General features: G+C 41.0%; 1 protein-coding gene and 1 pseudogene across 1 annotated transcript; both read left to right on the top strand.

Moving 5' to 3' along the window:
* Nucleotides 1-12,197: 12,197 nt before the first annotated feature.
* Nucleotides 12,198-49,820, top strand: FAM47E (family with sequence similarity 47 member E). The gene is made up of 10 exons (XM_066233081.1): nt 12,198-12,265; nt 14,189-14,558; nt 16,988-17,127; nt 19,701-19,857; nt 20,667-20,837; nt 28,003-28,152; nt 31,523-31,633; nt 47,003-47,080; nt 47,607-47,716; nt 49,426-49,820. The coding sequence occupies exons 1-10, from the start codon at nt 12,198-12,200 to the stop codon at nt 49,454-49,456; spliced, it is 1,386 nt and encodes a 461-aa protein (XP_066089178.1). The 3' UTR covers nt 49,457-49,820.
* On the top strand, nt 12,827-13,832 carry LOC136338040 (1-acylglycerol-3-phosphate O-acyltransferase ABHD5 pseudogene; annotated as a pseudogene).
* Nucleotides 49,821-66,678: the final 16,858 nt, after the last annotated feature.

Raw genomic sequence — 66,678 nt, 5'->3', positions numbered from 1 at the left:
AGGCACATATGGGAGTTGATGCTTCCTGTTCCTCCCCCCTTCTCTCTCTCTCTTTCTCTCTCTGTCTGTCTCCTCTAAAATGAATAAATAAATAAAAATTTTAAAAAAATGGAAACAGCCTGACCTGTGGTGGCGCAGTGGATAAAGTGCCGACCTGGAAATGCTGAGGTCGCTGGTTCGAAACCCTGGGCTTGCCTGGTCAAGGCACATATGGGAGTTGATGCTTCCAGCTCCTCCCCCTTCTCTCTCTCGGCCTCTCCTCTCTCTCCCTCTCTGTCTCTCTCTCTCCTCTCTAAAAATGAATAAATTAAAAAAAATTTTAAAAATGGAAACAATCCATATGTCTACCAGCCCATGAATAAATGAACAAAATATGGTATATATATAATATATATACAATGTGTATATATATGTGTATATATATACAATTAAACAGTATTCAGCCATAGAAAGGAGTTAATTACTGATACATGCTACAACATGAATGGAACTTGTAAATATCAATAGTATGCTAAGTGAAAGAAGTCAGTTACAAAAGGTCACATATTGTATTATTCCATTGTGTAAGATATCCAGAATAAGTAAATCCTTGGAGACATAAAACATATTGGTGGTTGTCAAAGACAGGCATAGGTGGGAATAAGGAATGATTGATGGCTTAATGGGTATGGGGTTTTCTTTTGGGGTGATAAAAATTTTTGGAACTATTGTGGTTAAAGACAGTGGTTATACAATAGCATGGTTACATTAATGCCACTAAAGTGTGCATTTTAAAATGGTTAGTTTTATGTTATGTGAATTTCATTTTAATAAAAAGTATACATTATAGGGGAATTTCATAAGAAGACAGGAGACTATGAAAATGTATAGAGAGCAAATGCTCTTCTTTTGCCTCTGTAACTTGTTTTCTTTCTCATATACTGTTTCTGATTTGAGTGATAATCACTTTTAGAATATGATCTTTTGGAAAATTCAGAATGGTACGACCATTCTAGAAAGTTTTAACATGTATTTTCAAAGAGAGAAAATGAAATGGATAACTAGTCATGGATATATTCTCTGTTATATTGGAAGCAGGATAATCTAAGAATGATTGGGTGTTCACCTGGGGTCATTTGGGACCCCAGGAGCTCCCTCATCCTCTCAGCAGAGACAGCTCCCTCACCCAGCTTCCTAAGGGACTGATGACTTCCTCTCAGCCTTCCTTACCTCCTCATGGAGCACTGCATGTCCCACAAGCCCTAAGATCCCTAGGTATAGGGCAGCAGGTATTCCTGATCAACTGCTCTAAAGAGTCAGCACCCTAAACCCAAATTTCCTGACATTAAGATATATGTTTATTCCCCCTATAAATAAGGCAAAGTCCACTTTTCTCACACTTTCCCTGCAGGAAAGGAGATCCATGGTAGGAGTGACAAGGTGGATAGAAAGCTTTTTCCTTTAGAAAAAATGTTAATGGCAAAATGACACCAGGTGTTACATCTTGGTTCAGTAACTTTGGTACTTGAGTTTGGCAAAGAACAAATTCAGAAGGAGAAACTTTATTTAGAAAATCATAGAGGTACCAAGAAGTGAGTCAGCTGGGCTGTGTGGGCTCAGGAAAGAAGTTACGGAGGCAAAAGAAGAGCCCTTGAAGTTTAGGAGAAAAACACAAAGGTATTGTGCCTGGGGGAAGAAGAAGAGGAGAACAGTTTGGAGGGAGGATGGGGGGGGAGTGAGGGAGGTAAAGAGAGCAAGAGAGAGGAAGGGAGAAAGAGAGGGAGGAAGAGAGAGAGGGAAGAAGGGAGGGAGAGAGGGAGGGTGGAAGAGAGAAAGAGGGAGAGAAAGGGGGAAGGAAGGCGAGAGGAAGGGTACCATGTAACATCCCCCCACCCCGCCACCATCCTAATGGTTTTTATACCTTCTCTAAAAGCAAGGATCTTAGGGGACATCCCAGGGGAGGATTTTCATGGAATATTCATCAGCTTTTCCAAGGGTCATAGTCTCTACTGCAATTAAAAAGGAAATCTCCTGCCAACACAGGAAACCTTTCTACAAAAGAGAAGAGAAAGAAAACAGTTTTATTATTGAATATGCATTAAACCAGAATGTGATGTGGATCATAGGCAATCTGCTAAAGAGATGAAAAAGGCACAAAAATCTCACCCTCCCCGTTATGTATACAGGCAGATATAACCTATTCCATACATGTTCTTGAGATGAAGAATAACTAGTTCTCAAGTAAGAGAACTTGACAGCACAAGTTGTCACACGTAGTTCATCTATATTCTCATGGTAACTTGGTACCCATCTGTGTTAGCAATTGTCCAAAGGGGGGAAAAATCCTCTTTGTATCTTTAGGACAGGAGGTATTTTTACAACTTGGAGCCAGGCACCAGCTCCCACCCTCCCACAGGAAGTGGGATATAGACATGCCGAGTTTATTGATGATTACATATCAAAGAGAGGTTCCCAAGTCCTCGAGAAAGACATTCCTGAATCATAAAAATGGCAAGAAACTTATTTAGCTTTGAAAAAGATTTACATACATCTCAAGGGGATAGAGAGAGAATTTACAATTCCAAGTTTTCTAAAGTAAATGCTCTAAGAAAAGCAGGGGAAGGGGAGTCTCTGTTATTGAACCAGGGAAAATTCATTTTTTTCCTCCATTTATATTTGTCCTTAGGATGAAAACCCCTCTGCCCCCAGTCCCACACTTCCCAGAGGCTAGTTTGACTATTAGAGGCAGGTGAACTTGGAGAAAGCGGATGGGGCAAACCAGTTGGTCCGGGCAGCGGAGGCCCGGGATGCCTGAGCCGTGCTTGCCACGGGCGTCTGCACTTTCTGTCCATCTCAGCTGTCTGCTTTCGGTAATTGCCTCTTAACAAGTGGACACAGCTTCTGATAAAAATAACTCATTGTTAATATAAATTAGACTTCAAAGCATAACGACAATTATCATGATTGTAAAAATGCTGACTGAAGCTAAAGGCCTTGCTAAGGAATGACGTGTCTGTAAATGGGCCATGGTTTTGGTAATACAGGAGAGACAACAACAGACACCTAAATACATAATTATTGTTGGTGACATCAGTACTCCAAATAATGACCTTGCCAATATCTATTCCCCTCTTCTAGATATTTCTCAACTTTGTTTTAAGTAAGAACTTTGTTAAAATTGCCTCAAATGACACTAAAAATAATTTGTTTTGTTTACCATCATGATGATATTAGAAGAAAAGGTTTTACTCTGGATCTTGAAAAATGAATGAATAAATAAATGAATATAAATTTGGATACTAATAGTATCAGCTATGATGCTTTTATAAAAATGAGATGAAGATCTTTGAGCTGTGTCCTCGATGTCCTTTCTGGAAATCGAAAGCAAGTGTCACGCAGAATCTTTCTGTGTTGTGTGTGCATCTTACTGTTGACACTGTATAAAAACAGAGAAACCAAAGAAAGAAAGATTCAATCATGAGATTATTTGTGCAGGGTCTGGAAGAGTTCCTGGGGCACAGGAGGCTCTTAATATTTGTTGAAAGTTGAATATCAAACCTTTGACTAAGGTGGGAGGAATTTAGGGGTTCTGGTTCAGGGAGGATGAGACTTTTTTTTGCCGTCTCTGCACTCGGTATTACTTGTTCTAGAGTACTCCACATGCAGCTGTCCTCCTGCAATGTCCTTTCAATGAGCAGATCTACTCAGAGCACGTCAGGGTGGAACACAACTAGATCTGAGCTCCATTTCTGTGTGAACTCTGCAAGAGCAAGACACGGGTTTTATTTCTGTGCCCTCGGAGTGGTGCACAGAAGGTACAAATACTGATTGAGAATTTTGCTAAAGCTGTCTATTGAGATCCTTTGTAGTTGCTAAAATTTTGACACATGTGAGGTTGACGCTCCACCACTGAGCCAACTGGCCAGGGCCTCTTACAAGGTTTTACACAAAGAATCTTCCAGAACTTGAATGATTTGAATCAGGAAACCCACACCAACTCTGATTATGAAGGCAAAGGAAAATAAAACCTAGAGCCATGGTTAAGTGTTTCTTTCTTTTTTATACTTATTTTATTGATTTTAGAGAGAGACAGGAACTTCAATCTGTTCCTGTATGTGCCCTGACGGGGGATCAAACCGGCAGCCTCTGTGCTTCAGGATGCTGCTCCAACCAACAGAGCCATCTGGCCAGGGTGAGTATTTCTTTTCTATTATTGTCTCATTTCAATTTAATTATACTGGTGAGATTTCAAGTCCTTTGTAAGACACTTCAAATGATCCTTGTTTCTTAATTTTTTAGAGCATATATTGATCATAGCCTAAGCCCAACCTGAGAAAACAGCTCACCCTTTGATGCTGTCAGTTGACTCTTGAAGTCTAAAAGCAGGATTCTTTTGCTATCACTTATATTCAGTTGTGAGACTACAAATCATAAACTCAGCTCATATCTGAGAGCAACTAACAAGACAGAGGACCTAGAATCCTCTTCAACTAGGCTCACGTAAAACTGCCCAAGAACTTGGGAACACTCCTGCGTTATCCAGTGCCTGTCACTGGCTCTGGCTCCTGGCTTCATCATCTGTCCCATATTTCTGTTCTTATTTCTGAAAACTAATTTGGCTGGCTTTGGAGCAGGTATTGTTTCATAATCCACATGTTCTTTACAATTATGTCTCACTGTTAAGTAGTAACAATTTTTCTGGCAACTTCTTTTTCAACTTCACACACAGCACCTTGGTTAATCTTGTTCTTTAATTCATGGCACTCCATTATCAACTGGGTGTGTAAGGCCCTCACTTATTTATTCATTCATGCAATCCTTTCGTCCTCCTTCTTTACTTCTATTCCTCTGCCCTCTCTCCACAGGCAGCCATTCTCAAGTGTTCTCTGTATGAATTCTTGTAAAAGGTGTATTTTTGTTTTTGTGCTTGCATTTTATAAATTAATGTAAATAATCTCATGGCAAACATCTCATTCTGTTTCTTTCTTCACTCAGCACTACATTTTAAAAAGTCTAACCATGTTGCTGAATATCTATCCAGACTGTTGTTTCTAACTGATGCCTAGTTACCCATCTATTTTTGCCCATTCACACCACAGAAATGGACGTGCACATTGCTTTAACTCACCAATACTACCACAAACATCTATATACATCTTTCCTTACAGGTGAGAATTCCTCTGGATTCCTATACAGGCACCGGAAATGCTTGGTTGCAAGTAACATAGGTATCAATCAGGATCCTACCTGGAAAACAAATGCTGCTCTGTATAAGATTGAGGGATGTTAATGCAGGGAATAGATCACAGAGGTGATGGAAGAACTGAAAGCCAGACAGGGAATTTGAGGTAATAAAGATTAGCAAGAGCAGAAAAGCCTTACCACATCAAAACTGCAGGAAGTAGTCGTAACAGGACCCCGAGTCTGATGGAAGCTGGAATCATATGGCGGCTGCCTGGTGGCAGGTGAAAGAAAAGAAAGAAATATAGATATCCCCTTGGAGAGAAAGGGAGAAAGAGAAGTCTCCTGACTTTCCCCCAGCCACCTTCAGTTTCCTATCAGTGCCTTCTACGAGCTGAACCCACCCCCAGATGCAGCCTGCAGGCGCCTGGGCTTTCCTTTGGGTTTGACTATTTTTCTAACTTGTTCAGTTGAATTCCTAGCTCATTAATTTTCACCCCGCCTTTTTTATGCCTGTTTAACAATGTTTAAAAATTATGGTAAAACAAAATACAAACAATATAAATTTGTGATTTTAACATTTTAAGTGAACAGTTCAGTACCATTAATACATTTATAATGTTGTGTAACCGTTACTACTAGTATCTATTTCCAAAATTTTTCATCATCCCGAAAATAAACTCTGTATCCATGAAGCAATATCTCCTTCTTCCTTCTCTCACCAGTCCGTAGTCACCTCTAACTTACTGTCTGTCTCAATGAATGTGCCTTATCTAGATATTTCATACAAGTGGAATCATACACTATTTGTCCTTTTGCTTTTGGCTTATTTCACTTAATATAATGTTTTTAAAGTTCGTTCGTGTTGTAGTATGTATCAGAATTTCAATCCATCCTTTATAGCTGAATAATATTCTACTATATACGTGTGTGTGTGTGTGTGTGTGTGTGTGTGTGTGTGTATATATATATATATATATATATATATATATATATATATATATAGTTTATCCAGTTGTCTGTTCACAGACGCTTGGTTTGTTGCCACCTTTTGGTTATTATGAATATGAATGTTACCATTGATGAACAAATAACTGAGTCTCTGTTTTCTTTTTTTTTTATTATTTATTTATTCATTTTTAGAGAGGGATAGAGAGGAGAGAGAGACAGAGAGAGAGAGAAAGGGGGAGGAGCTGGAAGCATCAACTCCCATATGTGCCTTGACCAGGCAAGCACAGGGTTTCGAATGAGTCTCTGTTTTCAATTATTTTGGTATATATCTTGGAGTGGAGTTGCTGGGTCATACGTTAAGTCTGTGTTGAACTTTCTGAGGATGACAAAGTGTTTTCACAGCAGCTCTACCATTTTACATTTCTATCAGCAATGCACTAGGGTTCCAATTTCTCCAAATAGTCACCAACCCTGTTGTTTTCTTTGTGTGTTTATTTATTTACTTATCACAGCCATCCTAGTTGGTGTGAAGTTGTATCTCACTGTGGTTTTGATTTGTATGTCCCTAATGACTAATGATGTTGAGCATCTTTTAATTTGCTTGGTGGTCATCTGTATATCTTTTTTGCAGAAATGTTTATTCAAGTTCTATGCCTATTTGTTCACTGAATTCTTCTAGTATATTTGATATACTGACTGGTTGAATCACTATATCCCTTTGGATATTATTGTCATCTTAATATTAAGCCTTCTAATCCATGAACAGGGGATGTCTTTCCATTTATTTAGGTCTTAGCCTTTCCTCTTTCATAGTTTAATTTTTTTTTTTTTTTTACAGAGACAGAGATAGGGATAGATAGGGATAGACAGACAGGAATGGAGAGAAATAAGAAGCATCAATCATCAGTTTTTCGTTGCGAAACCTTAGTTCATTGATTGCTTTCTCATATGTGCCTTGACCGTGGGCCTTCAGCAGACCGAGTAACCCCTTGTTAAACCAGATGAGCCCGCGCTCAAGCTGGCGACCTCGGGGTCTCAAACCTAGGTCCTCTGCATCCCAGTCCGACGCTCTATCCACTGTGCCACCGCCTGGTCAGGACATAGTTTAATAATTTAAGGTCATTTTATTCTATGTATCATTTTAGCTGTGTCCCACAATTTTTTGTATCTTTTACATTTATTTTTACATTTCCATTTTAATATCTTAGTAACCCATAATTTATTTGTATTTTGTTTTATTTTCTTTCTTTCTTTCTTTCTTTCTTTCTTTCTTTCTTTCTTTCTTTCTTTCATTCTTTCTTTCTTTCTTTCTTCTTTTTCTCAGGTGAGAGGAGGGGAGACACAGAGACTCTTGAATGCACCCCAACTGGGATCCACCCAGCGAACACCAAATAGGGCCAATGATCAGATCAACTGAGCTGTCCTTAGCGCCTAAGGCCAATGCTAGGACCAACTGAGCTATCCTCGGTGCCCGGGGTCAGTGCTTGAACCAATCAAGCCACTAACTGCTAGAGGGGAAGAGAGAGAAGGGGGAGGGAAGGGGAAGAGAAGCAAATGGTTGCTTCTCATGTGTGCCCTGACCAGTAATTGAACCTGGGACATCCGCATGCTGGGCTGATGCTCTATCCATTGAGACAACCGATTGGGCCTTGCTTTATTTTTAAATAAATACTCTTATGTATGTTATGGATATTTAACTTAATTGCATTGTGATAAGTGTATGTGAGTTAAATGATACCAGTTGAGATGTTGAAACTTGCTTTATGAAGGTACACATATAACTTTCTACCTGTCTTGAAAAGAATGTGTTTTCTCTAATTGTTGGATGCGAAATTCTACCTATATACATTAGATCAAGTTTTAATTTCTAAGTACTCATTGATTTTTTTGGTCTATTTAATTTATTACTGAGAGTTGTATTAAAATGTTCCTATTAGAATAGTATATTAATCAATTTTTCTATGTAGGTCCAACAATTTTTCTTTTATATTTTAACCTATGTGTGTAGGTGCATATATGTTTAGAATTGTATATCACTATCTAGTGTGTGTGCATATATGTGTGAATTGGACCTCTCATCATTATGCATAATAATCTTTATGTAACTGTAATGATCTTTTTGCCTCAAGTTGTATTCTGTTTGATATTAGTATAGTTATATCAGGTTTGTTTTCCTTAATGTCAGTCTAGTACATCATCCTTTATACTTTGCTAATCAATATATTCATCCTCTTCTCAATCAAATAAGAAATTCAGGATGTCAGAAAAATTCTTTTTGTTAATCTCCACAAATTAGATGCTATTAGTTTACACAATCTACATTTTTAAGAATATGTATATAATGGATGGAGCAAAAGTATGTTTACAGTTGTGAGTATGTGAAACAGAGTTTATTCTTATATTATTATTCATTGTCATATTATTATTATTTGTGTTATAACTGTAAACCTACTTTTGCCTACCCCAGTATTTACAATTTTATTTTTTAACATTCTATTGTATTTCATAATATTTATTTGTTCCCTATTACCTGAAGTATAACCTTTAGAATCTTCTCTAATTTTAGTCTGTTGATGATAATTATGTCTTTTTTTTTGTTTGTCTGAAAATTTTTGAGCCCTATTATTGAAAGATAGTTTTGCTTAATATGAAGTTCAAAACTGATGTTTCTTTACACTTAAACCTTGATTATTTTACTGTTTTGGGATTATATCATTGCTTTAGAAGTTAGCTTTTAGTCTATTTACTTGTCTTTTCTTAGTAATCCATCTTTTCTATTTGCCTACTTTTAATGTCAGCTATTTGCCTTTTGTATTTATGGTGAGGTGCTGTATGAGATTTTATTCTTATTATTCTTATTTAAGGTCAATTGTTCCTCCTGAAATGAAGGATTTGTATCTTTAATCAAGTCTTGAAAATTCTCAGCCTTTATATTTTATAATATTTCCTCTTTTCCATTCTCTCTACCATCTACTTATGAAAATCTGATTAGAAGTATGTGAAACCTTCTTTCTCCTTCTCCCATATTTTCATATTTCTTTTCTTCTATCGTTTCTATTTCTTCACTTATTTAGCTGTACTCCAGGCATTTATTCAGATTGATCTGTGTTTCCTAATTTTTTTTTTTTCTCCATTTTTCTGAAGCTGGAAACAGGGAGAAACAGTCAGACAGACTCCCGCATGTGCCCGGCACGCCCACCAGGGGGCGACCATCCTGGGCGTCGCCATGTTTGCGACCAGAGCCACTCTAGCGCCTGAGGCAGAGGCCACAGAGCCATCCCCAGCGCCCGGGCCATTTTTGCTCCAATGGAGCCTTGGCTGCGGGAGGGGAAGAGAGAGACAGAGAGGAAAGCGCCCCGGAGGGGTGGAGAAGCAAATGGGCGCTTCTCCTGTGTGCCCTGGCCGGGAATCGAACCCGGGTCCTCCGCACGCTAGGCCGACGCTCTACCGCTGAGCCAACCGGCCAGGGCCCTGTGTTTCCTAATTTTCACTTGAGTTGTTTTAATCTATTGTAAACCAGACCACAGAGTTCTTAATTGCAATGATTGTATTTTTATTTCTATAAATTTTATGTGCTTCTTTTCCAAATCTATCCTTAAAAAAGTTTCTTATACTTTGCTCATAATTTCAATTCCTTCTATCATGTTCTAATCAAATTAAGCATGCTTATTTTATGTATGTAAACATATATGTTTATAAATAACTAATCACATTTATTTATATTCTGCATCTAAACATTCCAATACATAAAGGTGCTATTATTATTTCTACTGACCCTAGTCATTGTGTGTTGTTTACTCATAGATTTTATTATTTTTCTTGGTGAGATAATGCCTGTTTTAAATTTACCTGTAGAAATTTTATGAGAACTGGGTTGAGGGTAGAATTGTCTAGGCTAAATGTAGTCTCATAGGGATGATTTGTAACACTTTATCCAGAGGTCAAGCTGTCCTACCAATGCAAGTTCACTTTATAATTACTCAGTTGAAAGTTCTGTTGCTTCTGTTCGTCAAATGCTTTTTCTGCAAAGTATGTGAACTAAGTATTGTGGATTAAGTTGTAAAATACTACAGAAAGAGTAAATAGTTCTTGACTGAAGAAGACGCAGGAATAGTTTTTGGAGACCCTGTTATAAATATTTGAATAATCTTATTTGGAAATGGAATGCTCACACCCCGTGGCAATAAAACTGGATAAACAACTGAAACATCATCATCTTTGTTCTTAAATAACATTTACCCATTAGATTACTATATGTAACACGTTTTACTTTTGAGTTGTAAAGAGAAAGACAGGAAGAATAAACGAGAGATTCCCTGAGTAATGGTATAAATTATGGAGTGTGGTGAAATAAGAAGAATGTTAGTTGTCTCCCACCAGATATGAAGACAAAATTACTATGTGGAGAAAATATTAATTTGTGAAGATACAAAAGTCATGAAAATAGGTGCTTTGTTCTTAATTCATGCAACAAACACTGGAAACTGAGTACCAAGATGACAAGAACCAAGTCTTTTTGTTCTTCTCCATTGTGCAGCGCCCCAGTGCCCAGCATGGTCATAAGAGAGAATAGTTGTTGAAAGAGTACCTACTGCGTGCCAGGCACAGTACCAGGAGCAAGATGGACATGCCCCTTACCCTCAGTCTTAAGGAGGAATCCTACTTCCTCAAAGTAATTAAGCTTGAATTTGAAATCAATCAAACTCTATCAAATATATTATCAAAGATAACAAAAACAACTAATCAGCCTTTTGATAACGACAACATGTGTACATTTCTCCATTAATAAATCGTATAACAATCCTGTAAAGTAGTCAGGGCAAATACACCAATCCTCAGTTCCCAGCTGAGATGATAGTACTCAGCAGTTTCTGAGGGGTCAGTATTGCCAGCACTGTGTTAAATGCTTTACATTTATTAGCTCATAAAATCCCCCAATAACCTTAGAAGCAGACACTATTATTTCCCCCATTTTCAGGCTAGGAAATCAATGAAGCTTAAAAACGTATGAGGAACTGTGCCCAGGAGTGCACAATTATTAAGTGGCAGAGCGAGGATTCAGCTAAGGTGGCGGGACTCCAGGGCTCTCCGCTGAGCTCAGAGAAGGCAGCTGAACACACACACAAGTGAAGATGCTGAAACCAGTACCTTTCAGGGCACCTTCAATATGGTCCAGACATTTAATAGATTCCCAAAGGTGAAGCTAATTTATTCCTAGAGAATCTGTAAACGAGAAGACATCTTTAAATGACTACAAAATTATTCTGCCATGACAGACACAATTTAAATACTGCAATAATTTGAATAAAGGAAAATGCTTTGCTGCTATTTTCTCTGAGAGCAATGCTCAGTACAGGTATTTAAATCAGAGACACTCCAGAAGTAGCAAGAGAACTTAGCAAAACCAAAGCATCCGCATGCAATCCATATATATACATAGGCTTCTGCCTCCTGGCACCAACTGGATCGTAATTTCATTGCTGGTTGTGGGTTAAGGCAAAAGAATCAAATAACGCACGGGCTGCAAGAAAGTCTAGAAATCAGCAGTGACTACAAAGCCGTGTGCAGCCCACGACTGCAAAGCTTGTGATGCCAGCCGGCAGTTTCAAGACCTCCAGGAAAACATGCTATTATGCTGAAAGGCCGTCTCACTATTAGACATCAGCCTATTCCTTTCCCTCTTCTCTCTCTCTCTCTCTCTCTCTCTCTCTCTCTCTCTCGCTATCTCTCCAGCTGCCTTCTCCATTCTTGCCTTCAACAAATATTTTTTGAAAACGGGGCGACCAAAACATGGCCAAGTTTACAGTAATTTCGGTGGGAAGGTAAAAACACCTTCTAAACAGATTCAAACATATTTAGACCAAGGACCTGGTACTCTCCCTTCCTTCGCCTTGGTCCGGATCCCTGGACCTGAGACCCCCGCTGCGCGGCGGGTTGAGCGTTGCGGGGCGCTTTCCTGGGGAAGGTCGGGTTTCGCAGGGGGCGCCCTAGCTGCGTGCGCGAGGTGGGAATCTGCATAGGGCGTGGCTGCCTGGTCTCCTAGCCACCAGAGACCAGAACGCACAAACACAAAAGGCTCCACCACTATGGAGAAACGCCGGCTTCGGCCGCGGTTTACTGAGCGAAGAGGAGTTGGCCGGAACTGCAGACCCTCGTAAGCGCCTCGGGTGCTGCGTGGGGGCGCCTAGAATCCGATCTCGCTGGGGCTGGGACTGGGGCTGGGGCAGGAGGTGGTCTATAGCTATTCCTGGCTGGGCTGCAGACCGCCTGCCTTTCTTTGTCAGGGGCATCATCTCCTAAATGATATTAGTATAAAATATCCAGCGCTAGACGCTGCTCATCGCGAATGATATTATTTTTCTGTTATCCTTACAACCACCAGAGAATGTGTATTAAAATACCGATTCTAGTTGGAAAATGAGAGCCACGGAGTCCTCTGTGGAGACTGGTTTAGCCCGTGCTTCCCCCTTCTCCGGATTAGCGAACTGGACCCCTGGATACCTTGGGAGGGGTCTGCTGCACCTGGAGCCTTGGACCACACAGAGGATGACTGTGACAAGCTGAGCCTGTATTTGGGGGACAGTCTCTTGTACTGGGGCATTCTGCTGTCGCTGTGAATGGGAAATGTCACAGCCACAGGACGGGAATCCAAGGCTATCTGCCTTTGCTGATTCCTTGAGCTGATCATGAGGACGGATGTCTGCTCTCTTGGACCATGCAGTCTAGATCCCAAAGGCTAGATACAGAAAGGCTGGAGTCCAAGGCCAGTGCTCTTTACTTGCAAGGTGACCTTAGGGAGGTTAGTTGCTCCTTCTGGGCCCAGTTTTCTTAACTGTAAAATAGAGACAATAGGAAGAATCGGTTTTATAGGACTGGGTGAAGAATAACCTACTCGCGCCTGTGAAGCAGCTACTGGCAGAGAGTGTACACAGTATACATAGTCACAGTTAGGAGGCCTTTGGGAAGTTTTCTTTTTCTGCCCACCTTCAAACTTTTTATTTTGAAGTAATTATATGGAGATAAAATATGGATGCCCAATTTTTCTCACAGTGTTTCTAATAAGACTCAACTAGTCCCCCTTCCATGGTTTTAGAGGAGATCTTGGACTCTGGGCACTAAATTTTGATGATCTTTTCAATGATAGATTTGTCTATACTTTTGCCCTTGTTGGACTTCGTTTGAAGTCACGGACCATGTTTGACAGGGATGCAGAGGAAGTGGGGAATCAGTTTGTGGAACCCACTGAGGGGTGGAGATGAGCCCTAGGCCTGGACAAAGTGGTATTTGTTGGACACAGCCTGAGTGGGTTCTTGGCAGCTGCTTACTCACTGAAGTACCCGCCAAGGGTAAATCATCTCATTTTAGTGGAGCCTTGGGGTTTCCCTGAGCGACGGGACCTTGCTGATCAAGACAGGCCAATTCCAGTTTAGATCAGTACCTTGGGAGCAACAGAATGGACTCCCTTCAACTCTTTAGCTAGCCTCAGGATAACGGGACCATTTGGTTAATGTCTAGCACAGCGTTAAGGCGTGATTTCCAACAGAAGTGTTCTTCAGTGTTTGAAGATAACTGTGCCAGAATACATGTACCACTGTCATGTACAGACTACAAGGGGTGAGACAGCATTAAACAATATCAGTGTTCTTTATGGATGGGCAAAAAGGCCAATGCTCCAGCAAATTAGAAAAATGAACCTTTATAATACTGCCCTTGGTGAATAAATAGGTAACAGAATAGTACCATTTATGTAAATTACAACCACATGCACACAAAATGATAGCACAGATATCATACAAATGTGTACCAACAAAGGATGCATTACAAATCCATTAGAGTGGTTTTGCTTATGCAGGTGACAGCAATGAGAGTGGGTACAGGAAATACATAGAATAAAAGAAAACAGGAGCAGGGCCTTGCTCAGACCAGTGCTAATGTGCCAGGAACCAGGACTATGATTAGCTGAAACTTCTCCATGTGAACTCCTCTTTCCCCAAGTCTCCCCCCTAAAAGCCTCCTTGCACCCTCCTCCTCCCACCCCAATCTTACGATCCGTACACCTGTGCGTGTTATCTCTCAGGTATGGCGAGAATCTGCCCTCTGAGTGCGGCACAGAACCCAAGGACAGCCCACCAGTCCACACCTTCATGAATACGAAGCGGTGGGTGTTTGTGAGGAAAGGACTGGATGACTTCAGATATGGCTGCCCTTCTTGCGAAGGTATGATCACTCGGGGCCTTCAGGAGCACCCTGTGCCGCTGATTTATCCCAGAGCTCCCCGACCTCCCCCAACAGGGAGGCAGAATAAGCTGCCCAAGGATACAGCTCTCTTTTCCAAGCTCTCGCCAGCCCAGCAGGCACGGAGGGCGTTCGTGGCGGACATTGAGGCCAAGCTGATGTCACACTCTTTGTATCAGTACCCGAATCTGGAGGGAGACCTGCCTGCAGAGGTGATTGATCTCCGGTCCTAGGGGGTGGGAAGGCTCTCGCTGGAACCTAGAAAAGAATTTCCTCAGCTGTCTAGGGCGTTTTCCCTCAGTCTAGGGGATGATATGCTTATAGGGGGAGGGGATGAGAATGTCTCCCCAGGGGGAGAGATTTCTTGTGGGTTGGAGCAGCCCTGTTTCAGCAGCATTTCCCTGGACTTCCTATGAGGCTAAACAAGGAATAAAGGTCCAGTGCACTGGGAACACTGGAGTTCTTTTCCCCTGAAGGTCTACCAGTCTCCTTTGTCTGTGCCATTCTTTGAGCTGGAACAAAATGGGACTGGGGGAGGGGGTGGGGGGGGGAGGAGAATTGCTCAGGCTTACTATGTCACTTTAACCTGGTCTCAGGAGGTGTGCCTAGTACTTACTGACTGATGAGTATAAAGCATAAGAGAACCTGAAAGTTCACAGGGAAAGATCACCAAATTATTAGGCAAAAGTTGGGCAGCAGCTCCATTATGTTACCATGACTCTAGACATCTTTTGGCTTTCAGTTCAATTATCCTCAGCGTATGCGTCTAGTGCTTCCATCTCAAAATGTCTTCCACACTTGTAGGCATGGAGTCTTCCAAAGAAGGAGGGAGAAAGGGCAAAGGTGAAAGGGCACATGCCAGCTGACTCTGTGTTTTAATTAGGCAAACATAGACCCTTTAACAGCATTGAACTGCGCGGGTCCACTTATATGAGGATTTTTCTATAAATACATTCAGCCTTTCCTGACTATGGTTTCACTTGCACAGATTAACCACATACAGAAAATAGTATATTCTCATTCCTAACCGCAGATCTAAAATACTGTTTGTATCTGCAGTTGGTTGAATCCACAGATGCTAAGGGCCTTTTATAGAGTCAAACATCCTACATGGGTTTTCGAGTGTGCAGGGGTCGGTACCCCGAATCCTCTGTGTTGTTCTAGTTAACTATGATAGTTTTGCCAGTAAACAGCTCATTCATCGGACCGCCCCTAGATGGTAGGAAGCCTAGAAAACTCGGTTGGGCATTTCAACATTGAACAAAATACAGAACAAATTTGTGAGATTTAAGGAAAAGGAGCCAAGAGGATATTGGGCAAGAAACGAGTAGTGCCTGCTAGCCCACGCCACCCTGCAGTCTGTTCCCTACACAGTGAGCACGACAGTGGCTCAGCAAGGTGCACTCCTCTGCAAAGCCCCCCAGTGACCCCTTCTCCTTCAGAGTAAAGACCTGGCCTGCAAGGCCCTGCCTGCTCTGCCCTCCACCCTGCCCCCTGCCGCACCCCTCCCTCCTCCCCTCCTACTCCTCTGCTCTCAGCCACTGCAGCCACTCGGGCCTCCTCCTGCTCTGTGAACATGACAAACGTTTCCAGTTGAGATCTCTGGTCTTTGTCTGGGACACTTGCCCCAGGTGTCCGCCCAGCTCACTCCTTCACTTCTTTCAGATCTTTGCTGGAATGTCTCCTGCTTTGAGAGACTGTTGAAATAACATTTCCCTTCCACCTTCATTTTCTATCCCTGACCATGATCTATCACTGGTCTCCTCACTAGAATAAAAGCTCTACAGAGCAAGGACTTGGTGCCTTTCACTGTGTACTAGCAGTACCTGATACATGGTAAACACTCAGAAATGCTTGTGCATTATCAATGAGTGAATAAATAAATGATCAGTGACAGGGAAATCTACAGATAAGGCAACTGGCCAGAGCTTCTGTGTCCATTACAAATAGATGGTTTCACATACCCTCAGATGGCACAAGGGATTGTAGCCCTTATTTCCATATGTGACCTCTCACTGGGTATGTTGGCATTTTTGAGACCAGATCTCTCTTTTTGGTGCTATGATGACCATCAGCTGCTCTAGATACAGATTCTTCCCGGATAATGAACAATTATTTTTGCATAATCTCAACAAAATTTTATAGCTTAATTCCTGTGGGTTCAACTTTGGTTATGTGCCTGTTCCAGAACCCATAACTGGCTTTGGTCCTGCTAGGACAGGCTTGCCCTAGACGGAGAATAGCATCAGGTCAATCCAGACCATGAGGACTGAGAGTGGAAAGAGAGGTGGTTCTCCAAAGAAAAGTCAGGATACTGTCACTGTGGGAGGAAGAATGAATGCTGGATTTAAAAACCACCGAAATCCTTTAGAGGTGTTCAGTGGGGCAGTTGGGGAGTGGGGCCGACCCAGAGGCAGCATTCCATCTGGAGGAGTCATTATTGCAGTACAAAGGTGCCCGCCTTGTGTTCTTGTGATGGTGTGTCACCGACCGCACCCAGCCCAGGATCTGAATGGAAACTGATGGAAGCACTGACTGGTAGGAAAGAAAAAGCAAAAGGGCAGGATGTGTCCTGGTGTGGAGTGAAGGGGCCCCATTGGCAGCACATTCTTCTGACCTCCAAAGCTGGTTCTCTCTGTAGGTCTCATTAAAGGTGCTGGAAGTGCTGGATCCTGACAGGAAACTGGAGGACACACGGGCTCGTTGTGAAGGCGTCAAGAAAACCACAAAGGACCCCGGGAAACGTTTTAAAAACTGTTCCTCCCAAGTCAACCTGGGACAGTAAGTATTGGTCCTTCCTGTCACTGGATGCAACATTCTAGGAGCTACCATCTCAAAGCTCCTCATCTTTAGAATAATATAGAGGACCAAAAGTAGCCACATTTGCAGGGAGCAGGGCCATGTTCTAGTGTTTTGTTACTAATGGACGTGAATTACCCAGCAGTGGGACCAACACGGGTGTGTGAAAGTGCCTCTGAGAGCTGCTGAAGAAGAGGGAAACTGCGAGCCTGATTCATGGGCCCATATGGCTCTATGGATTATGTCAGAAGCACGTTTATTCACATAATTGGGACTAGTATTCGGTAGGATAACCAAAAAATAAAAATAAAAAAGAAAGAAGAAAAGGTTAGTGCAGGGAATTATGAAAGATGACACTTAGGTACTTAGAACATCTTAGTTTACTCTAGAACATAACTGTACATCACATGCTAGTCCTTTATTTTATGACAGAGACAGAGAGAGAGTCAGAGAGAGGGACAGACAGGAAGAGAGAGATGAGAGGCATTAATTCTTCGTTGCAGCTCCTTAGGTGTTCAGTGATTGCTTTCTCATATGTGCCTTGACTGGGGGCCTACAGCAGGGCAAGTGACCCCTTGCTCAAGCCAGCGACCTTAGGCTCCAGCCAGCAACTTTGGGATTCAAGCCAGCAACCTTTGCACTCAAGCCAGTGACCATGGGGTCATGTCTATGATCCCGCGCTCAAACCAGCAACCCCACGCTCAAGCTGGTGAGTCCGCATTCAAGCCAGATGAGCCTGAGCTCAAGCTGGCGACCTCGGAGTTTCAAACTTGGTCCTCTGCTTCCCACTCCAATGCTCCATCCACTGTGCCACCACCTGGTCAGGTCACATGCTCGTCTTTTAATGTAAAGCCTTTTTTTTTTCAGTGTGGGTTTGCTGCTTGGATTCCCAAGTCATCTTTTTCCCATAAATCACACCATTAATAACACCTTCTTTGAACCTTCCAAAGCACCAAACTTAATTTTCATAGAAACAACTCTCTTTTGTACCACACTCTGATTTTCCCAACTCATGTAATATTTAATTAAAATATAAATGCAGTGAAATGATAATTATACTTGACATAAATGGATGTTGGATATGCATGAGTTCTGAAATTAAATGGTGTCACTGGCCGGCACTGAGAGTGTGCATGCATAGAGAGAAGCCCATTCACAGCGCCCAGGCTGCTTACGGAGGACCCAGAACCATGGTCAGGGTGTGGGGAAGGGGCCACGTAGAGCTTTGCTAGTCACCCGAGTTACCTAGGTGGAGGTGGAGTGAGAGAAAAGCCACTGTATTAAATTATACATGTTTCTTAGAGTGAGACACAAGGTGACAGGTACTTCACTGTTCTGACCCCCAAATGTAGCCTCTGGTAAATTTGGGGAGAACAACGGAGCATGCTGATTTCATCGCTGCCCTCATTTCACTGGGAAGCAGGATGACCCATGGGAAGCACAAGCTCTCCTCTGTTGTTTTCTTCTCGATGGAAGCCCCGCCCTGGGCCACCCTATTAGTTGCCAGGGTTGGACAGTCTGCCCATTTCTGGGTTGCAATGAACAAGTTATCCTGCACCTCAACCCATGTCCTCCAATGTGGCTGCTGTCAGTAACAAAGTTGAAATGTTGGTTTTCATCTATGCCTTTTGTATTATTTTTCAAGTTGCTCAGAGCTGGGAAGGAAGAGGGAGCAATGCTATATGAAGGGATCCCCTTGGCGATTCCAGGAGTGTGGTCGGAGTGGTCCTGGGAGCATCTTTAACTTATTGACCCTCGGCGAACCATTAGCTAGTTATGATGTTATGTTAATTTATCTCAATTCTTGAAAAGAAGCCATTGAAGAAGGTTTAATTGAGGATGAAGGGTGGCTGCATTTGATATGAGATTTGTATTTAGAGTGACCATTTTGGCTGCAGTTTGGAGAATGAGTAAGGGATTGGGGGTTGGGTGTCCTAAGAGAAGACTTAGAGACATCAACAAGGAGTGTATTACAGCAATCTAGAGAAGACAGACTCAAAATCTGCCAATTAGGAATGACAGACATAGAGGTCAAGGATGTCTCCTTCTTGTCTAGATTGTCTGACGCTTTGCCAGCCTCCACACATGTTAACTTGTGGGGCACATGCCTTAATACCCGGTACTCATTATCCTTTTTTTAAAGGAATTTTTCTTTTTCTTTTTTTACTTAGTTTTTATTCATTGATTTGAGAGAGAGAGAGAGAGAGAGAGAGAGAGAGAGAGAGGGAAAGGTGGAGGGAAATACGAGAAGCATCAACTCATAGTAGTTGCTTCTCCTATGTGCTTTGACTGTGTAAGCCCAGGGTTTCAAACTGGCAACGTCAGCATTCAAGTTCAATGCCTTATCCACTGCTCCATCACAGGTCAGGCCTGGTACTCGTAATCACAAAAATCACCTTATAATGGTAAAATGCTATATAAGTTTACAGTGTTATAAATACTCATGATATACTTTATGATACTGGTAATAGGAATAGAATCTTTGAAAAAATAATTAGTGTGAGCTTGCAAGAAACTGTTGTCAGTATTTATTTCATGATCTCTTTTCCCCCAAGATACTGTTGGAAATCTACTGGACTTGACAGTGGCTCCTTTCGTAAGTCTTTGGTGAACCCATTACATGAAATGGATTTGGTCCAGGAAGGCGATCTGTGCCAGAATGAAAATGTATGCAAGGCAGTTGATGACTTCTGTACCTGGGCTGATAATATTGTGAGTTAGTAGTCATATAATTTATTATTATTATTATTGTTCTTATTATTAAGTGAGAGTCAGGGAGGCAGACAGACAGACTCCTGCATGCACCCCGAGTAGGATACACCTAGCAATTCCACAGGGTGATGCTCTGCCCAAATGGGGCCACTGCTCTGTTACTCTGGCAGCCAAGCTATTTATTGCCTGAGGCAAGACCATGGAGCAATCCTCAGCTCCTGGGGCCCACTTGCTCGAACCATTAGAGCCATGGCTGAGGGAGGAGAACAGAGAGAGAGAGAGCGAGAGCGAGAGAGAGAGAGAAGGGAGACGGGCAGGGGTGGAAGCCAATTATCAAGTCTTTTGTGTGACCTGTCTGGGAATGAAACCTGAGACTTCCCATGCAGGGCTGATGCCAATCAGCCAGGGCCAGTCATATAACCTTTTAAAGTCAATCTTCAAGTTACTTTGATTAAAAACAGTATTTGTATTTAATAAGTCAAATAAATGAAGTCATAAAGGAACCAACCCTCTTTCTTGCCCAACGCCCAGTATCAAGGGTAACGAGGTTTTGGGGGAGTCAAGAGTTGCACAAGATTATCAACTCTTCTGGAGGTCAGCACCCCTAAGTGCCATTCCTCCCCTCCACCTGATGCTTGTTCAAGGTTCTTCTGTACTTCATGTCTCCAGCAAATGCTGACTGAGCACTTTCTACCTTTCCTCCAAGCTCCCTCTTCTCCACCCTTGGTCATATACTTCTCAAATTAAAGAATAAAGTAAGGAATATTGGATCCTTTGTCCTTGACTTATGCAATGTGATATTCTTCCAGGGAAGTTTGAAGATAGACAAAGAATTTATCTTCAAAAAGTTTAAATTGGAGGTGGAGAACCCCAGGAGTTCCACTAATAGTACAATATCAGACAAACAGGTGTCCCCTGGAAAAAAGAATAATGTGGGGCTGTATACACATGTGGAGCGAGAATTTTTTCAGAAATCTCAGGTAATTGCAAGAAGGGAGAAGAAAATCAAGACAATTTAACTGTATTGAAATCTTAGATGTTCTTGAATTCTGGTATTACAAGAGACACTGGCCTTTTTTAGTAGAATTCTTGAAGTTTTTGATGTTAAAAAATTTTGTGAAATGAGTGAATATTTAATATATATAAAAACTCAGTTATACAAACAAGGCATGTCCTTATGTCCTTTGGAATTATTGTTAATATATGAGGATTCATTAAATATTCTGTATGTTTTCTGTCTTGACATAATCTTTTTATGTGTTTTATATGTTGAAACACTTTTTTTGTGTTTTATATGTTGAAATTCTAACAGTCAGTGGAAATGTATGTGCATGTTTATTATTGAAGCAGTAAAATGCTGCAATTAATGATTGTGAACACTGTTCATTTTCTGCCCAAAGAATTCTTGACTTTTCAGGGGAGGTTAACAGACCACAATGCATCATTTCTGACTGCATGCCTGCCTGATCATTAACACCTTGCTCAGTTTCCCAATACCAATTTCCCGTGAAGATAGAACAAAGTCACAGAGAGGGGAAAGACATGCTATGTTCCAAAGGGACATGCTATGTTCCTCTGGGCCCCTAAGTACTTTCCCCTTTTTTACACAGCGTGTTATTGCAAACATGTACAGCAGTCAAATGTCCAGTCGGACAGGGACTGAGTGCCTGCGGGGAGTTGGGGTGGGGACGCGGAGAGAGCTCCTTTCTCTGAGAGTGAGAAACAGTATCTTATCTCTAGTCACTCTCTGCATTTTACACGTTATCTTTGATACCATATTTCCAATATTTTGGACAGACTCACCTTGTCCTTTATAGTCGAACACAATTGACTGACCTCTTTTTACATACGTGATGTTTTCCATCCTGATTTTGTGTTGAGGTGTATGACCACTATGTATTCCATCACTAGTATCAGCTCTTAAAATTTGCCATTTTCTTTTCATCTTTCTTTTTTTTTTTCTCTTTTTCTGAAGCTGGAAACGGGGAGAGATAGTCAGACTCCCGCATGCGCCCGACCTGGATCCACCCGTCACGCCCACAGGGGCGACGCTCTGCCCACCAGGGGGCGATGCTCTGCCCCTCCGGGGCATCGCTTTGCCACGACCAGAGCCACTCTAGCGCCTGGGGCAGAGGCCAAGGAGCCATCCCCAGCGCCCGGGCCATCTTTGCTCCAATGGAACCTTGGCTGCGGGAGGGGAAGAGAGAGACAGAGAGGAAGGAGGGGGGGGGAGAAGCAAATGGGCGCTTCTCCTATGTGCCCTGGCCGGGAATCGAACCCGGGTCCCCTGCACGCCAGGCCGACGCTCTACCGCTGAGCCAACCGGCCAGGGCTCTTTTCATCTTTCTAAAACGTAAAATGCAAACTGATGCTGGACAGAAAAATTATGTCCATCACACCTGGGGCTTGAATTTGGGCTGAATAAAATAGCTCAATTCCTGTACTTACAAATAATTGCTCACGTGCTTCTTTATAAAGCACTGTGGTTATTGCCAAATAGAACTTTTGACTGGCAGATGGAGAGTCACTGCACAAGTTCAAAGTATATTTCCACATGGTTCTTTTGCCTGAAGCACTTGCTTTCACACTTGTGGTGGAGATCTACTGGTGATGAATTCTTTCAGCTTCTGTTCATCTGAAAATATCCTATTATGTTTTCATTATTAAAGATCTTCATGTGGGTATATGGTTCTAGGTTTACAGTGTTTGATTTGTTTGTTTGTTTTCAGAACTTAAAAGATGTTGCTTCACTGTATTCTTGGTTATATTGTTTCCAATGAGAAATCTTCTGTCCCCCTTATCTGTGCTTTTCTGGATGGGTTTCATTTCTTGGCTGCTTTTAACATTTTCGCTCTGTCCCTGGTTTGGTGTCATGTAATTTTTACTTGCCTTGGTGTAGGTTCTATCTTGTTTGTGTGTGTGTGTGTGTGTGTGTGTGTGCGCGCTTGTGGTTTGCTAAACCTCTTTGATCCACGGGTTTATAATTTTCTTCAAATTTGGAAAGATTTAGACCATTATTTGTTCAAATATTTTTTGGTCCCTGCCCCAAAATTTGGTCTCCCAGGACTGTAATTACACGCCATTAGGTTGCATAGCATTGTCTCATGGCTCATTGCTGCTCTGTTCATATTTTTACTCTCTTTTCTCTCTTTTTCTATTGCTATGTCCTTACATGCTCTAATTTTTTTTCTCTTGCAACATCTAGTCAGCTGTTAATCCCACCCAATGTATTTTTTTAATCTCATGTATATGATTTTCATCCTAAGAAGTTCAACTGGATTCTTATTTTAAAGTGGATTTTCTTTCTCTCTACTTAATCTTTTGAATGTATAGAATATTATTGTAACTATTCTGACATTCTTGTCTGCTAATTCTAACGTCTGTACTGTGGTTCTGTGTGAGTTGATGTTAATTGCTTTATTTCCTAATTGTGGACGATGCTATTTGCCTCTCTTCATGCCTGGTGGTATTTGAATATATACTGGACATTTTGAATTTTACCTTATTGATTGCTGCTATTATTGTGTTCTTACACACTTGAGTTTTGTTCTGGAATGTTGTCTTATTGGGTCTTGCTTTTAAGATTTGTCGGGAAGAAGCAAAGTAATACTCAGGCTAGGGCGGGTTCTCTACTGCTGAGGCAAGCCTTTCAGTGTGTTGTACCAGCGTACTTTGAACCACTGAGTTTCTAGGAAGGAATGGGCATTGTTGCTGAACCTGTATGTGGGCTGAGCACTGACCCTTCTAATCCTTTGGATGCTTTCTCTACAGACCTCTGAGAGTTTCCTCTCACACATACACAGAGACTCTGAGCAAAGCTCTCCAATGCCCTTTCTCTGCAGCTCTGCTGCGTAACTTGAGCTGCCTTAGTCTTCCTTGATTTTCAGTCCTGTCTCCTCAACTCAGAAACTGCTAAGGTATGCCCTGGGCTCTTCCCTGCACTGTGGCTTGGAACGTCTCTTCAGGCAGTGAGCTGTGTTAGTTGTGGAGTGTAGCTTGTTGGTTTCCTGTCCCAATGGATCACGGACTTTTGTTATTTAATGTCCAGTTTTAAAACCATTTTTTTCTTTTATCTTTTTTTATTAAGTGAGAGGAGGGGAGATAGAGAGACAGACTCCCACATGTGCTCATACTGGGATGCGCCCATACTGGATCCACCCAGTAACCCTTTGTGGGGCCTATACTCAAATCAACCAAGCTGTCCTCAGCACAAGGGACAAATGCTCAGACCAATTGAGCCACTGGCTGTGGGAGCGGAATAGGGAGAGATGGAAGGATGTCCATATGCCAGGATGACACTATCCACTGTGCCACTGTCCAGGGCATACTTTTTCATAAATACTACTGTATTTTCCCATGTATAAGACACTTCCATGTATAAGACACACCTTAATTTTGGGGCCCAAAATTTGAATAAAAATATATTACATAAAGTTATTGAACTCAAGTTTTATTAATCATAAAATTCATAGAATTTCTCATCACTGTCAAATCTCCCATCCATTAGCTTGTCCTCATCTGTGTCTAATGACGAATCACTGTCTTCAACAATGAGCTCAAAACAAGCGCAAAAAGTCAGAAATGCAAGTAATAAAATCTGCAACCACTGTATAAGACACGCCCAGTTTTTAGATCCCAAATTTTTTGAAAAAAGGTGCATCTTATGCATGGGGAATATGGTATATTTTTTGTTTTTTGACTGTTACTGGTGGGAGGGAAAATCTATTTACCTTGCTACTGAAGTGGAAGTCCCCATGTTTATCTTTTTACCTCACACACTTTCAGGCTTGCTACTATATTCTCTTTTCTTTGGTGCTCTTTAAAGCTCTGAGCTTTCCCACTACCTTACCTTTGCTCACAATAATCTCTCTGCATGAAGGGCCCCTCTTCTTCTTCTTCTTTTTTTGAATTTTTCCAAAGTGAGAAGCTCTGGGAGGGGAAGACAGAGAGACAGAGAGACTCCTGCATGAGCCCAACCAGGATCCACCCGGCATGCCCTCCAGGGGGCGATGCTTGGCCCTTCTGGGATGTTGCTTCTCTGCAATCAGAGCCATTCTAGTGCCTGAGGCGTAGGCCATAGAGCCATCCTCATCTCCCAGGCCAACTTTGTTTCAGTGGAGCCTTGGCTGCAGGAGAGAAAGAGAGAGAGAAAGGAGAGGGGGAAAGGTAGAGAAGCAGATGTGAAGGGCCCCTTTTCTTATGTCTACATACTTATATCTCTTGTTAGATGCAGTTCATATGCCAATTTTTCCCATGAATTTTTACAAGGTTCTGTGTTTGATATTAACTTATTCTTTCTTTTCATGTCTCACTGCTGTCTGTGCTTATATTGCAGCATCTCTCTCTCTCTCTCTCTTATTAAGTAAGAGATGGGGAGGCAGAGACAGAGTCCTGCATGCACTGTGACTGTGATACACCTGGCAAGCCCACTACTGGGTGATGCTCTGCCCATCTGAGGCTGCTGCTCTATTGCTTGGCAACCGAGTTACTTTAGCTCCTGAGGTGAGGCCATGGAGGCATCCTCAGTGCCCGGGGCCAGCTTGCTCAAACTGAACCATGGCTGCAGGTCCCCTGTATATTCATTCATCTGTTTATGCTTTCATTCAACAACTAATTCTTAGTACTTACAACTGTGTGCAAAAACGTGCTGGGAGACAATGAAGGACTGTTTCCTGCCCTTAAAGAGCTTCGAGTCCAGTAGGACCAACAGGTAAATGATTACCTGCAAGGAAATGATGTCATGGTTTGTACAGGGCAGAGGAAGTAATCAATTCCACCAAGCATGGAGTTCACCGTTACCTACACCATTAAGACATCAGAGAAGAAATGATGTATTTACTGAGTCTTGAAAGAACACCAGTTGCCCAACAACAGAGCATATTCCAGACCTCAAGTTCTTCAGTAGGACTGTGGTGTAGATTCAACACTGCTCCTGACCTTTTTACCTCCCTTTCCTTCCCTCTTTCCTTTGATCAGTGGTTTTCAACCAAGGGTGATTTTGTCCCCTAGCCCACCCCAGGATATCTGGTGATGTCTGGACATGGCAATTTTGGTTATCCAAGTTTGAGGGATGCTGCAGACTTTTGGGTGATAGAAGACAGGAATGTTAGTAAATATTCTATAGGGCATAAGGCAGTCCTTCCCCCTGCACACGGAATCACCCAGCTCAAATTGTCCATAATGCCAAAGTTTAGGATCCTGATTATAATTGAGTAAATACTTATTGAGCACCTGTCATGTCCTACGTATTGTCCTACATGCTGGGGGATGTAGCCCGTAACAATCTCATGTCAGAAGCTTACATTTTAGATGGTGAAAAAAAGAGACAGACAAACAATTAGAAAAATATACAGACATTGATAAGGGTGTGGTGGTTACGGGGGGGGGGAGGGGGAATGGGACAGGGAAAGGGGGAGGGGGAGGGGCACAGAGAGAACAAGATAGAGGGTGACGGAGGACAATCTGACTTTGGGTGATGGGTATGCAACATGATTGAACGACAAGATACCCTGGACTTGTTATCTTTGAATATATGTATCCTGATTTATTGATGTCACCCCATTAAAAAAATAAAATTAAAAATAATAAAAAAAAAAGAAAAAGAAAAATATACAGCATATCTAGTGATGATAAGTGCTATATAAGAAAAATGAGTCAGGGAAGGAAGACAAGACTGTTGTGAGGTGGCTACAGTCTTTTAAACTGGGTGGTCAGGAAGTATACTGCTGAGAAGATCAATCAAAAGAGGCAAAGGAGTAAGTCACATGGGTATTGTGAGGAAAAGCATTATGGCAGAGGGAATAGTGAGTGCAAAGGTCCTGAGGCAGAAGCATGAAGGAAGTGCTCTAGAAATAGCAAAGAGTCAGTATGCTTGGAAGAGAGGGATCACAGCACTGAATCTAGCTCTGAGAAGAGGGATTCCCTCCCCTCTGTTCCATCCTCTCTACTTTAGACAGATGTATCTGAATTGACCATTGAATTCCAGACACATTGTACCTCATATTTTAAATGTCAGTGAGAAGAGAGAAGGACAGAATCAGTGTGATTTTTGTTTCTTTGTCCCTCCCGAGCATTAGACCCTCCTTTTTGAGGAGATAATATGTGTTATATACACAGTATTCAGCCTGAACCAACAGATGCACTATTGAGGAATGATAGAAAGAAAGGAATGATATGTATTTTTTCTCCTCTTGCTTCCAATTAAAGAGGCAAGATATGGATATTGAATACTATTTTGAACAAAAGTAGTATAACATTTACAAGGCAGAGCACAATGCTGGACTAATAACATCATTCTGGTTCACTGAATATTGTTTGAGGTCATTACCCTTTGGTGAATTATGTAATTTTTTCATGATTTCAAGCTGCTTTACATAATTCATTCTTAAATGTTTCCAACAACCCTATGGGGTGGACACTGCTATCATATTTCACAGGTGAAGAATTTAAGTAACTTGCCCATGGATATATCTGCTAAGTGGAGAGGCTGCATTTAACCCAGATCTATCAAACCATGCTTAACCACCACAAAAATTTCTCAATTATGAACTTTTCATGTTACCTTTCTAAATCAAAGCATACTGAAACTTCCTAAAATACTTTGGCAAGGATCACTCATAAACTCACGATAGAGGATATTGCTTTCATAAGCTAAATTTTTATCAAAATGACAAACCAAAATGTTAATGAAATCGGGAAGGCCCTGGCCGGTTGGCTCAGTGGTAGAGCGTCGGCCTGGCGTGTAGAAGTCCCGGGTTCGATTCCTGGCCAGGGCACACAGGAGAAGTGCCCATCTGCTTCTCCACCCCTCCCCCTCTCCTTCCTCTCTGTCTCTCTCTTCCCCTCCCGCAGCCGAGGCTCCATTGGAGCAAAGATGGCCTGGGCACTGGGGATGGCTCCTTGGCCTCTGCCCTAGGAGCTAGAATGGCTCTGGTCGCAACAGAGCGACGCCCCGGAGGGGCAGAGCATCGCTCTCTGGTGGGCAGAGCGTCGCCCCTGGTGGGCGTGCCGGGTGGATCCCGGTCAGGCACATGTGGGAGTCTGTCTGACTGTCTCTCCCCATTTCCAGCTTCAGAAAAATACAAAAAAAAAAAAAAAAAAAAAAAAGAAAAGAAAAGAAATCGGGAATTACGTTATTTTCTATAGAATCCTTCTAAACCAGAATTGGTGAAGATGAGGTGCAGAGCTCAGTGCATGAATCCAAAACCTTGGAAGAAGCAAAAAGCTGGGGGACCTTTGATTGACTCCAAGATCTCCCATAAAGATGTGAATTTGAAAAGGGAGCTACAGAAAGAGGTATGCATATAATCTCTGATATGATCATCAGAGCTAAACATTGTCATAGTGCATCTGCTTCCTCATATTGAAGCCAGTGTCCCTGGAGTAATGCAGAGGCTCCTGACAGTCTTATAGTTTGCATGTTGAATCCCCAATGAGAAAGCGAAGTCAATAGATGGGGAATGTGTAATAAGCAAGACTTGAAACCTCTTGGCTATATGGTATATGCAATGTCTGCAAAATGGGACAAGCACATACTGCACTCCTTCCATTCTTGGTTTGTTCCATGGATAACTTGGCTGTCCAAAGGGTGGTGTGAGCTGGTAGGCCCATCTCAGCACTCAGAGTGGATGTACTGTCATGAGTTCTCTGAATAACTACATGTAAGGCTTTTTTTTTATTACTAATGATGAAGCTTAAGGAATTTCAAAATTGTAATCCAGGAATTTATACAGTTCAGTAGAGTTGCAGGATCTGAGAGGGAAGGAATAAATACAGCTATCACAAAACAGCAAACATGCACAACAAGAATGTGCTCTGATCTTACTACAAAGGCACTCTGCTGATCTCTCGTGTACAAGTATCTAATGAAAATAAGATCCTCAGTGTAGTCCCAACAACTTGGAAATACTGATGCAACACCTGTGCAGGATCTAATGAGAATATCTGTAAAACTCTTCTCTTGTACATCTGATCCAAAATTCCTCCCAGACCTAAACATAAAAACACATTGGAAAAGTAAAATGCTGTATACATTTGGCGGCTCATTCACTTAGAAATCACTCATTGCTGCCTCCTTCAGACTGGAGGAAGGATGGTCATTTTTGTCTTTTCTAGTTCTGGATATGAAATTCTTTTGAGATATGAGATGTGACAAAAATTTATGAGTACAAGATGCTTATAGTATGAAAGCCTCAAAATAATGTAAATAGTATTCAGTAGAATTCTTTGGTATGTGGTTTTTGGAACTGCTTATCTAAATTTATGTGCATTTCATATATAACAAAACTATTTCATTAGCAGGTTTTAAAAATAACAAAACATTCTCAATTCAATAATTTACAAGAAAAAATAGTTAGAAACTTGTGTTATAAGTTGTCTCAAAATTCTCTGTTTAGAAATACATGCTTAAAGAGTAACGGTTAACAACACATAATTTTTCAAAATACTTTATTTTGATGGCTAAAGCTCATAATATTGTTTGCCAGAATGATGATGGTCAGCTGATAAAAATTAAATCATATTTAAACTTGGTAAATATGGCTCATGACTATGACAGTCAAAGACTATCAGGCAATTTAGACAAAGGAAGATTGAAAACAGTAGAGTTATTTTTTATCGTGCTTTTTATACATCATTCTTTTGTAATATGTAAAGATTGATTTACTTGTGCACTTTAGGTGGTGCCACTTGGTTTTGGCACCCCAGTTCACTAAACAGAGGCCCAGTGGAGTGGTGGTAAGGGACAGTCACTATGACGACATGGCTGTCTTTCAGGTAACACATGAGTTTTGACTGTGATTGACTGAGTTTTAGTTTGGAAGGTGAAATGGTCTTAAAGACCTGAATTACAATAATATACTCTTATACATTCAACTTTTAAATTCAAACAAATGAAAGGAAAAAAACAAATGAATGCATGAATACCCACCCCAAAGGTATTGGGTCTGGATCAAGTTTTCTTTGATAATCATTTTTATTCAAGTTAAAATCTAAAAATTGTGACTATATAGAGGTGAGTAGGAAAAACACTACTGTTTCTTCTTCAATTCTAGTCACCAATTGTGTCAGGACTCTTTCCCCCACACCAAGAAATTCTGTGATTCTCTAGATACCAGCTGGGTGTCCTGCAATTGAACTCAATTCTGACATTATCTACCTGGAGAATGAGTCAGATCCCACACATTAAGGGCTCAGTCCCGTGAAATTGCCCTCACTCCACATGCTAGTCTCAATTCCAGGTTGTTACTGTGCTTCTGAGTAACTGGCTCTATACACCAGTTCCCACAGCCACCTCCTCCAGTTTGATCATCTGCTAGAGCAGCTTGCCGAACTCAGGAAAACAGCTCACTTATTAGATTACCATTTTATTATAAAGCGGTCGTCTCAGGAGCAGCCAGATGAAAGAGAAAGAGAGGGCGGGGTATGTAGGGAGGGTATGCGTGGAGCTTCTATGCCTTCTCTAGAGAGAACTTCCACATATTTACCAACCTGGAAACTCTGTGAGCCTCATCCTTTCGGGGTTTTATCGAGGCTTCATTACACAGGGAATATTGAGTGTTGGCCACTGGGAGGTGGGGTTTGAAAGTCTCATCACATGGTTGGTTCTTCTGGTAACCAGGCCCCAAAATGTGGCTACCTGTGTGATTACAGAAAATTACTGCATTAAGATAAACTCCTGTGCATTTAAAGAGATTTGTTATGAATAAGAAAAGACTTTCCTTTACCTTTGTGTCCCTTATCACCAAGGAAATCCAAGGATTTAAAAACTCTGTGCCTGTTCTAGGAAGAAGACCACATACATATATATATAGACACATTTTTCTTTTTTTAATTAAATTAATTGTGGTGACATTAATATATAAAGTTTCATAGGTTTCAAGTGTGTAATTCTACAATGCATCATTGGTTTATTGCATCGTATGTTTACCACCTAAAGTCTAGTCTCTTTCAATTGCTGTACATTTGACCATCTTTAGCCTTTACTACACCTCACCCCCCTTTTCTCTGGTCACCACCATACTGTTTTCTGTGTATGAGTTTTTGTTTGTTTGTCTTGTTTATTCATTTGTTGCTTTCCCTTTTACATTCTACATATGAATGAAATGAAATGGTTCTTGATTTTTCTGTCTGGCTTATACCACTTAGCATAATATTCTCAAGTTCCATTCACGTGGTTACAAATGACAGTATTTTATCTTTCCTTATGGCTGAGTTGTTTTCCATGGTATATATGTACCACCTCTTGTTGTGGACCGTAAATGGCAAAAAGCCATTGTAAATTCGAGGCTTAGCAAAAGGCTAAGTTCTCTCCCCTCCACCTCCATATTGGCTATGATGCTGATTATTTGCACCCACTTCACTTGCTTCCTTAAGTTGCTGGAAGCAATTTACTTGCCCTTCCTCTTCCTCTTTGTTTGTTCAGATGTTGGTTGATTTCACTTATGCATGGTGGGGGGATTCCTGTTTATGCCTTGGAAGAGTTCCTGTTTTAGCCTCAGATGTGTAACTTTGTATCAAGGACTTTCTTGATTTGCATATGGCTATATAATAAAGCAAACTGGGGCTATGGAGCACTCGGATATTGCCATCAGCATTTGAAGAGTCCTCCTAGTTCCATCCTTTTTTCTTTAATAAGTGTGTTTCCTTAATTCCACACTGTTATTAGGAGCTGCGCTGGTCCGCGGCAAGTGGCGCCCGAACAGAAGACTTGAGTATGAGTACGAGGAAACTAAAACTGAAGGAAGGTGACAGAACTCCCCAAAGTGAAGTGTGCACAGTAAGTAAAGAAAGTTTTGGGGGAAAGTATAAGCGGGAGTAAAAGATTATGGGACAGGTAGGGTAAAAAATAAGGGACCTTTTTGTAGAAATGTTTTCGTATGAAGACAAATCATTGTCTGAAGAGTATCAGGGTGAGCTGGAAACAGAGGGATGTGAATAGGAGGATAACTTGGAGTCTGAGGATGACAGGGGGGATAAAAAATCTGCAGCTATGGCTGCCTCAGCCGTGGGGCCTCTGCTGCCCTCAACTCCTTCCTACGTTCAACCCTCTGCTCCTCCGTTCTCTTATCGGGCTGATTCCAGAGTCTGTAGCTCAAAATCTGGGAAATCCCCTCTCCAACAATCTATAGACCAGGCTCGAAATATAGGGGAAACAATAGATGGCTTTGCCTGTTTTCCTATTGTGGAAAGACAGGATGATACAGGGAGACTAGTGGGAGAACATGAACTTGTACCTTTTAGAACTCTGAAAGAGCTTAAATTTGCTTGTGTTCAGTATGGGCCTACTGCCCCTTTTTCACTTGGTTTATTAGATACTATTAGTGCAAAGGCTTTTCCCCCAAATGACTGGAAGGCAATTGCTTGTGCTTGTCTCTCCGGGGGTGATTATTTACTGTGGAAGTTGAACTTTCTTGAGAATGGATAGGAGACTCAGGTATTAGGAAAATTACAGCTTTTTCTGTCATGGTCTGATTTTCTTTAATGTTTTAACTACAATCTTCTGAATTATCATTTTGTTTCTTTCTTATTCTTTGCCTGGAATTTGAGGCAGGGGACCTGTGTTGGATCTGACTATAGAAAATATCCCAGCAGCTGCTGAGAGCAAATTTTCTCGGGGAGGTTTTGTTTAGTCACATCTTTCAGTCCCTCTGTCAGAAAATGCTCTGACTAATATCAGGCAGACATCTTTCTAATCTGGTTGTCTCTGAAATCCTGGATTTCTCTCTGGTTTGTCTGGTTCGTCTAATTCTTGTTTCTGTTTAGTGTTTGTTTAATGTTGTCTAAAATGTGTCTGTTTTTAAGGCCTGAATTAAGTTCTTTTTTATTGCATGCAAAAATTGGAAATGCTGACCTGTGGTGGTGCAGTGGATAAAGTGTCGACCTGGAAATGCTGAGGTTGCCAGTTTGAAACCCTGGGCTTGCCTCATCAAGGCACATATGGGAGTTGATGCTTCCAGCTCCTCCCCCTTCTCTCTCTCCTCTCTCTCCCTCTCTCTGTCTCTCTCTCTCCCTCTCTCTCTGCTCTAAAATGAATAAATTTTAAAACACCCTAAGAAGAGATGGGTAAAACTCCTCTTTGGCCTGACCTGTGGTGGTGCAGTGGATAAAGCGTCAACCTGGAAATGCTGAGATTGCCGGTTTGAAACCCTGGGCTTGCCTCGTCAAGGCACATATTGGAGTTGATGCTTCCAGCTTCTCCCCCTTCTCTCTCTCTTCTCTCTCCCTCTTTCTGTCTCTCTCTCTCCCTCTCTCTCTCCTCTTTAAAAATGAATAAATAAAAAAATTTATATAAAAAAATTGGAAATGCTGGCTCTAATATTTAGAAAAAAATAAAACGACTTTAGAACTTGTAAGGAGTGCTCATTTAAATTTAAATAGAATAGAATGTAGATCCTTAAGACTTACTGATTTGGTTAGTGCATTGTGAGGTGTGTTCAGAATTAGGAGCCAAGTAGCAATTTAAGTATTAGGATTAATCAAAGTTATATGTTATACTTGTGTTTTTTTATGTGTAAATTGTCTTGTTTATGTGTAAGGTTATACTCAGGCAAAACAAAGGAATTGAGCAAAATTAAGCAGGGCTCTAATAAGTCATTTCAAGAATTTGTCTCATGGCTAATTCAGGCAGTTAGAAGAATAGTATAAGGATGCTAATTCTGCTTCTCAGGCCACATCCTACAAAAGGGGCCCCAAGGAAATTGGTGATTTGGCTCCCCTGATTTTTCCAATTGGATTAAAAAAATAGGTCAGGAACGCCCTGAAATGGAACTAACACTACAAGGGTGTAAATTTAAAGGACTTTTAGATACTGGAGCTGATGTATCTGTTATTGCTAAGCTACATTGGCCTCCTTCTTGGCCCACTTATGCAGCAGCCACAGAATTACAAATCCCTTCAACAAAAAGCTCTAGTTTTTATAATGGGAAGATAAAGAAGTTCATTCTGGATTCTTTTAAGCCTTATATGCTCCCTGGATTGCCAGTTAATTTGTGGGGTAGAGATGTTTTGAAAAATATGGGAGCATTACTTGTCAGTCCTAATAATTTAGTCAATACTCAAGTGCTTAATCAGGGATTTTTGCCCACTAAAGGACTAGGGAAAAAACAGTGGGGAATTCTCACCCCCATAGAAGTGGCACCCAATACCAGAAGGTGTGGATTAGGACATCAAAATTTAGCATAGGGGCCTTGATAGCTCCTGCTACCCCAATAATGCATTGTGCAGACTCAATTACTTGGAAATCAGATAATCCTGTATGGGTAGACCAATGGCCCCTTTCTCAGGAGAAACCTTGGGCAGCTGCTCAATTGGTACAAGAAGTGGCCAAGCTACAGCTTGGGCACATTGAACCATCTAATAGCCCAAGGAATACGCCTATATTTGTCATTAAAAAGAAATCAGGAACTGGAGGCTATTATAAGATTTGAGAGCAATAAATAAGACTATGGAAATTATGGGTCCTCTTCAGCTAGGACTTCCTTCTTAAACTGCCATTACAAGAAATTATCACCTTGTAATTATTGACTTGAAGGATTGCTTTTTTACTATTCCTTTAAGCCCTGAGGATTGCAAGCATTTTGTATTCAGTGTTCTCTCACTTAATTTCCAGGCTCCAATGGAGCAATACCAGTGGAGAGTTTTGCCTCAAATTACACCTAACAGTCCTACCTTGTGCCAAAAATATGTTTCTCAAGCTATCTCTCCAGTATGAAGGCAGCACCCTAAGATGTACATAATTCATTATATGAATAATATTCTTATTACTCATTCAGATAAAGACACCGTGTTGACCATTTTGCAACAACTAGAATATTTTTGAAAGAATCAGGACTTTATATAGCTCCTGAAAAGGTACAGCAATCTTTACCTTTTTCTTATTTAGGACAAACTATTAAGGGACAACAAATTCGTCCACAAAAATTAGAAATCAGAACAGATCATTTGCAAACTTTAAACAATTTCCAGAAATTATTAGGAGATATTAATTGGCTTAGACCTTCTTTGAAATTAACTACCAGGGAACTGAAGCCACAAAGTCTTGCAGGGGTCCCCAAACTTTTTACACAGGGAGCCAGTTCACTGTCCTTCAGACTGTTGGAGGGCCATCACATACAGTGCTCCTCTCACTGACCACCAATGAAAGAAGTGCCCTTCCGGAAGTGCGGTGGGGGCTGGATAAATGGCCTCAGGGGGCCACAGTTTGGGGATGCCTGTTTAGAGGCTCAGCTGAACCAGCTTCTCCTTATCTACTTACAGCTGCGGGACAACAAGCTTTAAAGCCTGTAGAAAAAGCCTTGCAACAAGCAAAACTAAAACGCATAAATCCTGAGGAATCAATAGCCTTACTAATTTGTCCCTCAAGTTACGCTCCAACGGGACTATTGTGGCAAGCTTCAAGTCCTATTGAATGGATTCATTTAGCTGTTACTGCTAAGGAAGTTTTATCTCCATATTTTGATCTTGTCACCTCCTTGATTGTCAAGGGATGTAGGCGACTCTTACAGTTTATAGGTTTTGAGCCTCAAATTATTGTTCTTTTTTCAAAGGATCAACAACAATGGAATTGCTTTTGCAAATTTTACAAGCCAAATTGATTCTCACTACCCAGCTGATAAAATAGTTCAATTTTCATTAATTACTACATTTGCTTTTCCTAAAACAATTGTTAATGAGCCCATTCCTGAAGCACCTACAGTCTTTACTAATGGGTCTAGCTCAGGAATAGCAGGCTTAATAATCAATGGACAAATTTATACTAAAATAATTCACCTTGAAATCAGCTCAAAGACTAGAATTACATGCCATTATCATGACTTTTCAGCATTTGCCATATTCCTCCTTTAATCTGTATATGGACAGCAAATATTTATTTATGGTTGTTTCCACTATAGAGACTGCTGTCTTAGGGACAACTGCTGAAGAACTATTTCAGCAGTTCCTCCTTCTTCAAAGACTTGTACGTCAACATAGAGGTCCACGTTTTCTAAGATATATTTGAGCTCACTCCATGCTTTTTGGAGCTTTAGCACAAGGGAATGTCCTTGTTGATCAAGCTACCCAAAAGAAAATTATTGGAGCAACCATGACAGATCAACCAATTCAGTCTCATACTATTCATCACCAGAACACTGCAGCCCTGTGTACACAGTTTCAACTTTCTCGGGAGGCAGCACAGCAGATGGTTAAATCCTGTCCAAGGGGTCCTATACTACAATCTCTCCCTTCATTTGGAATTAATCCTTAAGGACTCCTATCAGGACAACTTTGGCAAATGGATGTTACTTATATACCTTCATTTGGCAAACAGTCCTTTGTCCACGTTACAGTGGATACTTATTCTGGATTTATAGTAGCCTCTGCCAGAACAGGTGAGGCTGCTAAGCATGTTATAGCTCATTGTCTGTATGCATTTTCTATTATTGGACTTCCTGATGTGATTAAAACTGACAATGCTCCTGCATATGGAGCAAAAGCATTTACTATATTTTGTAAACCTTTCATATTACGGGTATCTCTTAAAATCTTTAAAGTCAAGGTATTATTAAAGTGTACCCAGCAAATATTTAAGGTCAATTTAAAAAATATAAAAGGGGGAGTCATATCCTGGAACTCCTGCAAATCTACCTTATCTTTAAAATTTTTCTTTTGAATGCTGATGAACAGGAGATGCCAAATCTTTTTCTCCTGCAAACTTCTACCCTTTTTTATTTGATCCAGCTAATAACACTGTTTTGTCTTTTTCCAAATAGCTCCAGATATACAGAAAAGGTTTATATAGGTGAATGGGATCCTCAAACCCCTCAGCGAGATCTTCTGAGCATGGTTTTTAGGGTACCAAGAGGCAGAAAAAGCTCAATAGAGATCAGGTGAAATACCAGCTCTTGGGATACGCCCTTAAAGGCTCCAATGCCCCAAAGGGGTCTCATAGGACTCCATCTGGGCCCTGCTTCAATTGTGGAAAGGAAGGTCATTGAGTCAAAGCCTGCCAGGCTTACATGCCTTTGCTGTGAGGAAGAAGGGACACTGGAAGGTAGGCTTGCCCCTCACTCCTCTAAGGGAGGGTTCAGTCTCTTCCAGCCCTGCTCCAGCCACCTGTGACCTAACCTTGCCCAGCCTGCTGGGATTTGCCACTGAAGGCTAAAGGTGCCTAGGGCCACTGGCCCCATCTATGTCACTGTGGACGAGCCTAGGGTATTTCTTCCAAGTATTAGGTAAACTGATCTCATTTACACAAGGGCCACTTAACTATTTCTTGCCTGAATATTCGGGTTTTTTATTCTTCCCTCGAAGATCTCTGTTGTGGGTGTTGATAGTCCTAATTTCTGTTGCTTTGTTTAATATATAGTGTTTCCTTTATTCCTCCTGCCTCAATGCCCCACTCATATTTTAGGACCTACTCCTAATTTAGAGCTTCTTTTTTCATTTTTTGCCAACTTACAAATTACCTCTACCACCCAACTTAGTGTATCCCAAGGTTCTCCTCACCACCCCATGGCTGTAAAGCTCCAGGGAAAGGCCCCCTGGATTCACCTTTCCAGTTTAAAGAAAATGGAAGCTCCGTCTTCATACATGCTGCAGATGGCTTTTCCAGTCTACCTGAATCATTACCAGCTAGAAGCAGTGGTCATTGGAACTTGGACAGGAGCTGCAAAGTATAGAAATGTGACAACAATTCCAGTGCCATGCAGACTTTTCCTGGTTGTGGACTTTTCCTGGACTCCTGCTCCTGTGACAGCTCCTAATGGACTGAACTGGGGTTGGGTTGCATTTGCAGGGATTTGGAATGGTTTTGGTGCCAACTTGGACTTGGTGAACATGTTAAGGACATTTCTCTTTTATAGATTCTTGTTATATTGGCCAAGAATTTGCTTAAAGGCTTTAATCACTGTAATGTATTAGAATATTTGTTTGGGTATCTGTTAGCATTGGCTGTACTAATTTTGTGTTTATTCTGTATTTTTTCAGTCTGCCTCCAAATTAGAATCAGGGAAACTAGGAAATCAGATGAGTGCAAATCTCAGCATACAAATTAAAAATAAAAAAGAAAAGGGGGATATGTTGTGGACCATAAATGGCAAAAAGCCATCGTAGATTCAAGGCTTAGCAAAAGGCTAAGTTCTCACCCCTTCACCTCCATATTGGCTATGAGGCTGAGTACTTGCACCCACTTCACTTGCTTCCTTAAGTTGCTGGAAGCAATTTACTTGCCCTTCCTCTTCCTCTTTGTTTGTTCAGATGTTGGTTGATTTCACGTATGCATGGTGGGGGGATTCCTGTTTATGCCTTGGAAGAGTTCCTGTTTTAGCCTCAGATGTGTAACTTTGTATCAAGGACTTTCTTGATTTGCCTATGGCTATATAATAAAGCAAACTGGGGCTATGGGGCACTTGGATATTGCCATCAGCATTTGAAGAGTCCTCCTGGTCCCTTCCTTTTTTTTTTTTTTTTTTAATAATTTTATTTTTTTAATGGGGTGACATCAATAAATCAGGATACATATATTCAAAGATAACAAGTCCAGGGTATCTTGTCGTTCAATTATGATGCATACCCGTCACCCAAAGTCAGATTGTCCTCTGTCACCTTCTATCTTGTTTTCTTTGTGCCCCTCCCCCTCCCCCTTTCCCTCCCCCATTCCCCCCTCCCCCCGTAACCACCACACTCTTATCAATGTCTCTTAGTTTCACTTTTATGTCCCACCTACGTATGGAATAATGCAGTTCCTGGTTTTTTCTGATTTACTTATTTCACTTCGTATCATGTTATCAAGATCCCACCATTTTGCTGTAAATGTTCCGATGTCATCATTTCTTATGGCTAAGTAGTATTCCATAGTGTATATGTGCCACATCTTCTTTATCCAGTCATCTATTGACGGGCTTTTTGGTTGTTTCCATGTCCTGGCCACTGTGAACAATGCTGCAATAAACATGGGGCTGCATGTGTCTTTACGTATCAATGTTTCTGAGTTTTGGGGGTATATAGCCAGCAGAGGGATTGCTGGGTCATAAGGTAGTTCTATTTTCAGTTTTTTGAGGAACCACCATACTTTCTTCCATAATGGTTGTACTACTTTACATTCCCACCAACAGTGTATGAGGGTTCCTTTTTCTCCACAGCCTCTCCAACATTTGCTATTACCTGTCTTGCTAATAATAGCTAATCGAACAGGTGTGAGGTGGTATCTCATTGCTGTTTTGATTTGCATTTCTCTAATAGCTAAAGAAGATGAGCATCTTTTCATATATCTGTTGGCCATTTGTATTTCTTCCTGGGAGAAGTGTCTGTTCATATCCTCTTCCCATTTTTTTATGGGATTGTTTGTTTGTTTGTTGTTGAGTTTTATGAGTTCTTTGTATATTTTGGATATTAGGCCCTTATCTGAGCTGTTGTTTGAAAATATCATTTCCCATTTAGTTGGCTTTCTGTTTATTTTGTTATCAGTTTCTCTTGCTGAGCAAAAACTTCTTAGTCTGATGTAGTCCCATTCATTAATTTTTGCCTTCACTTCTCTTGCCATTGGAGTCAAATTCATAAAATGCTCTTTAAAACCCAGGTCCATGAGTTGAGTACCCATGTCTTCTTCTATGTACTTAATTGTTTCAGGTCTTATGTTTAGAACTTTGATCCATTTTGAGTTAATTTTTGTACAGGGGGAGAGACTGTAGTCCAGTTTCATTCTTTTGCATGTGGCTTTCCAGTTTTCCCAGCACCATTTATTGAAGAGGCTTTCTTTTCTCCATTGTGTGTTGTTGGCCCCTTTATCAAAAATTATTTGACTATATATATGTGGTTTTATTTCTGGACTTTCTATTCTGTTCCATTGGTCTGAGTGTCTATTTTTCTGCCAATACCATGCTGTTTTGATTGTCGTGGCCCTATAATAGAGTTTGAAGTCAGGTATTGTAATGCCCCCAGCTTCATTCTTTTTCTTTAGGATTGCTTTGGCTATTCGGGGTTTTTTATAGTTCCATATAAATCTGATGATTTTTTTCTCTATTTCTTTAAAAAACGTCATTGGAAGTTTGATGGGAATTGCATTGAATTTGTATATTGCTTTGGGTAATATAGCCATCTTGATTATATTTATTCTTCCTAGCCAAGAACAAGGTATATTCTTCCATCTCATTATATCTTTTTCAATTTCCCTTAACAATGGTTTATAGTTTTTATTATATAAGTCCTTTACATTCTTTGTTATGTTTATTCCTAAGTATTTTATTTTTTTTGTTGCAATCGTGAAGGGGATTATTCTTTTGAGTTCCTTCTCAGTTGTTTCATTGTTGGCATATAGAAAGGCTATTGACTTCTGAATGTTAATTTTGTATCCTGCGACCTTACTGTATTGGCTTATTGTTTCTAGTAGTCTTTTGTGGATTCTTTGGGGTTTTTGATGTATAGGATCATATCATCTGCAAAAAGTGATACCTTTACTTCTTCTTTTCCGATATGGATGCCTTTTATTTCTTTGTCTTGTCTGATTGCTGTGGCGAGAACCTCTAGTACCACATTAAATAAGAGTGGAGAGAGTGGACAACCCTGTCTTGTTCCTGATTTAAGGGGGAAAGCCTTCAGTTTAGTGCCATTTAACATGATGTTAGCTGATGGTTTATCATATATGGCCTTTATCATGTTGAGATATTTTCCTTCTATACCCATTTTGTTGAGAGTCTTAAACATAAAATTGTGTTGTATTTTATCGAAAGCCTTTTCTGCATCTATTGATAAGATCATGTGGTTTTTGTTCTTTGTTTTGTTGATATGGTGTATTACGTTAACCGTTTTACGTATGTTGAACCATCCTTGAGATTCTGGGATGAATCCCACTTGATCATGATGTATTATTTTTTTAATATGTTGTTGTATTCGATTTAGTAGTATTTTGTTTAGTATTTTAGCATCTGTATTCATTAGAGATATTGGTCTGTAGTTTTCTTTTTTTGTGCCATCCTTGCCTGGTTTTGGTATGAGGGTTATGTTGGCCTCATAAAATGTGTTTGGAAGTATTGCTTCTTCTTCAATTTTTTGGAAGACTTTGAGTAGAATAGGAACCAAGTTTTCTTTGAATGTTTGATAAAATTCGCTGGTATAGCCGTCAGGGCCTGGACTTTTATTTTTGGGGAGATTTTTAATGGTTTTTTCTATTTCTTCTCTACTGATAGGTCTGTTTAGGCTTTCTGCTTCTTCTTGACTCAGTCTAGGAAGGTTGTATTGTTCTAGGAATTTATCCATTTCTTCTAGGTTGTTGAATTTAGTGGCATAAAGTTTTTCATAGTATTCTACAATAATTCTTTGTATATCTACGGTGTCCGTGGTGATTTCTCCTCTTTCATTTTGGATTTTGTTTATATGAGTTCTTTCTCTTTTTTCCTTGGTAAGTCTTGCCAAGGGTTTGTCAATTTTATTGATCTTTTCAAAGAACCAGCTCCTTGTTCTATTAATTTTTTCTATAGTTTTTCTGTTCTCTAATTCATTTATTTCTGCTCTGATTTTTATTATCTCCTTTCTTCGGCTGGTTTTGGGTTGTCTTTGTTCTTCTTTTTCTAGTTCCTTAAGGTGGGAAGTTAAGTGGTTCACTTGGGCTCTCTCTTGTTTGTTCATATATGCCTGAAGCGATATGAACTTCCCTCTTATCACTGCTTTTGCTGCATCCCATAGATTCTGATATGTCGTATTGTCATTTTCATTAGTCTGTATAAATCTTTTGATCTCTGCACTTATTTCTTCTTTGACCCATTCATTTTTTAAAAGTATGTTGTTTAGTTTCCACATTTTTGTGGGATTTTTTTCCTCTTTTTTGCAGTTGAATTCTAGTTTCAAGGCTTTATGATCAGAAAATATGCTTGGTACAACTTCAATTTTTCTGAATTTGCTGATGTTGTTTTTGTGGCCCAACATATGGTCAATTCTTGAGAATGATTCATGTACACTGGAGAAAAATGTATACTCAGTCACTTTGGGATGAAATGTCCTGTAGATGTCTATCATATCCAGGTGCTCTAGTGTTTTGTTTAAGGCCACTATGTCTTTGTTGATTCTCTGTTTGGATGACCGATCTAGAGCCGTCAGCGGTGTATTGAGGTCTCCAAGTATGATTGTATTTTTGTCAGTTTTTGTTTTAAGGTCAATAAGTAGCTGTCTTATATATTTTGGTGCTCCTTGGTTTGGTGCATATATATTAAGAATTGTTATGTCTTCTTGATTCAGTGTCCCCTTAGCCATTATGAAATGGCCATTTTTATCTCTGAGTACTTTTCCTGTCTTGTAGTCAGCATTATCCGATATGAGTATTGCTACACCTGCTTTTTTTTGGATGTTATTTGCTTGGAGTATTGTTTTCCAGCCTTTCACTTTGAATTTTTTTTTATCCTTGTTACTTAGATGAGTTTCCTGTAGGCAGCATATAGTTGGATTTTCTTTTTTAATCCATTCTGCTACTCTGTGCCTTTTTATTGGTGAGTTTAATCCGTTTACATTTAGTGTAATTATTGATACTTGTGAGTTCCCTATTGCCATTTTATATCTTGCTTTCTGTTAGTTTTGTGTCTTGTTTGATCCTTCTCTTTCGTTTTTCTATCTTTTGTTTTTATTTGGTTGTATTCCATACATCTTTCCTCTGTTGCTATCTTTTTTATCTCATGTGCTTCTGTGGTGGTTTTTTCAATGGTGGTTACCTTTGAGTAATGAAAAGGGTCCCTACCCTGTTCATTGTAGCAAACTATTTTGTGAGTACTTTTGCACTCCATCGTCCTTTGCTACTGTTAATCTCCATCTTCTCCCCCTCTTTCTTTTTGTTGTTGTCACAGTTTAAATTTGGTTTTATTGTGTTCTTCTTGGAGCTTTTACTTGTGTCTCTGTTTTTTTTTTGTTCTTTGTATCTGATTGGAGAACCCCCTTTAGTAATTCCTGGAGTGAGGGTTTTCTGATGATAAATTCCCTCATCTTTTCTGTATCTGTGAATGTTTTTATTTCTCCTTCATATTTGAAGGATAGCTTTGATGGGTATAGTATTCGTGGCTGAAAGTTTCTCTCTTTCAGGACTTTAAATATTGGGGTCCACTCTCTTCTAGCTTGTAGAGTTTCTGCTGAGAAATCTGATGATAATCTAATGGGCCTTCCTTTATATGTTGTATTCTTCTTTTCCCTGGCTGCCTTGAGAATTTTTTCTTTGCTGTTGGTTTGTGTCAATTTCATTATGATATGCCTTGGAGTAGGTTTGTTGGGGTTAAGAAAACTCAGTGTTCTGTTTGCTTCTTGAATTTGAGGCTTTAGTTCTTTCCACAGGCTTGGGAAGTTCTCATCTATTATTTGTTTGAGTATGTTCTCCATTCCATTTTCTCTCTCTTCTCCCTCTGATATACCTATTATTCTTATGTTATTCTTTTTGATGGAGTCAGATAATTCTTGTAGGGCTATCTCATTTTTTTAAAATTTTGAGTCTCTTTCTTCTTCTCTCTGTTGTGCCTCAAGTTGCTTGTCTTCTATTTCACTAATCCTCTCTTCTATCTGACCTGTTCTATTAGCTAAGCTTGTTACTTCGTTTTTCAGCTCGTGAATTGAGTTTTTCATCTCTGTTTGATTTGTTTTTATAGTTTCAATTTCTTTGGACATATATTCTTTGTCTTCATTGAGTTGTTTTCTGAGCTCCCTAAATTGCCTTTCTGTGTTTTCTTGTATATCTCAGAGGATTTTTAGGATTTCTATCTTGAATTCTCTGTCATTTAGCTCCAAAGTTTCCAATATATTAAATTTTTTCTCCATAGATTTTTCCTCATCTAGCTGTGTTACCTCTCCTTCTTTTGTATCCATGATATTCGATTTTCTCTTCCTTAATGGCATCTGAGGGTGGTTTTGTTGATAGTATTAATGAGATTTAATAAAGAATAAAAAGTTAAAAAAAATAAAAAATCAAAAAGAGTTGTTTTTTTTAAAAAAAAATTAATAATGAAATAAAGAAAAATAAAATAATAATTTTTTAAAAAAGGAAATTATTCCCCCCCTCCTTTTTTCCTCTCCTCTCCCCTTTTTCTTGAGAAAATCTTGTGGTGAACTGTGAATTATAACAAATAATGCCTGTGATGGAGGTCCTGAATTGGGGAAAAGTAATAAAGGGGCAAAAAAAAAAAAAAAGAAAAAGGGGGGCGGTATGGACCCACAAAAAGCAAATAAGGAAAAAATTTGGGTCAAGAATAAAATGATTTGCTTTTAGGTGTTGGTGTTGTCTAAGAGTTATGATGAGAGGAATAAGAGAACAGAAAAATGGGGGGACAAATTAAAAAAATACTATTGTATTTAGTGGAACAAGAACTAGATAAAATGGAGAGCCAGGGATGGGAGCACTGCTAGTGAGTTAAAAAGGTGAAGTAAAAACCCCCAAAATGCCACAAACATAAGTTTGAGTCCCAGATAAGATAATTTGTTTGTTATTGATGTTTGAATGAGAGGAGATGTAAAGGAGAAAGGAAGAAACTAATATAGAGGGAGAAAAGAAAGAGAGAGAGAGAAAAAAAGAGGGAACCAGTAAAAGAAGAAAAAAGAAAGGAGAGAGAGAGAGTTAAGGGTTTTGGAGTGCAACCCTCATAGAGAGAAAGGAAGAGGAGAAAAAAGATAATGGGAGATGTAACACTTATGGGTAGTGTAGTTCAAGGAGAGGAGAGAGTAAGACCGGCAGAGAGTTAATCGGCCAAATTGGAGGAGGAAAAAAAGTATCAAGAATGAAGATAAGAGAAACAAACGAACAAATATAATAAAATGGGATAGGTTATAAAGTCTGCAGATTATTCTTGATTTTGAGAGGTTATCTTCTTGTTTTTTCTTTTCTCTCCCTCTTCCTGGTCGGTGACTCTGTACCCCAGGTTCTGCCCCTTTGGCACGCTCAGGTAGAGGTTTGCAGTTGATAAGTCTCTATGGCAATGTCATGTATTGTGCTTTAGTCTCATTGGGAGTCTAGGCTCATTAGCATTCATAGGCTCCGACAGTGAGAGAGTCCGTGTTCCTGGAGCCTTTCTCCTAGTCTTTCCTTCCTCAATTAGTAGCCTGATAATCCAGCTATGGGGTTGTTGCTGCCTCTGCCTGGATAGTAAGAGGTTCAAAGAGCTGGCAACTCCCCACTCTATTCCCACTCAGCACAGGGCTCTGGGTAAGGCTCAGTCAGTCAGAGCTGCTAGCATAATCAGGCGGGCTTTCCGCCCACTCAAAGACCTCTGGCTCTGCCACTCTGTCCAGTAACACAGGCGGGCACCCACTTCCGGGGTGCTTGGAGGAAACTCTCATTCACTATCTGCGCGCGCAGACCAGGATATCCGGCCAGTAGTCTCACGCTCTGAGTGAAACCCCCAACCGCATGGAAATTTGCAGCGCTGGAATTCGCTCTCGCTCCGTCCCCGTGCGCGGCTTTTGCAAGGCGCTGGGGCGGCCTGAGATTCCGCTTTTGCCCACACAAAGGCCCCTGACTCTGCCCCTCTGTGCGATAACATGGGCGCGCACTGCCGAGGCACTCGGAGGAATCGCTCACTACCTATCTGCGCGCACACACCAGGATATGAGGCCGGCCGCGTTTCCCTGAGTGAAACCCTCACCAGCACGGAAAATTTCCACCGTTGGAATTAGTTCTCGCTCCCTCCCGTGCGCGGCTTTCCCAGGGCGCTGGGGCTGCCCAGAGATTCTGCTTTCGGCCCACAGAAAGGCCTCTGACCCTGCCTCTCTGTGGGGCAACACGGACACCCACTTCTGGGGCTTAGGAAGAGATCTCTCGCCCACTAACTGCACACCAACCAGGAGAACGGGTAAAATGGCTGCCCCGCTTGTCTTTCTTTGTTTGGGTTTGGCGCGAGTGTTAGCTTGTATTGCCCGGCTTGCCACAGGAACAGTTTTTCCTCCGCTAGGATCTACGTGCCACAGCCTGGTTTGGCCTTTTGTGCGCGGCCTGGATGTATTCACCCCCTTTGCCCGCCTCAGTTTCTATATTCACAGTTACCAGAGAAAGCCGCCCTGTTTAGGTTAGTGAGGAAGGCGGAGCATTTCTTACTCCCTATTTCCTTCAGGATTTGGTTATATATTTAGCCAATTTTTCACTCGACCATACCTTCGGGTGTATTGTGAAGCATCTGGAGGCTCCAAGTATAGGTTTTTCTGTTTCTGGTTGAAGATCTTGTTGAGTTTTGGGGGAGATTTATCGGTATCGCTTCCTACTCCGCCATTACTCTGACGTCATCTCTCTTCCTTTTTTTTTTAATAAGCGTTTCCTTAATTCCGCACTGTTATTAGGAGCTGCGCTGGTCCACGGCAACCTCTTTTTTATCTATTTATTTATTTATTTATTTATTTATTTTTTGTATTTTTTCTGAAGCTGGAAACAGGGAGAGACAGTCAGACAGACTCCCGCATTCGCCCGACCTGGATCCACCCAGCACGCCCACCAGGGGCGACGCTCTGCCCACCAGGGGGCGATGCTCTGCCCCTCCGGGGCGTCGCTTTGTCGCAACCAGAGTCACTCTAGCGCCTGGGGCAGAGGCCAAGGAGCCATCCCCAGTGCCCGGGCCATCTTTGCTCCAATGGAGCCTTGGCTGTGGGAGGGGAAGAGAGAAACAGAGAGGAAGGAGGGGGTGGGGGTGGAGAAGCAGATGGGCGCCTCTCCTATGTGCCCTGGCCGGGAATCGAACCTGGGTCCTCCGCACACCAGGCCGACGCTCTACCGCTGAGCCAACCGGCCAGGGCCTATCTACTTATTTATTGAGAGACACTTTGATTATGTCCATGTTTTGGCCACTGTAAATAGCGCTGCAATGAATATGGGAGGTACATATATCTTTGCAAATAATGTATAAACCACGATATCACAATTGTTATTCTTCAGTTGGTTAGATTCCAGACATTTTAGGTCAGTATTTGTCTAATTACTACAATGTATGTCATATCCTTAATATAAGGGTTAGAAGAAAGTGTAGGAAAAGTGAGAAAGTTGTACACCTTTTGAAAGCCTTTACAGTTATTACCTTATGAATATAACCTACACACATATTTCCAAATGAGGGAGAGGTATATAATGAGGTGTTTTCTAGAGGGTCAAATGCTTCTAGTTAGGAAAGTATGAACTCAAGCTTCTGACTGTTGACAGCTTTTGAAAAAAATGTGGATCTTCTTTTAGGAGGAGTTATTTGCCAGACTTCATGGACCAGTTGCCTTTAAGGAATTCGTTCTGAGGAAGGGCTACAGGATGCCAAGAGTGAGTACAAGGTCATTTCAGCAAGACCTGCTGAGGGGCTCACAGCAGTTCAAGGGAAGGCGGCCACATCCTGACAAAATGAAAACACTTCTCTTCTGGGTGCTCACCAGGACCGGGGCCCCGGAAGCAAGGGCATGCTGTATCCCAGACCAGGGCCAAGATTAGGGTTCGGCATTTTTCTCTTTTTATTCTGCCTTTGTGGTTTCTGTGGTCAGAGGTGCTTTCTCCCCACAGATGCACCTGCCTTGGGTTGGGCCTTAATAGCACCGAAGTAAAAGGGAACCATGTACAGGGCTTGTGCCTTGCACACACTGACTGCTACTGAAAAACTGAATTTTCCAGGAAGTATTTAAGTTTCCTTTGCTTCCACATCTAAGGGCAAGTAGCTGTGCCTTGTATCATTAATGTCAGGCTCACGTGGAAATGGACCAGGGCGAAAGTTTACTTTCTGGGGGCCTGCCAGCGTCTCTGTCTTCTCCCTGATTTCTACTTTTACCCTTCTCCTCTCCCTCCCTTAACTGTGAAGCTGGCTCCATCTCCTCCTACTCCTACCTGGAGCAGAGCAGCCTGGAATCCTCCTACTCCTACCCAGAGCAGAGCAGTCCCCTTGGAAGATGACGACGACAGCAACAACGTGTAATGGGGTGCAGTGGGAGGCTGGCAGATGGGACCACAGAGGGGGAAGTTCTGCACCCAGACCTGCCCGGTCACCAACAGGAAGCCAGCTAGGCACGGGGCCAAGTCTGGAGCTAGTGAGAAGACCCGTGCTTGCCCAGTGTCCTCTGCATACACATCCCATGTTGTCTCTGAGGCCGTGCAGCCTAGATGGCCCAAGTTCCTGGAAATGGGATACAGAATTTCACTTTTTTTCCCAGTCATAGAATTAACAATAGCCTATACTTACTGGCAAATAAATACAGGATGGGGCAACATACAGTTGTGACAGGAAATACGGATTTTATTCTTGTATTATTAGTTACTAATTATTGGAATGATTTTCATACAAACAACTCTAAGCCTATTTTTGCTACACCCTGTATATTGACCAAGCTCAGATCCAGGCTGGTTTCAATGAAAATTAGGCCAAGTGAGGCGAGGTCTAAAGCACGAGGCAGAGACGGGGCAGAATGTCTCCGTTATATAACTGGGATGAAATTTCTCCTCTACCTCAGCAGCAATGACAGACCTACCAGATATATTTAATATACTTAACTGCATTTGTATACTCAGAATAACTACCTAATCCATATAAGGGTCACATAAGTATGTGTATATATCTTCATGTGGATGATATATAAAATATGCTTATATGTGTTTATATAATTGCGATTTTGTATATGATAATATATTTATGTCACATATGTAAATATACTTAAGCATAAGTATAATTATGTGATATATAAATGGGTCTATATATACACACATATATTCCTCTTGCTGTGCTATGTATCTATATTTATACATAGATTTATACTTATATATATCTGTATATATAGTCTATATATAATATAATTTTTTGTTCTCAACATTGTAATGACTAAGTTCTATCTTAACATTCTTAGGGGCAGAACACGATTTTTTCATTTAGATTTGTCCCCTGTAGGTTTAGCCCATTCTGTTAGTGAACACTGAGCTCAGTGTTGGGGAGAAGGAAGGCTGCCTGACATAGTGGCTGCATTCTCTCCAGAGGAAAGAGGGCCTGTCTACACCCGAGTCCTTCGTTCTTGCATCTCATATCCTCCACTTTAGTGATAAAGTTTCAACCAAGAGAGAGGAGGGAATCTATTACAGTGAAGTTTTTATATATGCACACACTCATATAATATCACACACACACACACACACATACACACAATGTCATCACTTATTAAAATTTATGTATGAGCATTCATTCTCTTTTACCTCCTATAATGTCTGTGTATGTATGTGTGTACACAGTCATATGCTACATGAGCATACACACTTATATACACATTCTAGTATCTGCTGCTGGGTCATCTGCTCTGTGCTTTACCATCACTTCATTATGTCTGCTCCACGGAGAAGAGCCAGGTTCAGTAGCAGGAAGGAGGAAGGAGAGCGCAAGGCTGTGCCGAGCTGGGCTGGGCTGGACTTGGTACCAAACAAGTGTAAATTAGATCTAGGTGTTTCTGATGTTTTCAACTACCTTCCAAAGTGCAACATCTGTTAAGGTCTTATTATCAACAGGAGATTTTGAGATGTATGAGGTTATATGTTACAGAGTGTGAGATTGTGAATTTGGGTATGGTTGTGGTTGTGGGCAGGACTGGGCAATATTTGTTAGCCAATCTAATTTAAGTTTCTCTCATCTTTTTTTCTTTCAGTTTCTTGAGAAGATACAAATCAAGAAGGTAGTATAAATGCAGGTGTAATGAGTCTCCTATTAAATAATTCAGCATAAAGAATTTGGGAAAATGATTAGATAGATTTTATTTACTGTATTATACTGGCTATTTTCCTCACTCACTCATTAAACATTAAAGAGAATTTGTGGTGCGTGTCCCACCATAGATGCACAGCTTCCCCTTGAAGATATCTGGGAATTTTATACCTAACACTTGTGAACATTTCACAATGGACTTCTGTTTTCGTTGATCAACATTTTATATACTTTTGCTAAATGTGAGGTCCATTCACACATAGTCTTTTTATATAGTTGTAGTATTTTCAATGTAATGTAGTTATACCAGGTATTTGTAAAAATAAATAAAACTATAAATAAAAGTATAATTATCCTTTGCTTTTTCCCAGAGTAGTATTTTCCTTGGTTTTGAGTGATTATGTCCTTTATTCTTTCTTTAGAATATAAGTTTGTTTCACTTTGAATTAAGCTTACTGAGGTCCCCCCCCCCTTTTAGGTGTATTAGTCTTGATAATAAATGTGTACCTGTAACATAAGGTCATAGATCATAAAACTTAATGGAAACTTAAGATGACATGTATTTCAAAATAATTTTTTAGTTATTTTTATTTAAAATGCTGAAATTAAGAAAATCAGAATACTGTATTCCCCCATATATAAGACACACCTTAATTTTGGGGCCCGAAATTTGAAAAAAAATGTATTACATAAAGTTATTGAACTCAAATTTTATTCATCATAAAATTCATACAACTCCTCATTACTGTCAAAACTCCCACCCATTAGCTTGTCCTCATCTGTGTTTGATGATGAATCGCTGTCTTCAACAATGAGCGCAAACACAAGTGCAAAAAAGCAGGAAACACAAATAAAAAAACTACAACCATTGTATAAGACACACCCAGTTTTTAGACCCCAAATTATTTTTAAAGGGTGCATCTTATACATGGGGAAATATGGTATATAGACTAACAAAAATAATGTAGAAAATTTAAACAATTCCTAAGGAGTCAACAATAATCACTCTCCACTCATTGGAATATATCCTTCTAGAACTTTCCCTATGAAACCCATGCTGGACAAATTAATCAAATGGAATTTATTAAAAAGATATTGGGTCTCAACGTTTCATCAATACTGCATCTGTCTTCAAATAGAATATCTCTGGATGACGAACTCCCATCTTCCTGCTCTGTCATGATCCCATCTCCATAATCTATATGCCGAACTAACTACTTTACAATTAGTTCTGCGAGTGAGTCTTTACTATACTCACTGTGAGGCTGGACACATTAGGGTGATGGAATACATGATAGTACCAGTGAACCCCATATAGTGAGCTTATTGCTGTAAAATTAGTTTCTTAGCAAGGACCAGTGTTGGGTGCAATCCCAGGTGGTGAATAAGCATTCCAGAAAGCTGTGACTCTTGATGTATGCAGAAGTTTGTTCAACAGGAGAGTAAACCCAAATCCAGAGTAAGTTGTTATTCAAATAAAGCCACTTTTCCCTGACGTCTTGGATGTCTTGGTTCATCATGTTTGGAACTTACATGAGCCCCAAAGGGAGATCTGCTTCCCCTGCAAGCCCAGTGGCAACCAGTTCTACTAGGCCAGCTTGGGCAGGATTTTGACTTGCAGTCCCAGGATTCTGACACTTAAGTGCTGAGCAGGAGATGGCAGTGGCAGTGGTTGTGCGGAGAGAATCCATTTATTTTCTTGGCCCCATTATTCCTGGCTTTGGTACATTCAACCCTGATTTACAGCAGGGATTCAAGTTTTGTTTTAATCGCTGGACAAGTATTTGTTCACCAGTAACAGTAGCCAGATCATCTTTGGTGAGAAGTCCAAGTTGCTGAAGGCGCAGACAGCTGCATTTCTGCTTTTGTGCCCACTCTGTCCATGAGATCACTAGGCAACATCAGAGTGCCTAGAGAAAGAAGCAAGGCTGACCAACACACAGAAGATAGGCCAAGCTCTCCCCTAACTACTGAGTGCTTCCTGTTCCGTGGAGGCCTGTGGGTGGTTATTCACATAGAATCCAATATCCTCATGCTCTGGATCCAGTTGAGAGATCCCCTGAATACCTTTCTCCCAATATGCTTGTCATCAGCACTACATTCTTGATCCTTCCCAGATTCTGTCCGTTGAGCTAAACCAGCCACTACTGTCATAGTACTTCAGAACACTTTTTCTTTCAAAGTACTCAACAGGGCGAAACACTTAAAATTTTGTCTGCTGGAAAATTCTCTTCTTAGTTGTTCTTCAGTCTTTCCTTTAGTTGGGCTACACTGTAGCCCTGGTGGGCAAACCGTGGCTCATGAGCCACATGTGGCTCTTTGGTACCTTGAGTGTGGCTCTTCCACAAAATACCACCTGTGGGTGCTACCTCGATAAGGAATATACCTACCTATATATAAATAGTTTAAGTTTAAAAAATTTGGCTCTCAAAAGAAATTTCAATCGTTGTACTGTTGATATTTGGCTCTGTTGACTAATGAGTTTGCCGACCACTAGGCTACAGTGTTGTGGCGGGCCACCTGTGCTGGTGCCATCACATTGTGCCAGTTGTCTGTTTTATCCCCCGGACTTTGAGAAGGTCCCAAGGTCATCTGTGTAGGCTGAAGAAGAAAAGTTGTGTGGTAGGAACGATGACACCATACCGTTTGTTGTGTCTTCAGTTCCTGATTACACCCAGTGCTATATGAAGGACTTCCACCTGATCATGAGCAGCACTATAATTTGTAGTTAAACATGGGGACTTTGGAGCAAAGGGCTTGGGTTCAAATGAAGCTCTGCTAGTTATGAACTATATGATTTGGGGGCAAATTGCTTATCTCCTTTCTGCTTGACGGTTCTCAATTGGGGATAATAGTAATAGCAGTACTATCTGCCAGAATTGTGGGGAGGCTGAAAGGAAATGTTACAAGTAAAATGCCCAGCACATGTGCATACATACTAAATGTTAGTTGACGTTGTGGCTTGGTGGGCCAGGTGACCTCAGGTTATGATGAATACCAGTTGCTTGGTTACCTAATGTTTGATGAGCAAAGTTCTGTATTTACTAGTGCCATGCAACAAACCAAGATTGGTTTCTCCAATAAAGAACTGTTCTCTGCTTCAAAGTTCACAGCTCAGCTGACATCCCCTGGGACCTGTGCTCTGATTTGCTTTCTGGACCTGCCAGAGCAGGCTGTGTGCCACAGGTCCTCCAAGCCCGCTGGATTCACTAGGTCAGAGGGCAGAGCTTGCTGGGCCAGCTAAAAGCTTTCTTTTGCTTCAGGCTGCCCTCAGAGCTTGGCAACCTCTTGGATTACTAAAGAAAAGTGTTGACACAGCACATCTAAATGTGGCCTCCAAAATCCAAAGAGAAGTGGAAGTAGCACACTATTCTAGGTTACCTCCGATACCCAGATATAATAGGTATAAATTACCACCAGAGTACAGAGAATAGCAGAAAGTTGTTAATTACTGTGGAATGATGACATATTGAGTTTTTATCACCTTTGGTTTTCAAATGATTTATTTAATTGTAAGACTATTTAACAATGGCTGTGTTTACCAACCAACTTAACTAAATTCCTGTAAATTTAACATTTAGCCTTTGTAGGTGATAAAAGCTGTCTTTAGCACATTATTGATAGTAGGGTTCAAGGCAATGAGGGATGTTAGGGGTAAAGAGTGAAGATAATTGGCTTCCCCAACACCTGCCAGGTTATTTCCACAAAGGTCATTGCAGAGTTTCTATCAGGGTGGGAAAGCCCCATGTCCAAGGGAGTAAGAAGAATTTCTCTGACAAAGAAGGCTGTATATCACTTCAGGTAATATTATCATCTTAATATTAAGTCTTCTAATCCATGAATATGGGATGTCTTTTAATTTATGTGTAAATAAATATATATTTTTTTTCTTTTTCTTTTTTCATTTTTCTGAAGCTGGAAACGGAGAGACAGTCAGACAGACTCCCGCATGCACCCGACCGGGATCCACCCGGCACGCCCACCATGGGGCGATGCTCTGCCCACCAGAGGGCGATGCTCTGCCCATCCTGGGCGTCGCCATGTTGCGACCAGAGCCACTCTAGCACCTGAGGCAGAGGCCACAGAGCCATCCCCAGCGCCCGGGCCATCTTTGCTCCAGTGGAGCCTTGGCTGCAGGAGGGGAAGAGAGAGACAGAGAGGAAAGCGCAGCGGAGGGGTGGAGAAGCAAATGGGCGCTTCTCCTGTGTGCCCTGGCCGGGAATCGAACCCGGGTCCTCCGCACGCTAGGCCGAACGCTCTGCCGCTGAGCCAACCGGCCAGGGCCCAATAAATATATTATTAAACTTTTTTAGTTTAATAATTTAATATCATTTCACTCTAAGTATTTTTTAGTTGTATCCCACAATTTTTCATATTTTTTACATTTATTTTTAAATTTCCATTTTGATCTTTCTGACTCATAAATTGTGTTTTATTTTATTTTCAAATAAATGCTTTCAAATATGTTACAAATATTTAACTTAATTGTATTCTGATCGGTGTATATGAGTTAAATGATACCAGTTGTGATGTGTTAAACTTGCTTTTACAAAGTTGTACATATAATTTTGTACATATCTTGAGAAGAATGTGTTTTCTCTAATTGCTGGATGCAGAGTTCTACCTATATCCATTTAATGAAGCTTTAATTTATTGGTACTCACTGATTTTTTGGTCTGTTTGATTTATTACTGAGAGTTGTAGTAATATCTTCTTAATAGTTATGAATCAATTTCTCTATGTGGAGCTATCAATTTTTCTTTATATTTTAATCTGTTTTGAGATGCGTATGTTTAGAATTCTATATCTGTCTAGTGTGTACATGTGTGTTTGTGAATTAAACCTTTTACCATTATGCATATTATTAGTAATCTTTATGTATCTCTAATGATCTTTTTTGCCTTAATTGTAATCTGATACTAATCTAGTTAAATCAGGGTTTTTTTTTAGTTGGTATCTTCCTAGTAAATCTTCCTTTATACATCTCTAATCAATATATTTATACTCTTCTCAATTAAATAAAAAATTAAATATTTCATAAAATTCCATTTTTGTTCATCTCCACTAAGTAGATGTTCTTGTTAGTTTATACAATCCACTTTTCAAGAATGGTGATATAATGGGTGGGGCAAATGTACGTTTACAGTTGTATGTGAAACTGAGTTTTTCTTTTATTATATATTAATTATTTTATTATTTACTTGTATTACAACTGCAAATCTTTTATCCACAACTGTATTTACTTTTTTTTTTAACATTGTACTTTATTTCATAATATTCTTTTCCCTTCTACCTGAAGTGCAACCTTTAGAATTTTCTCTAGTTTTGGTCAGTTGATGATACATTCTGCCATTTTTTGTCTGAAAATGTTTTTGAGCCCTATTATTGAAAGATAGTTGTACTAAATATGAAACTAAAAATTGATCTTTTCACTCAAACCTTGACTACTGTTTTTGGCTTCAATCATTGCTTTAGAAATTAGCTTTTAGTTTATTTACTTGTTCTGTTCAGTAATCCATCTTTTCTATTTGGCTACCTTTCTTTTTTTGCAAAAGAAAGAAAAAGAGGGAGAGACAGAAAGCATCAATTTTTGTTGTGAAACCTTAGATGTTCATTGATAGCTTTCACTTGTGTACCTTGATCAGGTGGCTCCAGCCAAGCCACAGTGAGCCTAGGCTCAAGCTGGCAACCTCAGAGTTTTGAATACGGGTCCTCAGTGTCCCAGGCCAACATTCTATCCACTGAGCCACAACCTGTTCAGGCTCTATTTGGCTACTTTTAAAGTCATCTATTTGTCTTTTGCAATCAGGGTAAAATACTGTATAAGATTTTATTCTTATTTATCTTACTTGAGGTTAATTGTTCTTCCTGAAACTAGAAATTTGTATCTTTAATCAAGACTGGAAAATTTCAGCCAAATATTTTCAAATATTTCCTCTTTGCCATTCTCCCTACACCCTTTTTGGAAATGTGATTAGAAGAATGCGAGATGTTCTTTCTCTTTCCTCCATAGTTCATACTTCTTCGCTTCCATAGTCTCTATTTCTTGCTTTACTATGCTCTAGGCATTATTCAGAGCTACTTCTGTTTACTAATGTTCTCTTGAGCTGTTCTAATTTATTTTAAATGAGTCCACAGAGGTTTTTTGTTTGTTTTTTTTGTGACAGAGACAGAGAATGTGACAGATAGGCACAGATAAACAGACAAGAAGGGACAGATAGAAAGAAAGGGAGAGAGATGAGAAGCATTAATTCTTCATTGCAGCACCTGAGTTGTTCATTGACTGCTTTCTCATATGTGCCTTGACTGGGGGGTGTACAAAGGAGTGTATGACCCCTTGCTCAAGCCAGAGATCTTGGGCTTCAAGCCAGTGACCTTTGGGCTCAAGCCAGTGACCTCGGGGTCATGTCTATGATCCCACCCTCAAGCCAGCAATCTTGTGCTCAAGCTGGTGAGCCTGTGCTTCAGCCCGTGACCTCCGGGTTTCAAACCTGGGTCCTCCGTGTCCCAGTCCGATGCTGTATCCACTGGGCCACCGCCTGGTCAGCACTATTTTTTTTTTAAATTTTTTTAATTTATTCATTCATTTTGAGAAGGGAGGAAGGGAGAGAGAGAAGCATCAACTTGTTTCACTTAGGTGTTCCATTTACTTGTGCACTCATTGACTACTTCTTGTTTGTCCCCTAATGGGGGATCGAACCCACAACCCCTGGTGTGCCGGATCAGTGCTTTATTCAAGGAGCAACTCAGCCAGGACTCCACAGAGTTTTTAGTTGCAATAATTATATATTTCTTTCTATAACTATTATGTGGTTTTTTTATCCAATTTTTCAAAAATTGTTTCTTACACAGTACATTGCTCATATTTCCAATTCCCTCTATTATTTCCTAAATAATAGAGGGCACTTTAAGCATGCTTATTTTATGTAAACTTATATGCCTATACAGAACTAATCATATTAGTTATATTCTGCATCTGAACTTCCAATACATGAAGTTTCTATAATCTGCTTTTTTTTGTTGTTTCTACTTACTTTAGGCACTGTGTCTTCTTTTTCATGGATTTTGTTAGTTTTCTTGGTGAGTTCATGCCTGTTTTGAATTTACCTGTAGAAAATCTGTGAGTACTGAACTGACAGTAAGATTGTCTAGGGCCTAGACTCTAGGCTCAGCAGAGTCCCACAGGGATGATGTAACACATTGTCCAGATGTAGAGGGTTTCTGCTAATGCAGGACAACTTCATAATTTCCCAGTTTAAAGGCCTAGGTTTTGGGGTGGAGGTTATGTTCAAATGCTTTTTCTGGAATGTATGTGAACTAAGTTTTGTGGATTAAGTTGTAATATACTACAGAAGAGTAATTAGTTCTTGAGTGGAAAAGATAAAAGAATATTTTTTGGCGATCTTGTTATAGGTATTTGAATAATCTTATTTGGAAACAAAATGGTCACACTCCCTGGCAATAAAGCTAGATAAACATCTGAAACATCATCACCCTCATTCTGAAATAATATCTACTCATTAGAATACTACATATAATTCATTTTGTCTTTGTATTTTAAAAGAGAAAGAGAGAGAGGAAGATAAATGTGAGATTTCCTGAGTAATGGTATGATTAAAGTATAGAGTGTGGTGAAATGAAAAGAATGTTAGTTGTCTCCTAACAGATATGGAGACAAAATTACTACGTAGAGCAAATATCAGCTTGTGAGGATACAAAAGTCATGAAAATAGGTGCTTTGTTCTTAATTCATGCAACAAACACTGGAAACTGAGTACCAAGATAACAAGAATCAAGTCTTTTTGTTCTTCTCCATTGTGCAGCGCCCCAGTGCCCAGCATGGTCATAAGAGAAAATAGTTGTTGAAAGAGTACCTACCGCGTGCCAGGCACAGTACCAGGAGCAAGATGGACATGGCCCTTACCCTCAGTCTTAAGGAGGAATCCTACTTCCTCAAAGTAATTAAGTTTGAATTTGAAATCAATCAAATATATCAAAGATAATAAAAACAACTAACCAGCCTTTTGATAACGACAACATGTGTACATTTCTCATTGATAGATCCTATAACAACCCTTTAAAGTAGTCAGGGCAAATACACCAATCCCCAGTTCCCAGCTGAGATGATAGTACTCAGCAGTTTCTGAGGGGTCAGTATTGCCAGCACTGTGTTAAATGCTTTACATTTATTAGCTCATGGAATCCCCCAATAACCTTAGAGGCAGACACTATTATTTCCCCCATTTTCAGGCTAGGAAATCAATGAAGCTTAAAAACGTATGAGGAACTGTGCCCAGGAGTGCACAATTATGAAGTGGCAGAGCGAGGATTCAGCTAAGGTGGCGGGGCTCCAGGGCTCTCCGCTGAGCTCAGAGAAGGCAGCTGAGCTGTGAACACACACACACAAGTGAAGATGCTGAAACCAGTACCTCTCAGGGTACCCTCAATATGGTCCAGACATTTAATAGATTCCCAAAGGTGGAGCTAATTTATTCCTAGAGAGTCTGTAAATGAGAAGACATCTTTAAATGACTACAAAATTATTCTGCCATGACAGACGCAATTTAAATACTGCAATTTGAATAAAGGAGAATGTTTTGCTGCTATTTTCTGTGAGAGCAATGCTCAGTACAGGTATTTAAATCAGAGACACTCCAGAAGTAGCAAGAGAACTTAGCAAAACCAAAGCATCCGCATGCAACCCATATATATATACATGGCTTCCGCCTCCCAGTGCCAACCGGATGGTAATTTCACGGCTGGTTGTGGGTTATGACAGTGGTCCCCAACTTTTTTTGGGCCACGGACCAGTTTGATGTTAGAAAATATTTTCACAGACCAGCCTTTAGGGTGGGATGGATAAATACACAAAATAAAATTATGCAACCGGTGTAAAAACTGTAGTATTTTTAAATATAATTGTCAAACTTACGATATTTATTGGGCTAAGTTAAAGGAGGAACGAGCATGTCCTCATTATTCAGGCTGTATTTAAATTTGTTATTCTGACAACGTTTCATGTCTGATATCAATATGTAATATGATAGGTTCAGGCTCGCTACCAATCATGATCCTATGACAATAAAAATAAACATGAATCCACTGTGTACTCGTATGCAACTTTATTAGAAGCATCCTCTTAACATCGCACCAACAACATAACATTAGTAACATCCTCTCTGCCTCCAAACACTTTCCAGTCACTATGGTAACATTTAAACATACCTTAAAAATAAGATGCAACACAAAAACAAATATAAAGTGCATGAAAAATACAACTCACCATTGTTATGAATATTGTAAGTTAAGGGTTATTTATTATAATGTTTATATAGAATGAGAGATAGTAGCCTATCTCTCAACAACCATAACGCTAAATCAGTGGGAGCCCTGAGCTTGTTTCTCTGCAACAAGATGGTCCCATCTAGGGGTAATGCAGACAATGACACCCGAAGTGTGTTGCTTATGTCCAGTCTATTCCGTAATTTTGTTTTGGTTGCTGTCATTGCAGAAAATCTCGCTTCACACAAATAGGATGTCTGAAATGGTAACAGGGTTTTTAGTGCTTTTGTGGCAATCTCGGGGTATTCTGCCATGACTTTAATCCAGAACACTGGCAGAGTTGTAGTCTCGAACATATTTTTAAGGCTGCTGTCATTTGTGATCTCCAGTAGTTGATCCTCTTCTTGCATAGACACGCTGGATTCACCTGGTTTGTTGACAAATGGATCACAGATCCATTCCTTGGCAATTCGTGGGTCTTTTGTGGTTGGGAAGTAGCATTCAAATTCTTTTAAAAGCAAATACAGGTGATCGTGCACCAGCTGGGACAATGAAGGCTTGGGCTCAGTCTCTTCCAAAATTTCCGCGAATGTTTGAAACATGTCAAATATACCCCTGTTCACGCGTCGTCCTCACAAATCCAGTCTGGCTTTAAATGCAGCTACTTTATCTGCCAACTTTAAGACAGTTGTCATTTTCCCCTGAAGTGACCTATTGAGTTCATTGAGGAGGTTAAATATGTCGCACAAGTAAGCGAGTTTTGCGACCCATTGCTCGTCACTGAAATGTGCTGCTAGCAGTGACTTTTTTTCTGAGAGAAATCTCTGCAGCGGCTCTCGTAATTCAAACACTCTGGCCAGGGATCTCTCTTGGGATAACCATCTTATTTCTGTGTATAAGAGAAGGTGTCTGTGCTCCGCATTCATTTCCTCACAGTGCTGCTCCAACAGGTGTGAGTGAAGGGCGTGTGCTTTGATGTGGTTAATAACTTTAACGACATCATTCAATATGCTGTTAAATTCCGGTGGTAAATTTCTGCTAGTCAGCATTTCCCTGTGAATGACACAATATGTAGACTCGCATTCAGGTGCAACCTCCTTAATCTGAGTAGTTAAACCAGCCATCCTTCCGGTCATGGCAGCAGCTCCATCTGTGCAAATGACGACACAAAAAGACCATTTCAGTTTTCCTGATATATAGTCATCCAGAGATTTAAATAGTTCTGCGGCTGTGGTTCTGGTTGGCAATGATAGTGCACATAACATATCCTCATGCACATCCTCTTGATAAAGATAATGCACGTAAACAAGTAGCATTGCCTTGTTGTCAATATCTGTAGATTTGTCATCCTGGAGATGAATAAATACCATGGTGATTTATTAATCCTTTCCAACAATTGTGATTCAATGTCCTCTGCTATTTCCTCAATGCGCCGTGTGACGGTGGTAGCCGAAAGAGGCATCTGTGCTACCTTTTTAACCGCAGCCTCTCCTAGAAGTTCACGACAAATGTCTTTAGTGGCTGGAAGGATCAATTCTTCACCAATGGTGAATGGCTTCTTAGCCTTAGCAATATGATTGGCCACCAAGTATGATGCTTAGTGCACTTGCATTTATTGATGTAGTGGCCACCAGTAATTGTTTCTGTCCTTCTTGTTCATGCTTTTTTCTTTTGAAATACTCAGAAGACTTGTCTTTTAAAGTAGGGTGCTTGGTCTCCAAGTGACAAAGCAGATTTGAAGGCTTCACTGCCTCATTACTTAGCTGGTCGCCACATATTGGTGAGAGAGAATCACCAGTTGCGATAAATCCATACTTCAAGTAGGACTCCTGGTATTGTCTGTTAAATGAAGCCTTCTTTTTCTTCGAGGTCGTAGGTTCTTCATCTGTCTCCTCACTGGCCCTTTTCCACTTCACAAAAAAACTTTCGATGGAATTTTGTTTTTCACTCGTTTTGCTAGTTTATGGTTTTAATTTTAGCGACAACGTATCATGTGACCGAGACAAGTGTCAGGAGTGAGTCTTAGATGGATGTAACAGAGGGAATCTGGTCATTTTTAAAAAATAAAACATTGCTCAGACTTAAATATAAATAAAATGGAAATAATGTAAGTTATTTATTCTTTCTCTGTGGACCAGTACCAAATGGCCCACGGACTGGTACCGGTCCACGGCCTGGGGGTTGGGGACCACTGGGTTAAGGCAAAAGAATCAAATAATGCACAGGCTGCAAGAAAGTCTGGAAATCAGCAGTGACTACAAAGCCGTGTGCAGCCCACGACTGCAGAGCCTGTGATGCCAGGCAGCAGTTCCAAGACCTCCAGGAAAACATTTCAGGCTAAAAGGGCGTGTCACCATTAGACATCAGTCTATTCCTTTCCTTCTTTTTCCACTCTCTCTTTCTTGCTATCTCTCCAGTTGTCTTCTACATTCTTGTCTTCAACAAACATTTTTTGAAAACATGGTGACCAAAACAGACATGGCCAAGTCTATGGTAATTTCAGTGGGAAGGTGAAAACGCCTTTTGAACAGATTCAAACATAATCAGACCAAGGACTTGGTACTCTCCCTTCCTTTGCCATGGTCCGGATTCCAAGGACCTGAGACACCCCCGCGGCGTAGAGGGTTGAGCGGTGCAGGGGTGCTTTCCCGGGAAAAGGGGGCGTCCCAGCTCCGCATGCCAGGTGCGAATGCGCAAAGGGCCTGGCTGCGTGGTCTCCTAGCCACCAGAGAGACCAGAACACACAATCGCCGACAGCTCTACGCTCACTGACGGAGCCAGTGCGACTGTGGAGAACCGCCGGCATGGGTTTCGGCTTACTGAGAAAAGTGGGGTTGGCAGGAACTGAAGGCTCTCATAAACTCTGTGGGTGCCCTGTGGGAGTGCCTAGTACCCGTCTCCGCTGGAGCTGGGGTTGAGGTGAGGTGGAGTGGGGGTGGGCTAGAAGTGGCCTAGGGGTGTGCCAGGCTAGGCTGCAGACCACCTCTATTTTTTTTCGAGTCCCAGCCAGCACCTAAATGATTATAATGTAAAATAACCAGCGCTCGACGCTGTTCATCGCAAATGACATTAATTTTCTGTTATCTTTACAACCAACAGGGAATGTGTAATAACCTATTCTAGATGGAAAATGGTATCCCGAGTCCTCTGTGGAGACTCGCTTAGCACATTTCACCCTTCTCTGGATTAGCCAACTGGATCCCTTGGGAGGAGTCTACTGCACCTGGAGCCACTGACCACCCAGAGGATGACTGTGGCAAGCTGAGCCTGTGTATGTGTGGCTGTCTCTTGTACTGGGGCATTCTGCTGCCGTTTTGAATCCATGGTGGGTGTCATGGGTACAGGACAGGAATCCAGGGCTCTTTGAAACTGTTTGTCTTTGCTGATTCCTTGAGCTGATTATGAGGATGCAATTCTGTTCTCTTGGAGACTGGACCATGAGGTGGTAAAGACCCCAAAGTCTAGATTCAGGAAGGCTGGAGTCCAAGGCCAGTGCTCCTCTTATTTACAAGGTGACCAAAGGCAAGTCACTGGCTCCCTCTGGGCTCAGTTTTCTTAACTGTATAATGGAGAAAATAGAATCAGTTTTATAGAATTGTGTGAGGAATAGCTGACATCACACACGTAAAGCAGTTACTGTCACATAGTGTGCACTGTGTACACATTAGCAATGGTGAAATCTTTTGGAATATACCTTTTTGCCCATTATGAAACTTTGTTTTGAAATATTTATAGACTGGAAATAAAATATGGACACTGAGTTTCCTCACTGGGAACATTGAACTTCTTTTTCCCTGAAAGTCTACCAGCCTCCTTTGCCTGTGGCATTTTTTGGTCAAGAACCCAATGGGGCTGGGAGAATTGTTCGTCTTCCTGTGTCACTTAAATCTGGTGTCAGGAGGTGTCCCTAAGGAATTACAACTGATGAGTATAAGGCATATGAGAAGCTGAAAGGTGACGGGGAAAATTTACCAACTTGTCAGGCTAGAGTTGGGTAGCAGCTGTGTTCTATCACCATGGTCCGGACATCTTTTGGCTTTCAGTTAGTTCCGTTATCCTCAGCATATGCGTCTAGTGCTTCCATCTCGAAATGGTTTCCATACCTACTGGCATGGAGTCTTCCAAAGAAGAAGGGGGAAGGTGTAGTACACTGCAAGTGGCAAAAAAAGCCTTTGTAGATTCGAGGCTCAGCAAAAGACTAAGTTCTCCCCCCTCCATCTCCATATTGGCTATGAGGCTGAGTATTTGCACCCACTTCACTTGCTTCCTTAAGTTGCTGGAAGCAATTTACTTGCCCTTCCTCTTCCTCTTCCTCTTTGTTCAGATGTTGGTTGATTTAGTTTATATATGGTGGGGGGATTCCTGTTTATGCCTTGAGAGAGTTCCTGTTTTTGCCTCAGATGTGTAACTTTGTATCAAAGATGTACTTATTTGCATATGGCAATATAATAAAGCAAAAGGGGCACTCGGATATTGCCATCAGCATTGAAAGAGGCCTCCCAATCCCATCCTTTTTTCTTAATAAGTCTGTTTTCTTAATTCCGCACGGTTCTCCCTCAAGATCCGGAATTATGAGCCTCACTGCTCTGCGCAGGAAGGGGCAAAGTTGACAGGGCACATGCCAGCTGACTCTGTCTTTTAATTAAGTAAATACAGTTGACCCTTGAATAGGATAGAACTGCACAGGTCCATATATATGAAGATTTTTCTACAAATATAGCCATTCCTTCCTAGCTATGGATTTCACTTGTACAGATTAAAACAACCACAGATAGAAAACAGTATATTCTCATTCTTAACTGCAGATCTAAAATACTGTTTGTATCTGCAGTTGGTTGAATCCACAATGCCAAGGGCCTCTTAGAGAGTCAAACATCCTACATGGGTTTTCAAGTGTGCAGGGGTCGGTACCCCAAATCCTCTGTGTTGTTCTAGTTAACTATGATAGTTTTACCAGTAAACAGCTCATTCATCGGACCGCCCCTAGATGGTAGGAAGCCTAGAAAACTCGGTTGGGCATTTCAACATTGAACAAAATACAGAACAAATTTGTGAGATTTAAGGAAAAGGAGCCAAAAGGATATTGGGCAAGAAACTAGTAGTGCCTGCTAGCCCACGCCACCCTGCAGTCTGTTCCCTACACAGTGAGCACGACAGTGGCTCAGCAAGGTGCACTCCTCTGCAAAGCCCCCCAGCGACCCCTTCTCCTTCAGAGTAAAGACCTGGCCTGCAAGGCCCTGCCTGCTCTGCCCTCCACCCTGCCCCCTGCCGCACCCCTCCCTCCTCCCCTCCTAGTCCTCTGCTCTCAGCCACTGCAGCCACTCGGGCCTCCTCCTGCTCTGTGAACATGACAAACGTTTCCAGTTGAGATCTCTGGTCTTTGTCTGGGACACTTGCCCCAGGTGTCCGCCCAGCTCACTCCTTCACTTCTTTCAGATCTTTGCTGGAATGTCTCCTGCTTTGAGAGACTGTGGAAATAACATTTCCCTTCCACCCTCATTTTCTATCCCTGACCATGATCTATTGTATTTTTCAACAAAGCACTTGGCACCACCAGGCTCATCACTAGAATAAATGCTCATTAAAAAGAAAAAGACATTTATTTTTACATAAATTCAGCAAAATTCCATAGCTTAATTCCCGTGGGTCTAACTTGGTTATGTGTCTGTTCCTTAAACGGTCGCTGGCTTTGATCCTAATGGGACTGGCCTGCCCGAGGACGGAGACGGGCTCGGCCAGTTCAGACCCTCTGGACTGAGAGTGGAAGCAGAGGTGGTTTTTAAAAGAAAAATCTAGTTACTGTATTTCGTGGGTGGAAGAATGAATGCTGGAGTCAAAACCCACTGAAATCCTTCAGAAGTGTTCAGCGGGCAGTTGTGGAGTGGGGCCGAGCCAGAGGCATCATTCCACCTGGAGGAGACGGAGTTTAGTACAAAGGCTGCCCACCTTGAATCTCGGAGATGGGTGTTCTCCCACAACACCCAGCTCAGGATCTGCCCCGAAACTGATGAATTCATTGACTCTTTGGAAACGAAAAGCAAAGGGGCGAGATGACCTGTCCTGTTTTAGAATCAAGGGGCCCCCATTTCCAGAAATAGGACAAACACAGGTATGTCCCACATAACTGAAAACCTGATTAGTTGCCTCTGTGAATTATGTCAGAAGCCCTTTTATTGTCGTGACTGGGACTAGTAGATGGTAAGGTAACAACAAAAAAAGTTAATACAGGGAATTATAAAAGATGACCCTTAAGTACTTAGAACTTGTTATTTTTAACCCAAGAACATACTGTATTTCCCCATGTATAAGACACTCTCAGGTATCAGGTGCACATTAATTTTGGGGCCCAAAATTTGGAAAAAAAATGTATTACAGAAAGTTATTGAACTCGTTTTATTTATCATAAAATTCCTACAATTTATCTGCGTGAAAAAGCAGGAAATGCAAGTAAAAAATCTACAATCATTGCATAACACGCGCCCAATTTTTAAACCCCAAGTTTTTTCGAATAGGGTGTGTCTTATACATGGGGAAATGCAGTAACTATACATCACATGGTGTTTTAAATGTAAAGTTTTTTTAATGTGGGTTGGGTACTTGGATTTTCCATAAATCGCAACATTAATGACACCTTCTTTGAATTTTTCTGATGCACTTAGCTTAATTTCATAGAAACAACTCTCTTTTTTACCTCACTCTTATTTTCCCATCTCATGTAATATTTAAGTAAAATGTAAATGCAGTGAAATGATAATTATACTAGATGTAAGAGGATTAGGGATATGCACAAGTTCTGAAATTAAATGGTGTCACCGGCCGGCACTGAGAGTGTGCATGCATAGAGAGAAGCCCATTCACAGTGCCCAGGCTGCTTACGGAGGACCCAGAACCATGGTCAGGGTGTTGGGAAGGTTTTATTCACATAATTGGGACTATTATTCGGTAGGATAACCAAAAAAATAAAAAGAAAAAAAAAAAGAAAGAAGAAAAGGTTAGTGCAGGGAATTATGAAAGATGACACGTAGGTACTTAGAACATCTTAGTTTACTCTAGAACATAACTGTACATCACATGCTAGTCCTTTATTTTATGACAGAGATAGAAAGAGAGAGAGAGGGACAGACAGGGACAGACAGGAAGAGAGAGATGAGAGGCATTAATTCTTCGTTGCAGCTCCTTAGGTGTTCAGTGATTGCTTTCTCATATGTGCCTTGACTGGGGGCCTACAGCAGGGCAAGTGACCCCTTGCTCAAGCCAGCGACCTTAGGCTCCAGCCAGCAACTTTGGGATTCAAGCCAGCAACCTTTGCACTCAAGCCAGTGACCATGGGGTCATGTCTATGATCCCGCGCTCAAACCAGCGACCCCACGCTCAAGCTGGTGAGTCCGCATTCAAGCCAGATGAGCCTGAGCTCAAGCTGGCGACCTTGGGGTTTCAAACTTGGTCCTCTGCTTCCCACTCCAATGCTCCATCCACTGTGCCACCACCTGGTCAGGTCACATGCTCGTCTTTTAATGTAAAGCCTTTTTTTTTTTCAGTGTGGGTTTGCTGCTTGGATTCCCAAGTCATCTTTTTCCCATAAATCACACCATTAATAACACCTTCTTTGAACCTTCCAAAGCACTAAGCTTAATTTTCATAGAAACAACTCTCTTTTGTACCACACTCTGATTTTCCCAACTCATGTAATATTTAATTAAAATATAAATGCAGTGAAATGATAATTATACTTGACGTAAATGGATGTTGGATATGCATGAGTTCTGAAATTAAATGGTGTCACTGGCCGGCACTGAGAGTGTGCATGCATAGAGAGAAGCCCATTCACAGCGCCCAGGCTGCTTACAGAGGACCCAGAACCATGGTCAGGGTGTGGGGAAGGGGCCACGTAGAGCTTTGCTAGTCACCCGAGTTA

Source organism: Saccopteryx bilineata, chromosome 5 (genome assembly GCF_036850765.1).
Source record: "Saccopteryx bilineata isolate mSacBil1 chromosome 5, mSacBil1_pri_phased_curated, whole genome shotgun sequence".
Lineage (NCBI taxonomy): Eukaryota > Metazoa > Chordata > Mammalia > Chiroptera > Emballonuridae > Saccopteryx > Saccopteryx bilineata.
Note: the sequence above shows the minus strand (reverse complement) of the source record. Positions and strands in the feature narration are given on the sequence as shown.

Coding starts and splice junctions, on each gene's coding strand:
- FAM47E (XM_066233081.1), top strand. CDS start 12,198: ATGGAGAAACGCCGGCTTCGGCCGCGGTTTACTGAGCGAAGAGGAGTT. Junction 20,838..28,002: donor AATTTTTTCAGAAATCTCAG/GTAATTGCAAGA, acceptor TATTTTCTATAG/AATCCTTCTAAACCAGAATT. Junction 47,717..49,425: donor GACGACGACAGCAACAACGT/GTAATGGGGTGC, acceptor TTTTTCTTTCAG/TTTCTTGAGAAGATACAAAT.